Raw genomic sequence first — 67582 nt, 5'->3', positions numbered from 1 at the left:
AACGGGGGATGGTAGGTTGACTCACTCATCATGAAATCTCCGAAACTATAACATCTACAAACTTGAAATTTGGCAGGAAGGTTCCTTATAGGGCGTAAACATCCACTAAGAACGGATTTTACGAAGTTCGACCCTTAAAGGGGTAAAACGGGGGTTGGAAGTTTTTGTGAAAGTCCCATGTTTTTGAAGTAAGAGACTTGAAATTTAAAATGTATATCTTATAGATGATGAGAAAGTGTCCAAATAATGAATCTTTAGAAATCAACTCCCTTTTGGGATTAAAACGGGGTTTGGTAGGTTTACTCACTCATCACGAAATCTCCGAAACTATAACACCTACAAACTTGAAATTTGGCAGATAGGCTCCTTATAGGGCGTAGCCATTCGCTAAGAACGGGTTTTACAAAACTCGACCTCTAAGGGGATAAAACGGGGGTTGGAAGTTTGTATGAAAGTCCTATGTTTTTGAAGTAAGAGATTTGAAATTTGAAATGTATGCTCTATAGATTGTAGAAAAGTGATCAAATAATGTATCTTTAGAAATCAACTCGCTTTTGGAGTTAAAACGGGGGATGGTAGGTTGACTCACTCATCACGAAATCTCCGAAACTCTAACAGCTACAAACTTGAAATTTGGCGGGTAGATTCCTTATAGGGCTTAGACATCCGCTAAGAACTGATTTTACGAAAATCGACCCGTAACGGGATAAAGCGGGGTCGGAAGTTTGTATGAAAGTCTTATGTTTTTGAAGTAAGGGACTTGAAATTTAAAATATATGCTCTATAGGTGGTGAGGAGGTGTCCAAATAATGCATCGTAATCTATATATATAAAAGAGAAAGGTCACTAACTCACTCATCACGAGAACTCAAAAACCGCTGGATGGTCTATCTATCCAGGTTGGACAAAGATAAAATTTGGCAGGGAGGTAGATTATAGTTAGCAGACGTCCGCTAAGAACGGATTTTACGATATTCCACCTCTAAGGAGGTTTAATTGGGGTTGATAGTTTGTATGAAACATATACAGCCTGAAAATAAAACTAAAAATGTGGTGTATAGAGAGGTTTTATAAAAATAACTATTAAATTATACCAAATTGTGCCTTTTAAAAAGTTACTCAGTTTGATAAGCATTTCAAGTGACTGAAATAAAAAAATAATTTGCGTTAAGCAGCTTCATAGTAATGCATATCTTTATAACCACGCGGACGTAGTCACGGGCAACAGTTAGTGTATTATAAAACAAAATCCCCAAAAGCGTATGTGATCGATTCCCTCAAAATCTACTGAACGGATTTTCATGCGGTTTCACCAATGGAGAGAGCTTCAAGAGGAAGGTTTTTGGAACGGCTAAACCGATTTTGATGAGAGTTTCACTGAAAGTTTACCGGGAAAACTTTGTGACAAACTGATTTTAACGCGGGCGAAGCCGCGGGCACAGCTAGTTGGTATATATATATAGTCTAATAAACAAGTTCAAAAACGTGTTAAATAGAAATAACTCCGAAACTATTAATATTTAAAAAATTTGAAAAAACTTCTTAAAGAGGAAGGAATTTCCATTAAAAAATTCGTAACTTTCGGAGTTCTGTCTCTATCTATCATTTTAATTTAACACTGTAAATAGGTCTCCGCGCGGCCGCTGAGGCTTGCGCACGCCGCGGCCATCAAAGCGAGTACGTCCTACATTTTTTTTTTTTTTGAGTATTACATATTAAACTGTTTCAAAGTATACTCCATCTACATTGTAAATAATAAAAAATTTTAAATCTTTGCTCTATAATTTTTTCGCTTCTTGGAGCTTTACTTAAATATACACGCAATAGGATCACCCTGCTAAAGTTTTTAAAAATTACTTATTTGTTCATAATATTTTTTTTATTGAAATTCAATTAATGTTTTGTTAACTTGAAAAAAAAATATTATATTCAAAAACTTTTGACTAGACAAATACTAATATATAATATAATATAATATATATATATATATATATATATATATACGGCGATTTTTATCAATATAAAATCACTAAGTGATTTTCGTGTGCTTTCCGTAAGATAAACACAATACTGCCTCAAAGTAAACCGAGCCCTACCTACCTTGTATATTGAACTTTTTTCCTCTTGAATTGTTAAGCACAGTTTGTTTATAAACAGTTAATGTACTCTAAAGCAAACTCTTACTATTTATTTTTGTACATTATAAATTTATTACGTAAATTATTCGAAAACGGGATATTTACGAGACTCTCGAAGTCAATGTCGAAATATAGAGCTCCGCAAAGCGAAAATAATAAACATGGTAAATATCCCGTTTTCGAATAATTTTCGTAATAGAAGCAAACCATGTTTATCTAAAATCTTATAAATTTATGTACTGAACATTAATATATAATATTATATATCATATTATTAATATATAATAAGACGATGCGTTGGCGCAACGGTCACAGCACTGGCTGTCGCGCTAGCAGTCACCGGTTCGATCCCCGCTCACAAGAGACATTTGTATTGGCTATACTTATAGATATTTCTCTTGGTCTGGGCCTTTATGCTTGGGTATTGTTTGTATTTTAGGACCCCCCGACACAGGAGAAAATCCTACTGGAGGCCGTTGAGTGCAAAGCGTTTATTGATGTTTAGATTTTCGAATAATTATACTAATAAATACATCGACAAGTAATACAACGTAGATAGACGAAAAAATAGTCAAGTAAATACGCGTTATCAAATCAGATCTCGATGAAATTTAAATATGACTACATAATAAACAGCTTTTGATTAAATTAAAAATCATCAAAATCGGTACACCCAGTAAAAAGCTATGCGGTATAATACAACGTAGGTCGACGAAAAAATAGTCAAGTAAAAACGCATTATTAGATATAACTCGAAAAGTAGTTGTTAGATCTCAAATAAATTTAAGTGGAACTAAATGACACACACCACCTTTCGTTTAAAAAAAATTGTCGAAATCGGTCCACCCAGTCAAAAGTTCTGAAGTAACATACATAAAAAAAAAAATACAATCGAATTGAGAACATTCTCCTTTTTTGGAAGTCGTTTAAAAATGCAAAATAATTACATATATTAACATCTTAAATATTTCGTTTTGTGTATTATTTTTGTAGATATACTGTATCTAGGTAATTAAATATATACCAAATATATAATTACGTAAAAATTAAATAAAAAAATAAACACCTACGTAAAACTGTTTTAGATGATTAGTTATTTAATATGGATATAAGAATTAATCTTTCTAAATCCATCAATGTTTAAATCTACAAAATTAAGAAAATCAAACAAACTAAAAGTTTTATATAGCGACGTTGATAATGTAAAGAAAATATTAAGTATTTTCGCTTTCAGTCAATTTCATAAAAGGTGTTTACCTCAAAGATATAAAAGAAACTGTGCGTCACGTTCATTCGACTAGACAATGTTTGCTTAAGATCGATGGCGAATCTTCAGGTTACCGTCTACCAAACATTCACTCAATGGAAAGGATCAAAGGGTTTATTCGTCCCACGTCAAGTGTGCTTTACAATTATTTAGCTGTAAATTTATTTCTGTACATGCAAAGAACAATAAGTTTTTTAAAGTTTTAAGGTACGTCTAGACTATAATAATTATGGATAGGAACTAACCTAAAAAAAACAAATGCTTCAGCTTGTAATTTTACTATGATAATATCTAGCAAATGAGTAGGCGGATCATTAAATGTGAAATGATCTTTGCTGTCTATAAAAATGCAGCAAAAAGGAAATCGTTAATGCGTTGCATGTTAAAAGAGTAAGTCCGAGTACGAGGAAACTAGGGATGAGAAAAGTAGTAGACAAGAAATACAACGTAGGTAGATGAAAAATTTGTCAAGTAAATACGCATTATCAAAGATTACTCCAAGAGTTGTAATCAGATCTCAATGAAATTTAAATGTGACAATATGATAAACATCGGCTTTTGAAAAATTATCAAAATCGGTACACCTAGTTAAAAAGTAATGCGGATTTTTGAGTTTCCCTCGATTTCTCTGAGATCCCATCAACAAATCATGATTTCCTTATCATGGTACCACATCAGGGATATCTCCTTTCCAACAAAAATAATTATTAAAATCGGTTTATAAACGACGAAGTTATCCCCGAACATACATATATATACGGTCGAATTGAGTAACCTCCTCCTTTTTTGAAGTCGGTTAAAAAATGTTCCGAACAACTTAATTATCCTATTTTAGAATTTGTAAGATTTTGCATACGTAAGCTGTAACTAAAGTAGCATTCGCTCAACATTAGTACTTACTAGTCTATTCAAGAGTGATAAATACAATAACTATAAAAACGAAATTCTGGATTCAAGCCAAACTTTCTAAAAATAAAAGCAGTATGCAAGTGTAAATACGTTTTTCAATCCAAACGTTTTATGGTCTAAGGTGTACATAAAGAAAATAAATATATTCATATAATTTTGATTTAACGAGATTGGTCATTTTTATTTTATTTTCATATCGGTCTCCGTAATATTATTTAATAACTTTGAGCAGATGCACACTAAAATTTGTTTCGAGAGTGGACATTTAAAGAGGTCAATAAATAAATATAGTTTATGACTGAAGGATTTACTTAAGTTTTATAACATGTATGAAGGTGAAGAGGGTCGCTAACTCTATTCGAGAACGATCTATTTCTATTTGCTTATAAATTTGTATTTTGCTCAAGCTCACATAAAGTGGATAATCTTTCATAACACACGATTGATATATCAGTAACTGAACACAAATTTTACGAGTTTATCAAATCACTGCGTGTGGAGAAAGCTCTTTAAATTCACGATATAGAAACGCTGAGTGGTAAGTTTTTCAGCAACAGCTATAAAAGTTATACGGTCATATCATAATGATAAATCTTAAGTAAGCAAAATATGCTGTCCGTCACTAAAAGTATAAAACGCAAAAAAGTGCAGTACTATAAAAAACTCACAGACTCATGGATAACGGAATTTATTTTGAACTATTTTTTCTTATGAACGAGAACATGTCATTCATGGATTTCAGTTATTTTAAATTCATAATCGTAATTATCTGTTTTTCGTTGTTTTCATTAATTATAAGTTCCTATTTGTATACTTTTTAATTTCATCATAAATTACCAAATAATTTATTGATAAGTATTCTGGAATAGTGGTGCCACTAAACACCTTAATGTCAGCAGTGGTTTGTTCAGTTTCCACTCCATCGGGTAATTGTATATTTATTTAAAACTAGCTGCTGCCCACGACGTCGTCTGCGTGAATGCTATACAGCACCAAAAATACCTACGATTATACCTTTTAAAATAACATTCATTTACCCGTTTCTTCTTTACATTTCCTAGCTACAGAAAAATCTCATAAATGGCGCTGCTTTAAAATTGTCTTGTCTACTTAATTCATTTAATTATGTTTAAGGTGCGATATATATATATATATATATATATATTGAGTTTCCTTCAGCCGAATTGAGTAACCTCCTCCTTTTTTGAAGTCGGTTAAAAATGACTTCATCCGAACCGGCAGCGAATCATTTTAACTCTCTCTTCTACTAATCCTTCACGATTTAATTTTTTCTAAAAATACCGAGCTGAGCTCGGTCACCCAGGTACTTATGTTTATCGGCTTAGTTACTTATATTGCGTGATTTTTATAGTGTGAAGCTAGCTTATATAGCATGGTTATTAACATAATAACAACAACATTCAAATATGCGTCGTTAGATTACACGTTGTTACAGAATGCGTTGAGGAAATAAAGGTTCACTGCTTGTTCCCGATAGGTGATAGCACGATAATATGTAGCCTATATGTTGACCCGACTTTCTAATAATATTCGTGCCAAATTTGAAGTAAATCCATGCGGCACTTTTTGAGTTTATCCCGAACATACATCCAGACAAACAGACAAACAGACAAAAATTCTAAAAACTATATTTTTGGCTTCGGTATCGATGGTATATCATATCCCAAGTATCCTTTTAAAAAAATATTCAATGTACAGTTTTGACTTTCCTACCATTTCATTATATGTATAGATTATATTTCTTTATGAACTGTTATATAACGTACCGTACGTAATTTCTCATCTCTTACCGCGTACGTTTTCGTATAGAGAGGAAACCTTTCAACACTGCGATGTTTACAAGCTGGTTCATTACAGTTTAATTCAGTAGATATATTTATTCCTATACATCAAATATAAGAAAACGATCAAGAATAATACGCTTCGATTATAGCTTGACTAAAAGCACAACACAGACTTTTAAAATGTTTGCCTGTCTGTCTAAAATATTATAAACGAAAAAGATTAGAAACGCGCTTTTCTCAAAATGTTAAGCTGTATTAAATTTTAGTGAAATTTATATGATACATAATTGTGAAGTTACAGAATTATCAATCCACGAATCATTTGAGAGGGATCGTAAAAACTTTAACCCGACTCTTAGTTGCGATTGATGTAGTCAGTTCTCTGATTTGTCTAACCTTGGACCGAATTACTTAATTATTTCTGAGAGAATTTATTTATAAGATATTTTTTAATTTCCTACATTTATTTAAATACAATATTTCTACTTCTACTGTGTACGCTCAAAGATTTCTTGAAAGTTAAATAAAATCAGCTTATTAACGATGTTGCGTGGGCGAATTTACTTTTCATAAAAGTGTTATAGAAGAAAATATTGAAAAAAACGTAATACTTTAAAATGTACAATAATTAAAATTATTGTATATAAAGATATAATGTAAAGCAAAAACGCTTTATTCAAAAATATTTTAATATTATTATAATCATACAAGTAGATACTACTAATCTCGTAAGTAAGCACTGAATTAAAAAAATATAAAATTGCATAGCGCATGTATTTAAAAATTTTGAAATGGTAAATAGCATAATAAAAGCTGTCATGGCTTACCTTAGATAGAATAGAAGTAAATTGAGTAAGTTGCAATCATTTTATTTCATAAACACCTAGAATTGGAAAATATTTTGATACTGGACCAACACTAAAAGTAATTGATCTTAAAAAAAGCGGCTCGAGCTATACGATTTCCTCGCATTGCTTTTGGCTTTTTACTTCATTACTTAACTATTCATATCTTGAAGGCAAATATTTTTCTAAAAACAATTGTTCGACATTTTTTTTTTCAATTAATAGTAGACCCTCAGTTTGGGATGCTCAAACAAATTACTACAAAATTAAACTAAAGAGTACCTATGTATTTTTATATAGACTCATTAATTTCCATTCAAATATAATTATAGAACTTTCCACCTACACACAATCTAGATACGAGAAATCACTCTTATAGTGAATCAGTTTCCGTTTTATTAACCTTAATTACTATCAATTTGCAACCCTGCCCACGCTTTTTATAACTAATCACCTGCTCTAAGTTTCCCGGGGAGAGTTTTCTATTTGAACGATAAAGTGGTATCGTTGCCGTCCTTATTACATTTAAACAACTTAGTATTTTTATATTCTCGTTCTTTTTTGTTTTACTCATTAACATTCGTACATCCATCGCTAGCTATAGTACATACATCGCACTTGTGTAGTGATGCGCGCATCGTGCCAACACACGCCGGCAATTGTGGATTCGAGTTGATTCCCGCTAGAGATCGATACTAGTATTTGTGCAAATATTTCTTACGGGTCTGGTCATCTGTCCTAGTGGGTTTCCCCACCGTGCCTCGGAGAGCATGTTAAGCCGTCGGTCCCGGTTATTATCGTGTATATCTGATAGCGATCGTTACTCATAGTAGGTAATATATCTGGCAACCCGCATTGGAGCAGCGTGGTGGATTAAGCTCTGATCCTTCTCCCACATGGGGAAGGGGGCCTATGCCCAGTAGTGAGATATTACAGGCGATATTGTATTAAATACTGATATGTTCATGAGTTTCAAAGCTTTAAACTAGATAAAATATAAAAATATTCTTTATATAAAATGGCAATAATAGTAACGTCCCGGTACTAACGACGCTTTTACACTCGGAAGGTGTTCGTGTAAAATAAAATTGAACGTTCCCGACGGCAAGTGGCTTGACCTTAATAGGAGTACATTAATGTCATACTGAAGTATCATTCAATCGCCTTGAAGAAACAAAGAGCTTAATGCTAATTATGTACATTTTCTTAAACGATTAAGGTATCAAAATGAGCATTTCCTAATTGTCAATTGGGGTCAAATTTGACGACGCGTTAGCGCAGCGGTCACAGCACTGACTGTTGCGCTCGCGGTCTCGGGTTTGATCCCCACTCACAACATTTGTATTGGATATATAGTTGTTTGTGCGTGATCTGCGCGTTGGTGTGTCTGTCTGTGTTTCCGGACCTCCGATAGAATCCGATAGGAGGATCCTACTGGGGGCATTAAAAAAAAGTTAAATATATCTATACAGTTTCGATTTTCTTTATCAAAAACAAAAATTCTTGAAAGTGAACATTTAAACTTGTACATCACGAAATAATAAAATTCTTAGTATTTAACTCGTTGAAAATATTTAGACACACGTATCAAGAGAAGCCGTTTACAAGTATTTAAATAAACACGTAAAAGTGAACAAACGTACGATCGACATTTATACGAAGCTATAATGTTAGAGATGGGATTAACTGTGACGAACTTTCACAGCTAGTTTCCTCGTTTATTTTTAGCATTCTATATTCTATTTTTTCGCTCGGGATGGATATTTGTATTTTTACAACTTTTTTTCTCGTTTGGATGTCTTTCCTTGTCTCGGAGCTCCCCGTCGTGCTTCGGAAGCACGTTAAGCTGTCGGTCTCGGCTGTTATCATAAATATCTGATAGCAATCTGTTATTATACACCACTGAACTCTTTATTGCAAACACTTTTTATTTCCTGCTAAGTCAGTATTTTCAGTTAGTTCGGTTCTTACATCCGTCGCTGAAACATTTCTTGGTTTGTCCAAAATTAATTAATATTATATTTAATTAAAATTGAAGTATTAATTAAAGTGTTAAAACATATTTCCATTTATTTGAAATCTAAGCATATAATCTACACTAACAGATCGTTAATCATAGAAGTATATTCGCCAACCCGCAGTGGAGCAGGGTGGAAGCTCCAACGCTTCTCCTACATAGAGAAAAAGGAATCGAATCGAACCTATATTATTACTAGCGACCCGCCCCGGCTTCGCACGGGTGCAACGCTGATACTAAGTATACTACAGAATGTCTTTATTTATAGTGTGAAGCTAGCTTTTAGCATAGTTATTAATATAATAACAACAACATTCAAATATGCGTCGTTAGATTACACGTTGTTACAGAATGCGTTGAAGAAATAAAGGTTCACCGCTCGTTACCCGTAGGTGATAACTTCATAATATGTAGCCTATATGTTGACCCGACTTCTTAATAATAATCGTGCCAAATTTGAAGTAAATCCATGCAGTACTTTTTGAGTTTATCCCGGACATACATACAGACAAACAGACAAAAATTCTAAAAACTATATTTTTGGCTTCGGTATCGATTGTGAATCACACCCCAAGTATTCTTTTAAAAAAATATTCATCGTACAGTTTTGACTTTCCTACCATTTTATTATATGTATAGATTTTTGCGTGTTTTACAAAGAAAAGTTGAGCTAATTACTATAATAAGCAAATTAGGTTAAGTGATCGAGTACAAATTCCTACTAAATGCAGTAATATTCACATTTCAATATCGATATTGTTTAGAAGACTATATAAAAAAAAAATATGTAATTATATTATTATTTTTGCGTATTCTACGAAGAAGGATTGAGCTAATAATTACTATAATAAGCAAATAAGGTTAAGTGATCGAATACAAATTCCTACTAAATGCTGTAATATTCACATTTAAATATCGATATTGTTTAGAACACTATATAAAAAAAAAAAAAACATATAAATACCAAATCCGAAGAAGACAATTTGTAAATCAAATAAATAGGTTTTTAAGTAGTTCTTTTTTTGTATTTAGAATAGTATATTAAAGATCACGAATTTAAAACTACCATTTTGTATTCGTGTCGTTGCTTTAATTTACGACCAGTATTTTCTTATTTCTAGGAGTCTGCCAAGTATGTAGAAACCTAATTTCTGAATATGTTATTAATCCCCGGTAAGTATGCCAGCGCTAGTAGCCATTCAACTGTACCAGTTAACTTTCGAAACCCTGCTCGTAAAGATTTTATAGTTCTATCAATTCGACTATAGTAAGATTCCATTCGCAGTCTATTTAGGGCGGATATAAACGTGCTCTCCAATTCACGTAACTGACTCTATAAACTTGAGATAAGTAGTTTTTTTTTGTTTGTCCGTATCCATGAATAACTAGAAAATCATGTATTGTTAAAGAATAATAATTTTACTCACATATTATCATATTTTTATACGTACATTCCACTCCAACTTATTTGAATTATGAGCTGCAACTCTGAAATAATTATTTGTGGCTGCGAAATTAATTATAATAGAAGACTAAAACAACCATTCTCACATGGTCTCTACAGACTCAAAAATTATGTAAAACCTTCGGTACATGTGACCTGGTAGGCTGATACCTAATACCTGATACACCTGATAGTGGTCATCCTCATGGTAGGTTGTTGGCTCATGGTAGGTAAATTATATGTCAACCGGCTGTGCAATTAGCAATTTGAAATGACAGTGGCATTGTCACTTGTATCGCAGAACTGCAACTGATGGCCGCTGGATCAGACGTATCCTGGAGTGGAGACAGCGAGTTGTAAATCCAGTTTGAGACGTTCTCCGGCCCGCTGAATTAAAGATCTACGTAAAATTGCCAGTGAATGCTGGATGGGGATTGCGGATAACCGGAATGTCTGGCGCAAGCTTGGGGAGGTCTATGTTCAGCAGCGGACTGCGATAGGCTGAACTGACGACAGTGGAGCAACATGGTTTATTAAGCTCAAACCCATCTCCTAAATGCAGAAAAGGCCTTTGATCAGCAGTCGGACATGTTATTTTAATAGAGCAAGGACTTTTTGGATAGTTTTTTCTGCTATAATCATAAAAATTGATTGTAACTTAAAGTTCAACAGACAAGTTTATGAATTATATATTTTAAACATTGGTTTTGTGTTCGATTGTAACATCAAAAATATGTAAATAAGTATTTGTAAAAATTGTAGTCCTTAAAACCAATGAAGTCACAAATTGAAATATTGGTATTAAATTTGTAAAGAAGCTGAAATTTAAAATTTATAGAGAAAAATCTCTTCGAAAACCAAATATATTATGTATGATTTTTTAAAGAACTGCTAGAAGACTACTCTTGAATATTTTTTTAATAATTTTAAGGGTTCCGTACCTCAAAAGGATAAAACAGAACCCTTATAGGATTACTTTGTTGTCTGTCAAGACCCTTTTTCTCTCGTGAAGGTATCAAGCTGAAATTCATATCATATACTTAGGTGCACTGTCCCTTAGAGCTGAACTTCTAAGCTAACGCAATCAAAAGATACAGCCGATTATGCTGCAAAGTATCGAAACTTGTAAGGGAATCGAAACCTACAGGCTACTTTGCATGAATTCAGAATCTTTGAAATTTGGTAAGAATCAAAGTCTTATACCATAGATAAAGGAAGAATTGCGAAAAGCATAAATTTACAAATATTTTTAATAATTATGTTTGTACGGAACACTCGGTGTCCGAGTCTGTCTCGCACTTGACTGTTTTTTTTACAGTTGCGTAAAATTTGTGCCACCGATACCAACGTGTGTCGACATATATCGTATTATATGAAGCACGTACAATGATTCAATACTCGCTGACTCTCGAGCATATTAATTAATCACAATACTGTGTCGGTGAAGTACCGATGCATGTTAAAAAAAAAATAATAATAACAATATATGGAATAACAAAAGCACGGGCATAATAAGCCTGTGGATATATCACATAACTAAAAAAAAAAAAAAAAATCACAATACTGTTACTCATACTATAAAAAAATAAAGATTTCTATTAATAAGATATTACTGTATAAAAAATAACAGATTATAACTTTTATTAGCATTTAGATTTCTTTCGTTACAATTTTGTTAAAAAAATTATATAAAATTTACATAATATATACAAAATTCTTTAAAATAAGATCAATTAGGATCAATTACGGTTAAATTTATATCACGTTAAATATCATTAAAACTGAAGCAGACGGCATTTGAGCGAAGTATGTCGTTTGCGGGAAAACAAATCCTAAATATAGTGGCGGGATTATTTCTGAAGCGGCGTGTCGCGCTATCCCGAAATCTAAACAGATTACCGACCGTCTTTATACGATTAGAACGTTTATTACGCCTTTTTAATCCTTAGCGAGTTAATTATTATGATCCTAATAAAATACCTCCAGACTTAAATTTTCGTGCGTTAAGTAAATATTTATATATTTAGAGGTTTATGTGCAGTATGTAAGTCCTCGGTAATATATTTATTGGTGTGAAAATGGAAATCAAAATGGCTGTTAAAGTTTTATTCACAGTGCTGATGATAGCACATTATGCTTTATCAGATCAAGTTGCTGTTGGTATGTATACAGAAATCTATTTGTTTTACTTAGGAACTAGTTATTTATAGATGAGTGCTGTATAAATTATGTGATTTAGAAATAATGATTGTTTGTGGTGTCATTGTCAAAAAAGTTTTAGTTAATTAGTAATTTTTTTAATGAGAATTGATTCGACTTTTAAATCAATGTAATTATTAAACAATAACTTGTGATGTTTATGTCTTTTTTATATATAAAAAACACATTTGTTAAATTTTCAGGTGGTATTTTCTATAGTGACGACGAAGACCTAAAAGTTGCGATGACTGTAAGTGCAAAATTATTTAACTATACCGCTCTCGTAAAAGAGGTCAGTAAAAGAGGCGACATTCTTGAAATAACTGGTCACGTCTGTGATCTAGCTGGAGTAAGAAACGTTTTGCTTTTTATTACATATATTTTAATAATATTGTTTATATACATTTATGCATATGGGTATTGGCACTGATATTGAGTGCTGAAGACCAGTTTGGGGATTGCTTTGCGGATCACGCAGGGGTCGCAAACACAAAATAGGTTCATTTATTAAAAAATTAAACAAACTAAAAAAATGCAAAACTATTTATAGTACTCATCAAGTATATATCAATATCCAGAACAGGTTTATGGAAAGTTGAAGATCAACGCTCATTACCTGTTTCGCTGACTATAATACTAATAATATGTTCAAAATGGTATTAAAGAAAGTCGACTTATTAAAGAAAATTAAAAGTTTATACCATGGTATCTTAAAAAATAGACACAATTTAATACGTATGGAAACGTAAAAAAATGTCCTCACTTACACTTCAACCTATTGCAGTCCACTGCTAGACATAGGCCTCCACAAGTTCGCACCAAAAATGGCGTGAACTCATGTCTGTTGCCCATAGTCAACACGCTGGGTAGGCGGGTTGGTGACCGCAAGGCTGGCTTTGTTACACCGAAGACGCTGCTGCCCATCTTCGGTCTGTGTATTTCAAAGCCAGCAGTTGGATGGTTATCCCGCCATCGGTCGGCTTTATAAGTTCTAAGTTGGTAGTGGAACTGTGTTATCCCTTAGTCGCCTCTTACGACACCAATGGGAAGAGAGGGGGTGGCTATATTCTTTAACGCCGTAGCCATACAGCTTGTAAACACAGCACATAGCTTGTAAAAAAATACAGTAATATATTTATCTTATTTAAATGATCTTTATATCAAAGCTTTTTAAGGTTCCAAATCCACAGAGTGCTAACAGAATACCATTACTAAGATTCTGGTATCCATTTGCTTATGCGTCTGTCACAAAGTTGTGTTTTTTTAACCCTAATAGACCTAAGGAGAAACTTTTACGTAATTTTTAAACCGGAGCCGTTATAATGACAAATAAAAGAATAAGGTCTAATATTACAGACATCCAAAAAAACAATAAAACTATTTTTTCTATAATTGTAGCTCGATCTTCAGAAAATGTATTTCCAATATCATGATGTGTTATTAATTGAGAAAACTACTAAATAATAATCAACAATATTTTAAAGGCAATTAAAATAAACTTAGATTTAATTATGTTAGGAGCTGCGGTTGATTTTCTTTTTTTATAAAACTGTTTATACAATGACTGTTATTACTTGTTAATGATTTATTTTCTTGACTTTATTTAATAGAAAAATTGTTACTTCTTGCTCATTGCAATAGCTTTAAATTGTATTCACAGAAGGGCGTAATTGGAATTATAGACGGATTGGGCGGTAAGGCAACTGAACACTTACAGGGTCTGTGCGATATTTTAGAACTTCCACTAATAGAAATTCAACACAATGATTTATATATGGGTAACTGGTCGCTCATCAACTTATATCCAAGCCCGGTAGCATTTAATATGGTAAGTTCTTGTTCATAATAATCTCTATGATAAATGATGTTGATTGATGTAATATGTACTATATAAATACATAATATACTTTTCGTTTTCGAGTACAACTGCAGGCGAGTTGCGCCAACGCCTCGTACGTTTTTATTTATTAGTATCATTAAAATAAATTGTTTTTGTTAGTAATGTTTTGGTACTGATGCTGTTATGTGTGATTAACTACCAAAGAAATATGTGTATAAATGTAAATACGTGTTGAAACATTTATCTAAATGCGTATTGTTTGGACAGATCTCAACACTTATTTTGACCAACCTCATTTGCGCAATATACAGTGCTATACCTATACTCCGGATTCGATGGGGATGGGTTCGATTCCCATCCCGAGTCTGGGTTTAATACATTACTAATTAATTTATTATATATAAACAAAAAGAAATTATATAAGTCCTCTGTTACCTATAACACAATCTTAAGTTGCTTACCCGGGGAACAGAAGAGCGTATCCGTATTTGAAAGATATTTATTTACTTATTATTTGCTCTACTTATAAGTGAATTATTTTTCTCATTTTGTACGTATGTTAAAAATGTTTGTTTTCTTATTTCAGGTTTTAGAACAATTAATTCTAAAAAAAGAATGGTATAATTTTACATTACTCTATGTTAAAGGACACAGCACGACAAAAGTTCAGAGTTTGATGCAAATGGGTCAACCGTCAGACAGGGTCACGGTGACGGTACGTGAATTAAGTGGCAAAGACTATCGGTAAAGTTTCATCATCTTATTATAATATGAACTGTATATCGCTTAAAACAAACTGGTTAAATTATAATTTTATTACGATTTCCTAACACCTTGAAGTAAAATATATAAAGATACGAAGATACTTAACTTAGAATGATCATACAAATACTATTCTTTCATACTTATAAGAAAAATTATAAATAAAGACGTACGTCATTCTTAACATTTTGTTCAATTGCTATTGAAAAAAATGTTAAGAAGTTGTAATGACCTAGTTTAACGCCTGCATTCAATCTGTAATATCCCATTGTTAGGCATAGGCCTCTTTGTAGGAGAAGAATTAATTAAGGCCAGAAGTTGGATGGTTATCTCGCTATCGGTCGGCTTTTTAAGTTCCAAGGTGATTGTGGAACTGTGTTATCGCTAAGTCGCCTCTTACGACACCCATGGGAAGAGAAGGGGTGGCCATATTATTTACTGCCTTAACCACACAGCGTTGGTGGATTGGAATATATCTTCCATAATATGAGTAACGATCGTTATCAGTAATTATGATAACAACCGGAACCGACAGCTTAACGTGCTCTCCGAGGCACGGTTGGGACACCAACAAGGACAGATATCGAATCTGGAAAGAAATATTTGTATATATAAAATATCCATACCCAGCGGGAATCGAACCCTCAAACCGTCGGTGTTTTAGGCGACTACTCACAGCACTAAACCAGAGCGGTTGTTCTACGCCTACCGAGAACAAATACGGGAAAAACAACATTACATATGAAAATGTACAAATACACATATACATATAATAAAATGCACGTAGTTATTTAAGAAGCTAAAAGCATGCTGACGTTTAAAAATTTACTAAAAATATATAAATAAAAATCTCAAAATATAATAAAAACATCTAAGACTGTTAATTAAATTGCAATCTTATTTATGAATACATTTAAAAATTCTCATCTCAAATAAAAAATCGAATTAATAACTTGAAAAATAATTAGGAAATAGGTTACAAAAACCCAGTCAGAAAAAAATAATTATTTTATTGATTAAAGTTTCGTTTGGCCGCATGTAGTTAAATATTTGTGGTGATTGGTCTTACCGTCATTATAGTACTTTTATACCCTCACTCTGTTTTGCTTTTTGTGACGACAACGTATTTGTGTTTAACTATTGTGTATCACCGACACGCTCGGCTTGAAATAATGTAAAACTTATACCTATTGTAATACTTTATACCTATTTAAAAATTTATTCTTTCTAATGTATTTCTCATATAAGTTAATTGTTTTCTATATTTAATTTTTTTGCGGACTTTAAAAAAGAACTTATTTTGAAATATCGATGATTTTTTTAAGCAGTAATTAAACAAAAGACAATACTGAACGGTATTTTAAACCAGATAAAGATTTCAATTTTTTTATTTAAAAGGGACATGACTGCTTAAAAACTTAAAAACGAAAAAACAAGGCCGTAGTTAGGAATATTGTTAAAAGTAACGCTACTGAACAACTACATCATTGTAGTTACTTAATCGATACAGACATGAAAAAAATCATAAATTCTTCGGAAAATAAAAAGATTGACAGCTGAGAACTACATATAGCATGGTGCACCTGAATGACCAATACAAATGTTTGTCATGTGCGACCTGTGACCGCTGCGCCAACGCGGCGTCACAGCATCACATATTTATAGCAGCATCACAATAAATAGCGTCACATATTTTGGAGACCAAGTCACTATTCCAGGCATTTTTTACGTTGACTTAATGAACAAGGTTATTATTGGAGAAAAAGCGTTTGTGCTGATTGAATAGCCACATTCCGTAATTCATTGACTACTGTTTTATCTCGCCTCAAGGAGATAATGTTGAAAAAAATATTTTGTCCGGGATGTAGAGTTAAGAGGCAGGGCATTGCAGGAAACGAATGAAGTACCTTGACCTTACTGAAGATCATGTTGTGTTAATGTGGTGAGTAAGGTGACCAGAGCTCCTGGGAGGAGGGATTGATGGTAGGGTCGGCAAAGCGCTTGCGATGCTTTTGGTGTTGCAGGCGTCTATAAGCTACTTTTATAACTTACCATCAGTTTAGCTGACCTAGTTATATAAAAATGAGGTTAATATTTTACCATTAAAAACCATGCACCATTATATTGTTTATCAAATGTTTTATTATAAGAACTCTATACGATGTTTCGTACCCTTATAACAACGTAACATAACCAACGTTTTAGGGATGTATTAATAAAAACAAAAGAAAGTGGTCATACAAATTTCGTAGTGGACTGTCCTTCTGAAAACTTAGAACAAATACTGAAACACGCTCAGCATGTTGGTCTGATGGCGGACGAGCATTCTTACGTCTTTGCTTCACCCGACTTATTTACTTTGGACCTTCATCGATATAGATACGGCGGTGTTAATATGACTGGTAAGGTTATTTTGTATTTTGTTTAAATAGAATATTTATAATTATGACGCTACTACTACTACTCAGCGTCTTAGGTGCGACAAAGCCAGCCCTGCGGTCACCAACCCGTCTGCCCGGCTTGGTGACTATGGGCAACACACATGAGTTTGCACCAAAAATGGCATCCTATGTACCGCAGTGGACTGCGATAGGCTGAAATGATGATGATGATGATGAATGATGATGCTACTAAACTTTTTGAGTTGTTTGTAATCTGGAAAGTTTTAAGTATTAAAGTATCCTATTTGTATTGATACCTACACATAACCTATAGTTTCTTCCCTTGTGTTGCGACTGGTTCACTCATACGAGACTTCACGTAGTAGTAAATAGTATTTGCGTAGTCTTTCTTACAACGTAATGTGACTTGTGTCTGCGACGCCGCGTTGGCGCAACGGTCACAACACTAGTTCGTGCCTGTTGCGCTGGCGATTGCATGCTCGATTCTCATACATGACAAACATTTGTTTTGGCGATACAGATGTTTGCCGTGGTCTGGGTGTTTCTTTAGTCCTTGTGGATCTCCCCACCATGCCTCGGAGAGCATGTTAGGCCGTCGGTCCTGGTTGTTAACATGTACACCTAATAGCAATCGTTATTCATAGTGAAGAATATAGCCGCCAACCCACATTGGATCAGCGTGGTCGGTTAAGCTCTAGTCTTTCTCATACACAGAGAAAGAGGCCTATGCCCAGCAGTGGGATATTACAGGCTGAAGCGTAAGCATCTTTGATAATTTTTCCATCATGATTATTTTATATTATATTAATTCCATAACTGCTCTTAGGAGGCTCTTAAGCCTTAAACATACAAGCAAACTCGGATTTATATAAAATACCAATTTAAAATTTAAATTCAAAATTCGACTTACTTGTAAGCATACGTTTGATGTCTTGTAGATTTTCACATTAGTGAGACATTAGAGACAAATAAAATTATAAACATGAAACATATCAAGAAAGATTAAAGACATTACTCCTAGAGAAGTTTTCTTATAACAAATATTATATGAGTGCTATTTTTATTATATTAAATGTAACATCGTTATCTGACACAGATTTATAATGTACAAGCTATAAAAATGTTTACCTTTTTTTACGTGGTGGTCCATCATGGATACCCTCCGGCGCCAGAGGGTTATATCAAACTCCTACTGACTAAAAAAACCACCACGTGTGAGCAGTCGTCCGCCTGGGTGGGGCGAGATGGGGTCGCGCTAGCATTCGCCACCTCATAAAAGTGTTTACCATATTCTAGACCTAACGTTTTCGGAGTTAAATTATAGTTTTATTTATTTATTTCATTTGGACAAACAGTAGTTGCTACATTACAACTTTCACAGATAAACTATAGGTACTACAATCAAGCTTAAATGCGCAACATTTTAAGTTGTCACAACATGCACAAAAAGAGACATAACACTAGTATTATTAAAATATTATATCTACAAATTGAAATACAGATGGGTATAATTTAAAATAGATGTAGTGAGTTAAAAAATAAACATAAACAGCAAACACAAAAATCATTTATAAGTAATTAATCCCTCAGTTTAGTTAACGAAAGGCAGCAATTATTCGTATCTTTCTTCCATAGTAGAGTACAGAATACATACCGATTTTTTTTTCGCCAATGTTTTATTCGAAAAAACTACTCAATTTTAAAATTTAACTGATCTTTCCAATCTTTATGATTATGTGTGGTAAATTCTGTGAAAATTCTATTTTTAACACTACATAATATTTTTAGGCTTCCAGCTAATAAATCTGAATAGTCCCAATCTGTTGGATGAATTCCTGTCTTCTTATAATGAAGAATCAGGAAACATGTTGTCACCAGAAAGTTTAAGAAGTAAAGTCGTACTCATTTATGACGCTATTTTCATGCTTTACCAAGCTGTATCCAAAATTAACATAAAATCTGTTATCGTAAAACCTATGAGTCTTGATTGTGAAAAATATGAATCTTGGATATATGGTTCTACATTGCTCAATGTTATGAAAACGGTATGGTTTTTTAATATTATAATTTTAAATAGCTAATAATTTAGCCATATAAATATTAAGTAGGTCAGTGAAACGTTTGTTTGGCCTCAATACTTCTTCACTTAATAATATTTTATAATATATTAAGTTTGTAATTTTAATTGCGAATCAGTTCTATGAATATAATAGTCCGAGATACGAACTAGACGTGATCTTCACCCATCTGCTTAATGGATCAAAATTAAGTAATTGTCTTCTTTAGTATGTTCAAGATAAATCGCAAAAAAGTTGGCTGAAAAATTCCTGACCAGGCTATATTATATTCAGCAACCGCTATTCAAACCATACTTTTATCAGGCAACCCTAAGTTATGGTGTTTGCAAAAAAACAGCGTTCATTTTAATGTAAGATTTATTTATTAAACATTTGGGTGTAACTAGAAAAATATATATTAATATACCTGTTTATTCCTGCCACCCAGTAGTTATGCCAGGAAAATAATAGACAACCCAACGTTTGTATTTTCTACAGGTATCATACTGACGGTGATCTTAAATTTACCCTTTAAACTCGTAGGTACATTTCTGAATAAAGATAAAAATTTCAATTTTGAATGAAATATAGCCTAGTCAGGATTTTTCAGGCAACCTTTTCGCGATTATTTTTTTAATATACTAAAATAAATATAAAATAATTTTAATCCATTAAGCAGATGGGTGAAGTTCGTCTCTAGTTCATATCTCCTACCATAATGTTTTGAACATTAGTGTTTCAAATTATTTGAACTTAATTATTGAAAATAAATGAAATTAAAATAAATTTAACAATTTTTCAGAACAAAATTGAAGGTATAACTAGAAATATAATTTTTGATGGTTTTGGTCAGAGGAATAACGTTACAATGGACATTTTAGAGTTAACATCGGCCGGAAATCAAACTGTAAGAAGCTTTGGACATTTTATTTTAATAATATATAGAGATTGTACTTTTATATCAAAAACTTTTATTTATTTTAACAGATAGCAACGTGGCATAACGACGAACTAACAATAACCCGGTCATATACATCTGCCGCTGACATAACAGAAGAAACAATTATGAAGAACAAAACATTTAAAGTGCTTATTTCTAAGGTACGTTAAATTTGATATAAAATACTACCTAATAAATATAAGTATTAACTGTTAATAATTATATCATAAGTCATTTTAGTTGTATTGGAGACGCTTACACAGCTTTTTCCAATTACAAGTTAGGAGCTAGACCGAGATGTTAAAGACAAGAAATATATCGACCTAATATGTACAATTTTATTTTTTGTGTTACCCACATTATTGGGAATTCTAAACATTTTTGAATATCATATCAAAAATTGACCGCTCCAGCGGGATTCGAACCCGCGTCTCCGACTGACCGTGTCGGCGCTCTAGCCAATTAAGCTATGGAACGATGTACCCGCCAGAGCGAAATTTCTGATATGATGATTTTTATTTTCGGTTTAAGCGAACCGTGGCGCCGTCTATAGTGAGTTCTTTACAGAGACCCGTAACTATTCAAAGTTTCATATTACAATGAAAATCTTTGACAGGAGACGACACCATGCTATTCTTAATATGTACAATTTTATTTTTTGTGTTACCCACACATTAGGGTTCCAAACATTTTTGAATATCATGTCAAAAATTGACCGCTCCAGCGGGATTCGAACCCGCGTCTCCGACTGACCGTGTCGGCGCTCTAGCCAATTAAGCTATGGAACGATGTACCCGCCAGAGCGAAATTTCTGATATGATGATTTTTATTTTCGGTTTAAGCGAAATTTCGCTCTGGCGGGTACATCGTTCCATAGCTTAATTGGCTAGAGCGCCGACACGGTCAGTCGGAGACGCGGGTTCGAATCCCGCTGGAGCGGTCAATTTTTGATATGATATTCAAAAATATATCGACCTACTATTAAATTTATATATTTGCTTAATATAAGTGCAATAGGTAACAGCTGACCAATATAACTACTTTTTTTTTTCAAAAAATATACATATAAACAATACATATATTACACTCAGACTCGGGGCGGGAATCAAAACCAAAACTCCCGGAGCAAAAAGTAGGGTCAATGCACACTACGCCAACGGCTTGAAGCTTCAAACTTTATTAAGAGTGTTTTATGATATCCGTAACACCTAGGTACAATACATATATGTTATCGTAGACGGAAAAAACTCGTAATTAATAAAGTTACACATACTTTATATACAGGGTGTCCCAAAAAGTAGTGATAAGCGGAATCCCAGAGATAGGGCACCCCTTGGGGTATCCGAATCACCCCTATGTATGTTCAGCGATTTTGCATAGTTTTCGAGTTATGAATTTTTTTATATGTTTTTGAGAATTTTCCACCTTAACAACTTTAAAAATTTCTAAAAAAAAAAATTGAACATTTTTTAGAATTTTTGTTTTTGTATCTAAATAGTCATGAGTTGTAGCTTCCCGCTTAAAAGATTCAGCTTCTTAACTTTGATGGAAATTGTGAAAATCTAAGTGTAAAGTGAAAATTTTACGTTTTGAGAACTATGACTTCAATTTTCAACTTAGAATTAAAAATCTAAACAGGCAATTTTATGGTTTCTAATTAGGCTTAAAAACTTTTCCAGAGTCTCAGCTTTCATAATCATAAATAAAAAATTGTACTTAATGGGGCTACTTTTGCTAAAATTTGCCTTCAAAGACATCAAGGTGGAAAATTCTTAAAATTACCAATTTGAATAAAAAAATTTTTTTTGCTCAATTTATTATTCCTTTAAGGTTAAATAGTTTTGTCGGCGCTCTAGCTGGGTCACACGTATAGGATTCGTGCGGAGGAAAATGATAAATCCGTAGACTGAGTGATATGGTTCCAAAACGATGGTGCTCCATGCCACTTTGCAAGAATAGTCAGACAACATTTAACAGAAAGATTTAGAGACAGATGGATCGGCCGTGGAGGGCCCATTGCATGGCCGCCGCGGTCCCCAGACTTGAATCCAATCGATTTCTTTCTCTGAGGATATTATAAAGAAATGGTTTACGCTAAAAACATAGCGGATAGCAACGTAGCGGAGTTAAGACGAAAATTGAGGCAGGCAGAAGAAACAATTAAAAACAACAGAATAGCATTCGTAAGACACAAAGAAAACTTTTTAAGACGATGTTAGAACATGTATCGAGCACGAAGGTCGACATATTGAAAACTTTTTATAATAAATAATTTTAAGACGATTACTTTTCGTTTTATTAATTAAACCTAAATAACCTCCAAATGTTTATTAAATCTTCGATCTTAGTTTTCTTACAATCTTTTGGTTGGTTAACAGACTAATTAACTCTTACGAATGCTATTCTGTTGTTTTTAATTGTTTCTTCTGCCTGCCTCAATTTTCGTCTTAACTCCGCTACGTTGCTATCCGCTATGTTTTTAGCGTAAACTATTTCTTTATAAGATCCCCAGAGAAAGAAATCGATTGGATTCAAGTCTGGGGACCGCGGCGGCCATGCAATGGGCCCTCCACGGCCGATCCATCTGTCTCTAAATCTTTCTGTTAAATTTTGTCTGACTATTCTTGCAAAGTGGCATGGAGCACCATCGTTTTGGAAGCATATCACTCAGTCTACGGATTTATCATTTTCCTCCGCACGAATCCTATACGTGTGACCCAGCTAAAGCGCCGACAAAACTATTTAACCTTAAAGGAATAATAAATTGAGCAAAAAAAAATTTTTTATTCAAATTGGTAATTTTAAGAATTTTCCACCTTGATTTCTTTGAAGGCAAATTTTAGCAAAAGTAGCCCCATTAAGTACAATTTTTTATTTATGATTATGAAAGCTGAGACTCTGGAAAAGTTTTTAAGCCTAATTAGAAACCATAAAATTGCCTGTTTAGATTTTTAATTCTAAGTTGAAAATTGAAGTCATAGTTCTCAAAACGTAAAATTTTCACTTTACACTTAGATTTTCACAATTTCCATCAAAGTTAAGAAGCTGAATCTTTTAAGCGGGAAGCTACAACTCATGACTATTTAGATACAAAAACAAAAATTCTAAAAAATGTTAAATTTTTTTTTTTAGAAATTTTTAAAGTTGTTAAGGTGGAAAATTCTCAAAAACATATAAAAAAATTCATAACTCGAAAACTATGCAAAATCGCTGAACATACATAGGGGTGATTCGGATACCCCAAGGGGTGCCCTATCTCTGGAATTCCGCTTATCACTACTTTTTGGGACACTCTGTATATACAATGACTATACAATACTTATAATAGACAATGAGAGATGGTAAACATATTTTACATAGAAACATGAAACAGTTGTTTTGTAATAAATACACATACATGCAAAGTTTATACATTACCTGACAGTATCATCGAAGTCCTGCAGAATACGTGAAATGTTCTGTTGTTTTGACTACAATGTAATAACAAATTGTTACCTCACACTGTACCGGATTTATTTCCACTCTGACTTAATAGTTATACACTACAATACCTATTAAATACCACACATGGACATTTGTTTCAAAGGTAGATAGCGTAATGCGTCATTTTTTATATTTTACGTTGTTGCAGATAATACCTCTTTATTTAAAATATTTTTTTTGTCAAATTAGCAAAATTCAATCCAAGTAACTAAAAGCCTACGTCTATAACCATCTTTACGAAAAATTAAACAAATTTTGACCAACTTGCTCGTTCTATTATTTACTTGTAATTTGTTTTGATTCTCAAGCACCTTTTTGCGAAATTTCAAAAACATTTAATAGTAGTTCGTGTAATACATTATGTTTTAAGATATTTGCTATACTATCAAAGATACCTAATTCCCTTGACCTCTGCGTCATATCTCAGGGTTCGGAAACAACAGTTTCTATTAGCGGAACAAAGTCTTCCATTCTATTCTCTTGAGCTTTCAATAATACTAAATTGTGGGTACATGTTTACTTTAAGCAAATATGGGAGATTTACTTAATTGTCAATGGTATTGTTATATGTTGCTAATGAATGTCATCAATAAATAATACACTATATTGTTATTATACAGTGTACACCCAGTTATACACAATGTTGATAATTGAACTAAGAAAGTTATAAAACATATGTTAACTATAGCATAGTGTACTAGTGATATAGATGAAAATGAATTTTGTGCGTTTAAGTATGTGCTAAATATGTAAAAATTATATTTTTAGCATAAACAAATATTTAATGCAATTGATGTATAAAAATGTACAAAATCGAATTTTATTAAGTCTATTGCGTTTGACTTGAGAGTTAAGACTGATTTATACTTTATGGACGATACAATTTATGAAAAAACCTCACAGCGTAGTTTACATTAAAACATATAATAGTTTCAATAAATGTATTTAAGTGTTTTCCAATATTATTATACAAGTGTGTTAAATAATTCCCAATTTGTTATATTATAAATAAAATTCATAGTATTTAAGGTGTTCGTTTTTGTACCAATTATAATTCCTTTGGACACTTAAAATTCCACTTATTTCAATGTACTAATAACAATAACTTACAGACCGCCCCATACGGATATGAAAAGAAATCTCCCGACCACTTAGAAGGAAACAATCGTTACGAGGGCTTCACGATAGATCTAATTGAAAAAATCGCTGAAATGTTAGGTTTCAATTATGAGTTTGAACTTGAAGCGGACTACGGTGGCATAGATACAGTCACTCACAAATGGACTGGCATGGTATTAAAACTAATGGAAGAGGTATTAAAAAAAAATTCTGTATACTAATAACGTCAATGTTTATTAACTCTAGTAAGATCTTCAAATCATTCAACTTTATCATTTTTTTAAAATCCGAATCTCTCTCTGTGTGAAGTTCATAATACAAAAACGATCCACCATTAGTGGAATTTGGATCACGTTTTATTTAAAAGTTAATGAGTAGAAAAGGTAAATAAAATGGAACCACAAAATCGTTAAATTATACAGCTCTGATGTTATATACGAGTATTATGTTCGGAATTATATCAGAAATCATGTCGTCAATTTTCATTAACTTATGTGATCAGTCATTTAGTTTTCACTTTGTACTTAACCAATTATATCTTACAGTATACGTTTTCAAATGTTCATCGATTCATATACAAATATTGAAGTATATTTAGAAAAATATGATATTATTATTACTAACATATGTACTATAATTTCGCTTATGTTATAAATTACAGAAGGCGGATTTCGCTATATGCGATTTTACGATAACAGCTGAGAGGCAAAGTGGAATTGATTTCTCCACACCATTTATGACTTTAGGTATCGGTATCCTGTACAAAGAACCTAGTAAGCAGCCTCCTGAAATGTTTTCTTTTATGGCCGTGTTTTCTAAGGAGGTAAATATATCAGAAACTTTTATTATTAGGCAAAGGTTCAGATTATAGTCGTTAATTCTAATTTCAAATTTCTACTTATAGGAATATGATCATGGATTATTATAGAAGCTTTTTAAGAACGATTTTTAAATTATACAATTTAATATAATAAATATTACACTTTGATTTACTAGATTTTTGACCTTCAATGATATATTCAAAATTATATACAATTATATTACATTTTTTATTTATATTACGGAATTTATCTTTACATAATTCCAGGTATGGTATTACATGATGTTTGTGCAAATGGGATTAGGAGTGCTTATGATATTCGTCGGGCGTATCTCACATAAAGAATGGCAGAATCCAGTCCCTTGTATAGAACAACCAGAAGAGTTAACCAATCAGTTCAGCTTTGCGAACTCGGTGTGGCTCATTATTGGATCTGTAATGCAACAGGGCTCTGAAATTGCGCCAATGTAAGTTTTTATATAGTGACATAAGCTGTCACCAATCACTATTATCAGTAACATATTTTAAGATTCAGCGATTCTATTCTGTTGGTGCCCATTTAATGTGGAATTCAAATTGCTATGGCTAATCGTATTCTTATATTCACAGTGCTTTAGGTCCTCGTATCATAACTAGTGTGTGGTGGTTTTTTACGATGGTGATGGTCGCTTCATACGTGGGTACACTTGTTGCCTTTCTAATTGTGGAAAAAGATGTTCTGCCCTTTAAAAACGTTAAGGAATTGGCCGAACATAAATCTATATCTTATGGAGCCAAGAGCAGAGGATCTACTATTGAATTTTTCAAGGTTCTGTAATTTTTATTAACATATTTATAATTAAAGAATTGAAAAAATATATACTTCCGAATGACGCTTAAAAATTATATTAACATTTTTAGAAGTCTACCGTGCCTGAATACCAGAAAATGTACGAGAAAATGAAAAAAAATGGTTGGCTGGTAAACGACAATGATATAGGAGTAAAATTGTAAGTTTTTGTTCGTTATATCTGTTATCTCTATGTAACTGTTATCTTACACGTATAACTTTAGCAGCGATGCATTCAATCATCATCATCATCATCATCATCATTACAGCCTATACAGTCCACTGCTGGACATAGGCCTCCACAAGTTTACGCCAAAAATAACGTGAACTCATGTATTTTGCCCATAGTCACCACGCTAGGCAGGCGGGTTGGTGACCACAGTACTGGCTTTGTCGCACCGAAGACGCTGCTGCCCGTCTTCTGCCTGTGTATTTAAAAGCCAGCAGTTGGATGGTTATCCCGTCACCGGTCGGCTTTTTAAGTTCCAAGGTGGTAGCGGAACTGTGTTATCTCTTAGTCGCCTCTTACGACACCCACGGGAAGAGAGGGGGTGGCTATATTCTTTAGTATCGTAGCCACACAGTACGTATGCATTCAATACGTGTAAGTAATACATGTGTTTTAATCACACGCGATATCGACCGTACAAAATTTAATTTTTCTGTTCCTTTTCAAACTCATCGTAAATGTAAAGCCTATATTTAAAAACTTCAGCCTTCTATAAATGGTAGCGACCGGGACCGACGGCTTAACGTGCTTTTCGAGGCATGGTGGGGAGACCCACAATAACTGCACAGACACACAAACCATTCTTTTTTTTTTTATTTCGTAAACACTACAAAGCTTAGAAAAACTTAAAAATAAATAGCCAAATTGGTCAAGCTGTTTTCAAGTTTTGCGCTAAGCAACGCATTAAGTAATTCGTATTTTTTGTATATATGACAAATTAGAACAGACAATATACGACATATATTGATTTCAGGGCTGAAACGAAGCCATACGCGTTTTTCATGGAATCTACTTCTATTGAATACACCACACAACGACACTGCGATTTAATTCAAATTGGTGGTTTGCTTGACTCGAAGGGTTATGGTATTGGTATGAAAAAAGGTAATATCTTGTTTAATAATAAACATAAAAATATTTATGATTGAAAATGTACAAGATACATCTTGAAGTGATTTCAATATGTTTTAGGTTCTCCATACAAAGTTTATATAGATGAAGCTTTACTCAAACTTAAAGAAAATGGTGACATACAGAAATTAAAAGATTTATGGTGGAAGGAAAAAATGGGCGGTGGAAAATGTGGCGTGAGTAGATTTCATAAATAACTCTTGAGAAAAAGGACATGAGATTCTTGTTTTTTTTTTTAATCTATCACAGTGTTCCGTGAAACGGTAAAGATGAGATATATATGATCCAAGAAATAGCCTTTGCTTGAATTACTTAAATCAAGTCTGGCCCATTAGGAACAACTATTAAATAAATTTATAGATCTGCGACTATCTTGTGTATAATTTAAAAGAAAATCCGTATTCCATTAAGTATTTATTTATTTTAGGACAAGAGAAATGAAGAGCCAAAGCAACTGGGAATGAGAAATATGTTAGGAGCATTCGTAGTACTCGGTGTAGGATGCTTGCTCGGTATACTCATCTCTACACTTGATATGTTGTGGGGAATTTTCAAGAAATCTGTTAAGTACAATGTAAGTTAATTAAAGTTTATAATAACAATAGCAAAAAACATCATAACTAAAATTTAAAAAAAAGTAAAGTTAATTTGCTAAGATCTTATAATGTTATTTTCGATCAAATATCCGGTTTTTTATAGTTAAAATGTCTGCTCGAAAGATTTGCGAAGAGATCTATTAAAGCTAGGAAAAAATTTAAGAAACTACTATTTAAAAAAAATCAAAAATAGGATTGGAATCGATTATTTATAGAAAATTTTTTTTAGCAAATGTCTTACCAAACATTTTACATCCATTGTTTTTCACAGACAACATTCAAGTACGAGTTGATTGAAGAGCTAAAGTTTGCGCTCAAATTTAGTGGTGATATCAAACCAGTCAAGAGACCTCCTAAATCCGGTGGCAGCACTGAACCATTTACTGATATGGAAGGAAAAGACGAAATCACTTCACTACGATCAATTCGTTCTGGAAGATCAACTGACACCCATAGAACCAACCATTCACATAAATCAAGGCATTCCTCTAGAGAACTCAGTGTCGCTTTTGCTAGACGCCGGGAATATTCCTAAAATTTCAATCGATCAATCATCAATCAACGCTTTTTTTAACAGTATCTTTTACATTTATAACCATTGCTCTTTTTATGTGCCATAATGTGATATGTTGTACCATATAAATACACATAAGCTCCTTATCAAGTTCCTCGAGCGACCTATTACAAAATAAATTATTTCAGTAAATTCCAGAATATTTTCAGGATTTATTTTATGTATTTTATAATATTTTTGTTACTTGCACTATTATTTTTTAAGCTGTTTTATCATTAGTTGCTCTATATCTATATTCCAGTACACTCGCACATGATATAAACTAGAATTAATAATATATACATGCATTTGTCTTAGACGCAATAAATGTATTACCAATAAATATTAATAAATAATTTATTAACGTCTTTTGTATATCAAATATACCACCTTAATTGTAAAAGTGTGATTGGTACCTCTATTCGTTACTAATAAAATACTTTTTTTTTTTGTATAGCGAAGAAATAAATTTAGTGACGATAGTATATATTCTGGTATCTCCTAATGGAACTACAATCGCCAACGTTTATAGCTAATGGATAATTGTTATGAAAGCGAAGGAAGAAAAGTATTTGCACGTAGAAAATATAAACGAAGGGAAGTGTTTTTTTTTTATCCTCGATAAAATTCATTATTTAATAAGTAGTGATTCTTAACATAATGTACAGTTGTGAATTTTAACAAAAAAAAAAATGTATAGAAAACCATAAAAGTATATAAAAATATAAGCATTTTTAAGTGTTTTAATGTTATAATTTAAGAGTAAGATTAAAAAAAAATATTCTAAACTGTTTAAAATTTACTTGTTTGGTAGTACAAACTACAACTTATCAAAAAAGGGCTTTATTTAATAATTATTATTGACGGCAAGTGTTGATTAGTTTATTTCAAAAAGTTATTACAGAAATACAAGTTGTTTGCAAGTATGTATTTAACAGGCTTCCAAAAAAGGAGGAGGCTCTCAATTCAATTTTATTTTTAAGTATGTTTTATATCTCAGAACTTTTGACTAGCTAAACCGATTTTTATATTTTTTCTTATAATGGAAAAGTAGCGTAGTGTTATGTGGTCCTATTTAAATCCATCCATCCATCCTCAATTCATCATTCATCCCATTTTGAATTATATCTTATAATGCGTTTTTTTTTTTTTAATAAATAAATATCTTATACCTAACATAGACACACGGTCGCCTGTTCCTACGGTAAGCAACTTAATGCTTTTGTTATTATAACACAGCTAGGTAACAGCCAGGTAACAGGTTTTTTTGATAATTATATAAAGAAATATTACATATATATAAATACTAGCTGTGCCTGCGGCTTCGCCCGCGTTGAAATCAGTGTGTCACAGCGTTTTCCCGGTAGACTTCCAGTGAAACTCTCATCAAAATCGGCTTAGCCGTTCCGTAAACCTTTCTCTTGAAGCCCCCTCTCCATCGGTGAAACCGCATGAAAATCCGTTCAGTAGATTTTGAGGGAATCGATCACATACACTTTTGGGGACTTTGTTTTATAATACACTATAACGGCCGAACCCAATATTCAATGTAAAGATAGAGATAGGTAGTTATCATCGACTGCTAATAACTAACTATCTATCCTTTGTAGTTGTCCCAATAATTCGCATAGGGGACTACTATCTCCAGTTAGCTGTAGATAGACCGGCTACCTGAGCTCTCCCTTACATTCCAGTATACGCAGCGTCACAGACGGCCTCAGTTATGTTACACAGATGTTTTGTAGTATTTAAATTTGTCATACAAATTTTATTCATATTAAAGTAATCTTGTTTTATAAAAATATGGACAAATTAATTTTTACACAGACTTTTTAATTTATAATAAATGATATTATTTTAATATGGAATGCATGGTAAATCTAGTAACGGAACGTTTTAACACGACACGAAAAGACGCTACGAGGCCATTACGCTTTATTGAATCGTCGTTTCGTTTGAATTTGTATAATTTTTTTACAAATCAAAATTCAAATTATACAAATCATTGCAAATTATACAATCATTCACCAAATTGTTTGTTTTATTCACAAGATGAGTAAAGTAAGTATTATTTCACAAAAAACTTATTATTTTTATTCAAATAATTGTTGCAAAAGAGCAATATCACTTGAACTGCTACTTGAACTTGAGTCTGCCATTCTTTTTCACTCGAAATTAATTTTATTTTAAACAAAGAAAATACTTTTGCAATTAATAAATCTTAGTTATCCCCCGAAAACTATAGATCGGATATTGTTGTTACTAAAGATAGCCAACGTTACTGACAGATAGAACTCTATTATTATTGGGACGCTCACACTGTCATTTTCATACGAACTGTTATCTCTGGTAAGCTATCCTCCCTCTCGTCGATAGATAGCTTTGAAGGATAAGATTGCCTATCATCGACAAGTTTATTGGGTCAGTAAAATGAATGATAGATAGATATTTCTGTCTCTAGTAGGACATAACCAGAGATAGACTGAATATTGGGTTCGGCCGTAACTGTTGCCCGCGACTACGTCCGCGTGAAGGGTGCGTCGCGTCGAACAAAATGATTCGTTGAATTCGTCAGAATTGTGGTATGAAATAATGTAGTAATACTATAGTATAGCAGCGTAAATATGTTTAAAATATACTGCATGCAATTTAGTTTTTAATATAGTTCTACGTAAAAATATGACACGGAGTAGCGTAACGTACGCTCCTCCGTGACTCCGTGACGACAGGGGTAAATAAAAAAGTATTATAGTAACGTAAAGGTTGGATATTGTAACAATTTTTTTTTTATTTTGTATTACTTAAAGGTGATCAATATAAATGTTTCTTGAACACATAAGAGTTGCAAACGCGGTTATTTTCCTTTAAGCCGACCCTGCTGTATATGTTTCATAGAAACTATATCAACCCCAATTGAACCCCCTTAGCGGTGGGATATCGCAAAATTCGTTCTTAGCGGATGTCTACTAACTATAATCTATCCCTGCCAAATTTCAGCTATGTCTATCCTGGATGGATGGACCATCCAGCGGTTTTTGAGTCCTCGAGGAGAGTGAGTCAGTGACCTTTCTCTTTTATATATATTACGATGCATTTGGACACCTTTTCACCACCTATAGAGCATATACATTTTAAATTTCAAATCTCTTACTTCAAAAAAATAGGACTTTCATACAAACTTCCAATCCCCATTTTACCCCTTTAGGGGTCGAATTTCGTAAAATAAGTTCTTAGCAGATGTCTACGCCCTATAAGGAACCTACTTGCCAAGTTTCAATTTTGTAACTGTTATAATTTCGGAGATTTCGTGATGAGTAAGTCAACCTACCATCCCCCGTTTTAACCCCAAAAAGAAATGGATTTCTAAAGATACATTATTTGGATACCTTCTTACCATCTATAGAGCATACATTTTACATTTCAAGTCTCTTACTTCAAAAACAAAGGACTTTCATACAAACTTCCAACCCCCGTTTGACCCCCTTAGGGCTCGAATTTCGTAAAATCCGTTCTTAGCGGTAGTTTACGCCCTATAAGAAGCTTACCTGCCAAATTTCAAGTTTGTAGGTGTTACAGTTACGGAGATTTCGTGATGAGTGAGTGACCTTTCGCTTTTATATATATTATTATAGATTATAGATTACACCTAGACTCAGATAGGAATCGAACCCGCAACCCGCGGAGCAGAAAGCAAGGCCACTACAAACTGCGCCACCGAGCTAGTCAATATTAAAAAAATGTATTTACTTCACTATTTTTTCGTCGCCCTACGTTGTATTATACCGCATAACTTTTTACAAAGTATACCAATTTTGATGATTGTGTTAATCGAAAGCTGGCTTGTCTTGTATTCCTATTTAAACGAGATTATAATATCGAGATTTGGTGACTAATTTTTTAGTAATCTTTGATAACGCGTTTTTACTTGACTTTTTTCTCGTCAACTTACGTACTTATTACTTGTCTATGTAATTTAAGTCATGTTTTTTTTTTGCTTGCGCCAAACACAATTATTTAGTTATATAGTGTGAAAGACGAACTAGTTTAAATTACTATAATTTCACAGTACAATTCTCTTTTTGACAGTAGGTACTCATTAATCTTAAAAATTAAAGGAAAAAGCGCTTTATACAAAAAAGTTAAAACAAAGATAAGAGACTTCTGTTATCGGAACTAAAGCAAATAAAAGTCTTGATGTACGATAAAAGAGATTAAAATAAAATTAAAATAAAACACCATGGATTTTTATACTACAAATCATTATTATATTTTCTTTAATTAAATCTACAAAGTTGACCGTCTCATATACATCTATAAATCTGCATAGCATTGAATGATATATACGATCATTATTTCAGTGTCCGTCGCGAAATGGACACCGACCTCAGTGACCACAACCACCATCTTTCACCGAGCTTCCATTAGCAGAACAAATTGCTCCGCAAACTTATTACATTATATCTCGTGTCTTTTTATAAGTCTTATTAATTTTATTGCAGCTACCAAGTTTCATTTTCTAGGTTGTATACGTTTAGTTTTATTAATATCACTTCATTCAATCATTACTTCTCTTTTTTCACAGGATGGCATTCTTTTTTAATTTTTTGATTAGAAATTATTTGTTTTGTCTGGGTCGGTAATATCATATGTATTTTCTACTAAAAAAGTTTCAACTCACAGTAATAGTACTAAAACTAACGAATAACAATTAAACTGAACTAAAATTGGTTTTAAAATAAATCGTTGCTTGGGATATAATAGGGAAATTATATATAAGGATCTGCGCATTCTACGATAAATTTCCAAAATTTGTGAGGCTGTTAAAAATCGTAATAATTTAAAATATTTTTACTGTCGGTCGTATTAAGTAACCTCCTCCTTTTTTGAAGTCAGTTAAAAATTATAGGCTATTTTGTCGTGTTTGATAATTGTCTGCTGTATTTACGCATTTTCGCCATCTGAACCGCATTACTCTGTCGCCTACTATGAAGGGTATGATGAGAGTGGCTGGACCTCTCTGAATGTGGCGTTGGTGCGTCAAACCTCTCGTCTTCTCTAGTTGATTCTACATCATCTTCTTCCTGGTCTTCCTCTTTTTTAGAACCCTTGGATCCACTACCAGACGGTTCTCTATGACGTACCGGTTTCACGTCACCGCTAAAGCTAAATATGAACTTTAATTCGGCGATTAGTTCATCTTTGAATGGTACCTGAGAATTAAATTTATTTAAATTACAATTAATTACTGAAATCGATGATTATTTTTTGTTAGTGACCCCAAATGACAAAGGTTTCATTCGTCTGTATAACTTCATATAAATATGATAATTTCTAATCTATTATTATTATTATTTCTGATACTAGTCAATTCGAGATATAATATTTATTCTAGGTTCATATTTTTTTTACCCACTAAAAATATATAGTAACTAATGCAATTATCATAAAGATTATAAGAAAATATTAACGGAATTTAACTTTTAAAACTTACATTATAATGAAATAAACAAAAAAAAAGTATACATCTACAAATAAAAACGACAATAGGCTTTTATAAAAGTAATTTAACAATTACAGTTGAACCACAACTCCTTCTTTTATTAAATACCTACTTTTAAATACCTTGAGATTTGTGTAGATTAGGAAATTAAAGAGACCCCGATAATGCGACTTAAGTCACGTGTTTATTAGTCCACTCTACGACCCTGAATGTAGTATCTAAAAACCAATGTATGTATTTACCTTTACTCTATGCGAGATCATCCACACATCAACGATCATTTCTATGAAGGCGCAAACGACGGCTAAGCCTGAACCAGCTGCGAGCACGATGAACACACCACCCACATTCGCTAATACTAATGGTTGAGCATCACCGCTACTTGCATCGTCATCCTACAAAGGAAATTTGCAGTATATTCAGAAAATAAAATTTCAAATTATTGATTTTAACCATTCCACCACCACAGCTTAACCAATTTGACCAATTCAGTTCAAAATTAATCTTACATCAAAATGGCTTAACAACATAAGTTGATAAATGTAAGGACAATGATTATATTAAAAAATGACTATAACCGTAAAAATTTGGTATATTCTAGGTTTTTACTAAAGACGGTTGGTAAATTTGCCATAGTAAGGAACTTTCGAGGGTACGAAACTTATTATATTATTTATTGTATTTAACAACATATTTACAGTTTTTGATTACAAAAAAAAGTTATCAAGGGCGAATTTATCTCTAAAACAGATATCTTCTAGTCAACTCATGATAGTGAGAAATTATGTGACCGCGGGGCAACGAAGTGCAAAATAGTAAAAGAAAATAATACAATCATTATATCGTTTAATACACAGGTTCCTACACAACATACATACATTTATAAATAAATATAGGTATGCTTTAAATGTACGTGAACATCGCTTGCAACTTTTGAGAAAAAATTATTCCTTAACTTATATTTGAAAATATATATGAAAGTGCTTTCTTGAATCGCTTTCGGAAGTTCATTAAAGTGATATCTTTTACTCTGAGCTGGAGGAGGGCCAGCGAAAGAATGGTGGACAACTCCTCAGATACAAAGATGTTCTGAAGCGTCACATGAAAAGGTGCAATATCGAGCCCTCTCACTGGGAGAGTCTGGCAGCACAGCGACCGGAATGGCGCGAGATTGTGAAAAAGCGAATTCGCAAATTTGAGGAACAGCGTTTAGCTGACTTCGACGCTAAGCGCGATGAGCTCAAACACCGTCCACTCGCCACCATTCACTATAATTATGAGAGTGGTAAGCTCACTTGCCCACTTTGTGCAAAGGAGTTTGCTGCAAAAATCGGCTAAATAAGCTATCTCCGGGCGCACCAGCGCCAAGCCCTGTAAGGGGTCGAAGTGGTCACCATGGCCGAAAATCGATCGGAATACACAATACAATACAATATAATACAATAAAGTGATTAGTGACAACGAAGTGAAATAGAACGAAAACAATTATCTATCTTTTTTTAAACTCAAAAAAGAGCTTTTGATTTGCAGAGGGTATTATATTTACTTTATATTAAAAAAAAAATAGTAAACAAGTAATTTTAGTATATTAATTACCGCACATGCACCGCCTCCTCTCTTCTCCTTCCACCACTTATCTTTCATTCTTGTTATTTTTCCTTGTTCTTGTAACTGCAATATAGACTCACTCATTGGTTGCCTATATGGCGAATCTAAAATCAGAGTAGTAATAATTATTTATATACTAGAAAGTGTGAACTCGGGAGGCTTTATTTAATAGTATTTTGTGCATACTTTTTTTCATTGCTATGCCATATCCTTTGCTGTCTAAAAGCCCTCCAACTTGAGCAACATCACAATTTCTCTCTACCATATATTCGATAGATGTTGACTCCATGAGAAATGCGTAATTTTCAGTCGTAGATTTTACTCTGTAATGTAATGTACATTATTGAAATGTAACGTAATAAAAAATAAAATTGGTCATAATTTTTTTAGTGTTAAGCCAAAAAAAATTGTTCACATAATATCAAAATACCCGCCCCGGCTTCGCACGGTTGCAATGCTGATACTAAATATGCTACAGAATGTGTTTATTTATAGTGTGAAGCTAGCTTATGGTTATTAACATAATAACAACAACATTCAAATATGCGTCGTTAGATTACACGTTGTTACAGAATGTGTTGAAGAAATAAAGGTTCACTGCTCGTTTCCCGTAGGTGATAGCGTGATAACATGTAGCCTATAAGTTGAACCGACTTCTTAATAATATTCGTGCCAAATTTCAATGTACAGTTTTGACTTTCCTACCATTTTATTATATGTATATAGATATAGATATGTCAAATGGCTAATGTCGTTTTTACATGTATGCGCTAGCTCACTCTACACTTTGTGATACATTTGCAAAGAGAGCTAGAAATATTTAAGGTTAAAGACATCATCAGATAGTTCTCTGTATTTGTCATAAAAAGGAACGATTAAGACAACTTACCTTTCAAGGCCTATTTCATTTGTTTGCGTCATTAATTCTGGGTGGTCTTCCATATAATGATACATTTTTTGATATAGTATATTGTCTGATTCCTAAAATTGATATGATATATGTAACGGATATATATAACCATATAAAACAGAAGAAAGAAATAAAAAGACCACCTTGAAGAAACCAAATGTTGCACCTCCTTTCTTTGCACCATAAGTTATGTCATATGGATTGTTCGCTAAATCAGATACACTTTTTATTGCATAAAATTTTGACTCAACAGTCAAAAATGCAGCAAGGTTGGCTGTGTATGATGATACCATAATAAGGGTAAAAAACCACCACATGCTTCCTGCCAATCTTGTTGAAACTGCGCTAGAATTTAAAAAAAAAGTGTGATAATAATAAATTACGAGAAGGACCTGTGTTTATAGATTTTATCGCAGATCGAGAGATCGAGATATCGCAGTAACTTGTCGCTGATTTATAAGATAAAATGTATTAGACTTCATAAAAGTTATACTTATTGATGATTATCTATTTAAAAATACAATTTATTACATAGGTGCGATTTCAGATCCTTGTGTAAGTACACTTCCTAGTGTGAACCAAAAAGAATTAGCTAATGTAAATTGATTATCCAATGTTTCCGGCTCTTCTATGCAGGGGTATGGATTCTGCCACTCCTCCGGAGCGAATCGACCAAGTAAGAAAAGTAATACTGATACACCCACGTAAGCCCCAGCTAAATAACCCCAAACCTGCAATAAAATATGTATTTTAATATAGACCAATTGTTTAAATAAAAGTAAAACGTCACCTAATTGCCAACTTTATCACTGACCGCATATGAAAACGGAGAAATGAAAGAAAACAAATCGGGGGGTTGTTTCGTTGGTTTTTTGTATAATATTGTTATACCCAAATTCATAAATGGACTGGTAAAATCGACCACTTTTTGTCGTGCTGCTGTTATAGTCAGATCAGTTATAGCGAAATGAGCTTTCTGTAAAAAAAAATTTAGTAGGTATGATGCTAACAATTTAACAAGTCTTAATAAATGTAACTAATTTACTAATAGAATAGTTAAATAGTCATAGATAAGAGTAAAGAGTTTTATGTACACCGTCCATTATTTTCTCCATCATCCCAGTCCATTTACCAATTTTAGCGTCATATGAACCATAAACACCATCGGCTTGGATTTCAAACGTATAATTAAATTCGTTCATCTTGGCTAGTTCTTCAATTATTTCTATACCGAAACCTTCGTAGCGTTGATTGCCTTCTAGTGTTACGGAGGATTCTTTAAGCATACCATACGGAGCACTCTGTAAAATTATATGAGATTATATTTTAACGGCAGTCATTTCTAATAATTTTATTTTTTGTTACATACCAACGCAGTTAAAACAATAAAATGTTTTCCTTTCATAGAATCACTTCCTTCTTTTTCAATTGCTGGTATTACTTTTCTGGATTCAGTAAAACCATCTTCTGTCGTCCATGTTCCAACCTTGTTTAACAACATTAGATATAAGTTTTTATTTAAGTGATAATATTTTTGTCGTATTAATTACAACCAACTAACCTTTTCCAAACCATGGGCCATGACTTCCAATACATCAACCTCTATTTCAGAACGAACACCTTCATTATCGAATTTAATAGTTCCAGTCAAACCATCAACTTCCGTCTAAAATGATAAATGTATTATAAATTACTATAAAATGAAGTAGACTGCCATTTAAATTAAATATTAATAGCTTACAGTTCTAACGTAATTTATAACAGTGGAGCCGAACGTCCAAGTCTCACCACTGTCACAAGTAAAATTGGCGCTTTCCTCCAAACCCATTTCCGCTATGGCTGAAGTGTATAACATTACTGAATCATAAACTAACGCCAACTTAAAATTAAGACCGTTTTCACTAATTTCATTTTCAATTTTTCCTTCTGAAAGCGTTTTTAACTTCTCATTTAAAGTAGATATAAAATTCTGAATATATTTCAATTCCGGATCGAAAAACCTAATTCCTGTAAATAAAAAAAGTATTTATGCCACATACACTCTGTGTATATATACTCTATGTTATAAATTGCGGCAATAATATTTTCAAACATTTTCCAATCTCGTTCCCTTTTTATTGCTTGTTTTTATATTATGACATTATAACCCTTTTTAATCGACTTAAAAAAGGAAGAGATTACTCAATTCAACCGTATATATATATATAATTTTTTTAATGTGTGTTCGGGGATAACTTTGTCGTTTGTGAGCCGATTTTGATATTTTTTTTTGTTGGAAAAGAGATATCTCAAGGGTGGGACCATAATAAAGAAACCAGGATCTGATGATGGGATATCAGAGAAATCGAGGGAAACCCTCGAAAATCGTAGTGACGACTAGTGCGTTTATAATTTTTTTCGTCTACTTACATTGTATTACTTGTCGATGTAATTGAAGTCAGTTTTTTTCATTCGCGAGAAAACACAATTATTTAATATAATAACACAACAATAATTAACACATGTAGGAGAAGAATCAGAGCTTAATCCACCACGCTGCTCCAATGCGGGTTGGCGGATATATTTGCTACTATGAGTAACGATCGCTATCAGGTGTATATGATAACAACCGGGACCGACGGCTTAACGTGCTCTCCGAGGCACGGTGGGGAGACCCACAAGGACTGCACAAACACCCAGACCACGGCAAACACCTGCATGGCCAATACAAATGTTTGTCGTGTGCGGGGATCGAACCCGCAACCGCCAGCACAACAGGTACAATCCATGGCTGTAACCGTTGCGCTAACACGGCGTCAGTTAAGTAATAATTACCTGTAATATTAGAACCACCATGTTTATAAGGATTAATATCAATGGTTTGAAAGTCAGGATCCATTATAATATAGCTATGATCATCAGACATAATTCCAACTTGTTGAGCTTGTTCCAAGAATTGAGTCAATTTATCTGTTCCACAATTTACCAAATAATTGAGTGATCCTGAAGATTTTATTGTTTTGAGCTGCGATCTGAAAGAAACAGATTTAATTAATGATCATTTGTTCATTTTATGTGAATGGTTCGATGTTATGAGTATACCTGAAGTCATCACTGTCAGGTAGTTGTACAACAGTCATTGAAACATCTTCTCCAGAAATTAAATCTTGAATAGCGAATACGCTATCCAAGTTAGGCAAATGCTCGGAACCTTCATAAATGATTGTGAAATCTGTCCAACCTTTCATTACTATAATATCTGCAAAAATCTAAAAATGGATATCTATTTTATTATTTAAAATTTACAAACAGACTATCAAAACATTGTATGTTATAATTATGTAAACACTACCTTTGAATAAGCGACATGATGAGGGTATAAATTAACTGCGGACCAATTTCGATTTTGTGTTTCGATAGGCTCGGTAATTATTTGTGGAATTTCCATAAAATCTGCAATATTCTGTATATGTTGCACAGTTGTCTTAACTGTAGGTCCAAATATTGCAAATGTAGAACTCTAAAATAGGGAACTTATTATTAGTAAAACTATTGTTTTTTTTTTAAATTAAATATATAATATTTAATTTCTTATAACCTCAAGAATATTACACATAGCATTTTCTGCTTCAAGAATATCTCCTGGAGAAGTTTTTATAACATTTGCTACAAATTTATTATCTTCATTTTCTGATACTGTGTCAATGGCTACATTAAACGCTGCTTCGTATAAAAAACTTCCATCATCAAAAATTGCTCCTAAAATATTTTAATTCGTTACTTCAATTAAAAATGCAAATTTTGTAACTGATGATTTGACCAATCATTACTGTTTATATAAAAGCTAAAAAGCAATTGTAGGCACTTATTATATTAATTACGAAACCGCATAACACAAAATTAAAAAAAGCCATTGTCGTTTTGTACAACCAGTTACAACAAATATAATTTATAAAACTCACCTATAGTTCTCTCTCCTCGGATGCAAAGCACACAATTTATTATAATGAAGCATGGAAGCCATTTTAATTTCACATTCATTGCTACACACGTTTATTTATGCAAAAATAAAAATGTAAAGCGTTTTAGTTTCATCGAGCAATAGCTTTTTATTTAGGTGTTAAGCCACATTGACCATGTTAATTTGAATTAGTAGGCCATTATATGCAGTCGGATTATTTTTAGAGCTATTCTAAAGTTTGTAGCGTGCTCGTAATTGTGTCACAATTCTAGTTTGTTGGCATTGCATTAGCTTTGGCTCGAAATAACCAAACTGCCCATTACATTTGTGCATTCGAGGTATCATAGGATCACTGCAATAATAATACTTTTAAATTTTATTAGTGATATATATATATATATATATACAGTAAATAATTTAGTTTAATACCTAGTCAATAATCGAAAATTAAATAAAATTGTAGAAGAAATAGAATACAATGCTACATTTTGTGTACTGCATAAGTAATAATTGTGTTTGCTCGCAAACGAAAAAAAAACGACTTCAATTACATCGACGAGTAATACAACGTAGATCGACGAAAAAATAGTCAAGTAACTACGCGTTATCAAAGATTACTCAAAAAGTATTTATCAGATCTCAATAAAATTTATATGTGACCACATGAAAAACATCAGATTTCGATTAAATTAAATATTATTAAAATCGGTACACCCAGTAAAAAGTTATAGCAGATTTTCAAGAGTTTCCCTCGATTTCTCTGAGATCCCATCATCAGATCCTGGTTTCCTTATCACGGTACTAAACTAGGGATATCTCCTTTCCAACAAAAAAAGAATTATCAAAATCGGTACATCCAGTAGAAAGTTATGCGGTATAATACAACGTAGGTCGACGAAAAAAGCGTCAAGTAAAAACGAATTATTAGATATAACTCGAAAAGTAGTTGTTAGATCTCAAATAAATTTAAATGGGACCAAATGACACACACCACCTTTCGATTAAAAAAAAAATTGTCGAAATCGGTCGGTTTGTCCACACGGTCAAAAGTTCTGATGTAACATACATAAAAAAAATACAGTCGAATTGAGAACCTCCTCCTTTTTTGGAAGTCGGTTAAAAAAGTAATAGGACTTAAGCTCAGCTCATATTCAGAGTTTTCGTGCTATGCTCCCCTTAATACATAGATAGTTTAAAAACTTTACAAGCTTGCGTGTTTGCAACTGATAAAGAAGTAGATTTAAAAATAATGTAAGAAATAGGTACGCTTGCATAAAATATTATAGGTACATAAAGAAAAATCAATGGTAATATCGTTTTAATAACTTAATATTGACTATATGTCGATGTTTTAAAACCTAATGATGTAACGAATATTTTAATTTCTAACACAACTATTGTACAACTATCAAAAGTTAGCAAACTTAATCATTAGCGACCGTTAAAAAACGTTATCATTGGTAAATTTACTATTGAATCTTTTTAAAAATCCATTTGAAACATTTTTGGAATAATAAATAAAGCATTTATTGAACGAAATATAATATTATGATTAATAGTATAACACGTATTAATAGGTTAAATGTTAAGATGTAATATATATAAATTCTTAAATTCAATTCCTTTTTAATAAAGAAAAATTATTTTCAATTCAAAGAATTAATATTTTAAAAACTACTCCACTTCTTACTTCAACTTCATTAACTTCAATCGTTCGTCCTATCTACGAAAAGCTTAAAAAAAGTGAGTCTGTGTGTGTGCGTAAGAACTTATATTATATATTAGTACATAGAAGTATTATTATGTGACTGGATGTCACTCCACCCACTTAATATATAATAGATACATATATTATAATCTAATGTATAAAATTCTCGTGTCGCGGTGTTTGTAGTTAAACGCCTCCGAAACGGCTTGACCGATTCTCATTAAATTTTGTGTGCATATTGGATAGGTCTGAGAATCGAACAACATCTATTTTTCATCCCCCTAAGTTATAACGGGGGGGGGGGGGATTGAGGAAGTTAATAACATATATGGCAAAACAACGTTTGCGGGGTCAGCTAGTAAATCTATATAAATAATCAACCATCACAATAGAGATCACACGGCCAGGGGTTAGGGCTGTAGGCTGAGAAACCGGCAGATAACCCTAACCGAGTCAAGTAAAAGTGCCTTCAACATTAACTTAACTTCTTGACTTTATTATTATTATTATTTTTGGCTATATTTTAGCTTGAGTGGTTGGATAAAACGTATTTTAGTTCGAATTTTTACCAAAATATAAATAAATAGGTATGTATAAGATATCTAAGAGGAGACTTTGAACTAATAGTAGGGTTTGTAAAACCACGTTGTAGAAGAACGTCTGATTTTCCAAAATTAAATATTTTTATATTAATAAAAGTGGCATCTTTGAATGTAGTTTAGCAACAGAATAATCAGTGCTACCTCTGTACTGCTTCTTGGATTTCGTACTCATCGTACTACTTCGTAATATTAGTGACGTGCACTAGATGGCGCTCTAAGCTGTTCTTACGACAAATTAAGTATTATTACTATATTTTCTATACCGTTGTGATGTCTTCAGCATAATACCGTATTTATTCTTAGGTATAATTAGTGTATCAATCGTTTAAATTTAAGTTTTGAAAAAGATTAATATTTAGTGGCCATCCATAAATTACGTCATACGAATTTCAAGATTTTTTGACCCCGTCCTTGTTACATACAGATGGTCACATTCATCATTAATTTTACATCAGCTCGGACATTATTTTTAAATCCGTTTAAATTAATGTAAATTCACGTACAAAACAATTTAAACGATAATTTTTTAAACACATGTAGTTGAAATGTTATGTTTACAATTACATACTTAATTAAATTTAAATTAATTAATTTTAAATTAAGAATCTTTATGGACAGCTGTACTCGTCGGTCGCACGCAAGCCTGCGACTTGGGACACCGAAGATCCACGGGCACCATTGTTGCGCCATTATTCGGAGAGTATTCCGGACTTCGAAGAGGGCGAGATTAGTGCAGCGCTCGGGCAGCATAAAATGGGAGGGCCCCAGGGGTTGACAGAGTTATCACTGACCTCCTTAAAGCCGCAGGGTGACCTGTCCTAAAAGCCTTGGCAAGACTCTTTAACGCCGTCATCCACCGAGGTACCACGCCGGAGGCGTGGTTCAGGAGTGTGGTGGTGCTGTTCTTTAAGAGAGGCGATAAGTCTCTGTTGAATTAGAGACCGATCTCACTTATGAGCCACGTCTATAAGCTGTTTTCGAGGGTTGTTACGAATCGTCTCGCCAAAAAACTCGACGAATCCCAACCACCAGAGCAGGCTGGGTTTCGAAATGGCTACAGCACCGTGGACCACATCCATACTGTTCGGCAGATTATTCAAAATACAGAAGAATACAATCAACCGGTGTGTATGGCATTTGTGGACTACGAAAAAGCCTTCGACTCTGTTGAGACCTGGGCTGTCCTGGTAATATCACCGAAACTGTTTACCACTGCGCTGGAGGATGTCGTTAAGACCTTAGACGGGACATTAACGTTAACGATAAATTCATCTCTCACCTTCGTTTCGCCGACGATATTGTCATCTTTGCGGAGACGATGAGTTAGGCCAGATGCTGGCAGGCCTAAACGGGTCCTCCCAGCGTGTCGGTCTCTGAATTAACTTGGGCAAAACGAAAGTTATGTTTAACAAACAAGTCATACCGAGACCGGTATCGGTATATACCTAGGCCATACTATCCAACTAGGCCGCAACAACTTCGAGAAGGAGACCGACAGGAGGATTCGATTGGGGTGGGCGGCGTTTGGCAGACTTCGTCGAGTCTTCACTTCAAAGATTCCGCAATGCTTGAAGGCAAAAGTCTTCGAGCAGCGCGTCTTGCCTGTGTTAACATACGGAGCCAAGACGTGGACACTGACGAAGGGACTGGTCCACAAGTTTAGGGTCGCTCAACGTGCAATGGAACGGGCTATGCTTGGGGTCTCTCTCAAAGATAGGATTAGAAATGAGACTATCCGCGAGAGAACGAAATTAACCGACATAGCCCACGAAATCCCAACTAGAAAAAAGGTCAAGCTCAACCAGATCATGTATCTCGACCAGATCAGGATAGAATGAGGCATGTCAGATCCGGCAAGCTCTATCAGGACCAGGTCTGGTCCAGACAAGGATAGCCTGATGTAAAATATAATCAAGTATGGTAAGGCATACTGGTTCAAGACCCGGTCCGGTCCAGGTAAGGACAGCCTGATGTAAAATATAATCAAGTATGGTACTGGATCATACTGGATGGCATACTGGATCTGGACCTGGTCCGGTCCAGATCAGGATAGCTTGATGTAAAAAATAACCAAGTATGGTAAGGCATACTGGATCAGGACCCGGTCCGGTCTAGATCAGGATAGCCTGAAAGAAATTACGTGAACTGAGCCTGAATCACGCTATTAATGTTTTAAGCGTACTTAGTATATATACCTATACAGTTATTAGGACAGTCTAGCAGGGAGTCCGTTTCTCAGTCACAGTGGAGCAGTTGTAAGTAATAGGAAATAGTTAATTAGTAGTTAATTATTAGAAGTTAATAAATAAATTTTAATTAATAATAATAATTAATTAATAACATAAAAATAAATAAAAATAATTAATATGTAAAATAAAAACATAAATAAATAATACATTGGAAAAAATAATATTTCCGTTTGGAAATAAATATCATAATAATTATGTTAAGTAACATATTTTAAAAAATCAAAAATATACATTCGTGTTTTTTGTGTGTGATCTTTTGTGTGATCTGGACCCGATCTAGAAATCTTATCTCATCCTGATCAGGTCCAGACCAATCATCTGCGTTACATGCCTTATCTAGTCCTAATCAGGCATGCCTGGTCCGGTCCTTCTAAGGAAGTCGAAAAAATTTCTCCTCGGGATTAGCAAGTTGAAGTAGCTGTGGGCTGGTCATTTGTGTAGCAGGACCGATGGCCGTTGGAGTATACGGGTCCTAGAGTGGAGACCGCATCTTGGCAAACGCAGTATGGGACGTCCCCTGGCCCGTTAGACCGACGATCTACGTAAGATTGCCGGTGTAGGCTGGATGAGGATTGCGGAAAACCGGGATGTCTGGCGCGAACTTGGGGAGGCCTATGTCCAGCAATGGACTACAGTAGGCTGAGCTGACTGACTGACTGACTGACTTAATTAAATAAACGCTTCATACTCAACGGCTCCCAGTAGGATTTTCTCCTGTGTCGGGGGTCCGAAAACACACAAAATACACAAGCACAAACGCCCAGACCACGACAAACATCTAAAAACTTATGTGGTCAATACAAATGTCAGCCGTGAGCGGGGATCGAACCCGCGACCGCCTGCTCATCAGCCAGACTGCTGCGCCAACGAGTCGGCAATTAGATTTATTAGTATATTTTTAAATGTAATGTTACAAAATTAAGACTCCTCCCCACCCTTTGTCATTTAATGTCACGCTTTGTCAACCCCCTAACCTCCTCCCCCCTAAAGTGTGACGTAATTTATGGATGGCCCCTTATTAGATTTCAGCGTCAGTAATGTGCTGTTATAAAACCAAGGCAATAAATAGTCTGTAATGCTAGCGAACTAGAAACTGACAACAATAAGAAATTTTTCAATTGAAATATATATATATATATATATATATTACATCTCTCATGTTCGGTAAGAAGGTTCTTATTACCTCCAAATAGGGCTTGTAGGTGACTAATTAGCGCTCTAGGGTAATAATGTAGCTAGAAAAGCCCTAGGGCGGTAAGTAATTAAAAAAAACACTTCTTTCTTTCAAAAAGTTCGCGTACATCTAACCATCATACTGGCAATAGACATCATGCATTCAGCCCAATAACCAAAGAGGTCGCTTTGCTATTTAGCCTTGTCTTCGTGTGAGTATAATAGTCATCAGTTTTAAATATCGAACGGCGAAGCTCAATTTCGATCTTGAAAAAAAAATTAAAAAGTTCTTCATTGATTCTTTTTAATGAAAAATGGCGGGTATAGAAAACTTTTACTTTAAATATTGTATGTTTTTGAGATTTTTTTATAATTACGTGCTAATTAGGAAAAAACATGAGTTCTTCCAGTAATGAAGATATCAGCTGCACTCCCGATTCAATGAAAATGGAAGCTGAAGCAGCAATTAACAATATTTTGCCTCAAACTTCTAAAGAGCAACTGAGGTAGGGCACAGCAGGAACTTCCTGCTCAAAATATGGAGCAGGCCCGACTGGGGTAGTACCTCGACCTTACAGAAGATCACAGCAAAATAATACTGTTTTCAAGCAGTATTATGTTCCTGTTGGTGAGTAAGGTGACCAGAGCTCCTGGGGGGATTGGGGAGTGGGTCGGTAACGCGCTTGCGATGCTTCTGGTGTTGCAGGCGTCTATAAGCTACGGTAATCGCTAAGCATCAGGTGAGCCGTACGCTTGTTTGCCGACCTAGTGACATAAAAAAAAAAGAGAGAGATATTTGAAAACTTACGACGAGTTCATAAAGTGTACCCAAAAAACACCTGTCCTTAAAATTTGAAAATTGTTCTCATTTCACTATAAATTTGAACAAATAAAATGTTTTATTCTTGTAATGCCGGTTTTTTCTACTTACCTCACGATCGAGATGTAAAGCAGAATAGTTAGCTCGGGTTGCACCCTCGAACTATAGGCGTCCTCGCTGCGCTCGTGCGCCTAAATATCTCGGGCTGCAATTGATGCCTTACAGCCCTTGGCTACTAATGTGCTATTTTTTTATCTTCAGCGACTTTGTCAATTAGATGAAAATAAAGGTATAAGTTCAATATAATTATATTGTTCCTGTTATGGGTTCTTTAAAAAAAAATCATTAAATTTTTCGTTTTATAATCCTTAGTTTTGCTGAATGGAGAAGACGACTACGGAGATTAGTCAGGGAGGGTATACATTAACAACTACCTTAAAAATAAATTAATAAAGGAAACAACGTGAATCAAAGAACGATATTAGTTTTACTCCTGCACTAAATTGCGTCTGCAGAAATGACCACTTAATAAATTTCATCACTATTATTTACAGCGAACTAAGTTAAAAAAAGTTAAATAATCGCTCGTTTAGCAGGTACTAGGTATTCCGTAATATTATTTATATCGCTTAAAACTTGCGTCTCGGTTTCACTCTCCTTAAATATTAGTTATCGGTCAATATTTATTTATGGCTCATTTCTTAAGGTGCCTTTTCAATCACCCTTACCTTAAAAAATACCTATCTAATAAGAGATTTTTTGAGACTTTTAACTTTTAAATTTAGCGCAATATAATAAAAAGTTTATATCTGTAATATTTGATAAAAAATACACAAAACAATTGTCAAAAACTTCACATAATATATCTAATGTTTTACAATCTGTAAGCAGTTTGACTTTTATAAACTCTTGCGAGGAAATATAATATATATAAGAATATGTTTTGGGATACAAAATAATAAAAATTAACAAAAAAATAAAATAAAGTACACATTGAGTTATCTCATATTATGAAAACGTATATAAACGACAACAGACAGTAAAAAAAATGGCTTCAATATCGATCATAGAATTTCCAATATTTATTTCTTTTGTTTTTCAAGTCTTAATGTACAGAGTTATATGATGATATTTTGAAAATGTTTTGACGCTAGACCTATTTTGTGCCTATAAATTGGTACTTCTCAAAGTAGCTATTATGATTCACATATATAAATATATTATAAGACAATCACGTATGTTACTATATGATAATAGTAATAATTAACACACTATTATTAGTCTCTAGTGTCCTACCTCTTAATACCACTTCGGGACAAAGGCCTTAATATAAGACATAGATAATTTATGAAATGGCTAACTATTGCTGTATGTAAGCAAAATATATTTAGAGCTATTTCTCTGCGAAATTCAAATGTTAATACGCGTTCGTCGGAACTTGACCCCTAAAGCAGAATTCATTGCAAACTGCGTAGAATAATGTATAAAACAAAAGACATTTGAAGTCGAATTTACTCTACTTTTTTGCCTTATTTTTTTGTAATTTCTAACTCAATTTTTATTTTTTATTTGCATTTTTGTGAACGTTTGAGTGAAATGAATAATTTTTCACTGAACAATACGATATAAAAAAAATTATACGATATCCGTAAAATTAATTAGTGAAAAATCGAGATAATAACAATATTTACTTATTTACGTCATAAGTATTTTAACCTGTACATAATTAGTTAAATAGACTTCATTAATGAAGTTTATATTTTCTTGTCTAAAAGCATTTTTATGTTTTGCCAGTTAGGATTTATAACAATCATCCAACTCGAGATAATTATTATAGCGAGCAGAAAATATGAGATTAGCTGTGAGAAGGAAGCAACATTTCCTATTTTATGCAACGAGTCAAAATAACAACCGTTGAAAATCTTGCTTGTTAAATATTAAGCTTTTAAGATTAAACTTAATATTTTGATTCTAAAATTTACCGCGATTTTCGTAGAAAATATAAATTCTTTAACGAAATGTAGGTATTTTAACTGACTTCAAAAAAGGATGAGGTTACTCAATTCGACCATATATATAATTATACACACACACACACACATATCTATATATATATATGTGTGTGTGTGTGTGTGTGTGTGTGTGTGTGTGTGTATGGGTGTGTGTGTGTATTTTTTTTAATATATGTTCGGGGATAACTTTGTCGTTTATGATGATGCATCCCAGCATCTGATGATGGGATCCCAGAGAAATCGAGGGAAACCCTCGAAAATCCGCATAACTTTTTACTGGGTGTACCGATTTTGATGATATTTAATTTAATCAAATGCCGATTTTTATCATGTGATTACATTTAAATTTCATCGAGATCTGATTTGGAGTAATTTTTGATAGTGCGTATTTAATAGACTATTCTTTTGTATACCTACGTTGTCAATGTAATTGAAGTCGGTTTTTTTCGTTTACCAGTAAACACAATTATTATTTTAATGCTCGTTAATTTACGTCGCTTATATCTTTATTAGTTTTATCAATAAGATATATCAATATTTACATATAAATAAAATAGCAAAAAAGAAGTAAATATAAACTTCTTCTTTTCTTCTTCTTCTTTACGTTTTTAAATTTATTGTTTGAAATAATAACAACCCATGTCAAATTCATTTTTAATAGTTCTACTTATGCTTCCGTAATAAGATAAGATCGATGGGATAAATCATGTATCGTAATGGAAATAACATACATATGTTATTTCCACAGGATCCATCCATCCATTAGGATATATATCCTATTTTTTAAGTTTTTGCACCAGTCAAAGCTGAATTCAACTTCAATTAAAATAATCGCTACAACTTAAAGTTATAAGTTAATACGACCCAGTGAATACAACATGTTGATCCACTATGAAATATACTGGAGGTTAAACCCGGATTCGCACCGTTTCCTTTTTTTATACAACTGGGATGGCCAACAAATGTACGGCTCATCTGATGATAAACGATCACCGTAGCTTATAGACGCCTATAACACGAGAAGCATCGCAAGCTCGTTGCTGCTCTACCTCAATCCTCCCCAAAACTCTGGTCACCTTAATCACCACAGGAACACAACACTGCTTGAAAGCAGTATTATGTAGCTGTGATTTTCGGCAAGGTCGAAGTACTTTACCACTCGAGCTGCTCAAGATTTTGAGCAGGTTATTTCCTGCTGTTCCTTAGCTCGGTTAAATTGTTAAAAATGAATACGGTTTTACAAGTAAACCAGTTTTACAAGTAATCCAGTTCTAGACGGATAGCGCTATTGCTCCAGTTTTTAGTTTCTTCTCCAGTCTTAGCATTATTGCTACACGTAAAGAACTGGATCAAAGTTTTAAATTCTTGTTAACAAAACAAATTCACTTCGAGCTCGCCGTTGCACGAAAACATCGTGATAAAAGCGACACGTTCAAAAAACATCTATTAGAACTTAATATACCGCAGCGAATATCCATTTGTCCGCATATTCCTAGTCCATCTTGAATTTAAAACTTTATTATACGCGATCCATCACAAACATTAAAAAATACACAAATCTTTCCACTTTATACCATTAGTATAAACGTAATTTGATTATTTTAGAAATAAACATTGTATGAAAACTCCTATACGTGCAATAATTGTTAGTTAGGTTAGTTTGGAATAAATGAAAATAATCAAACGACTAAAGTAATTTTTTCATACTTAAACGTACAATTTTAATTTAACCTTTTACCGTTGTACATAATTAATATCATTTCATGAACAAGAAAACTTCAAAATGAAACAATACTTCAAACACTAGCCAATTCTATATTTAGTCTGTGATTTATATTACACTTTCGGATGAAAAATACACTGATTACGAAACTAAACTTTCTCAACTTCATTACAAGATTAGTTTTTGTTTGTTTTGTAAGTTGCCACTTTCAATCACGCAAAGTTGTGTAAAGTTCTAGATGAAATCTTCATAACTTGATTTATCAAAACATGATTAAATTATATAAAACTAGCTGTGCCCGCGGCTTCGCCCGCGTTGAAATCAGAGAGTCACAAAGTTTTCCTGGCAAACTTCCATTGAAACTCTCATCAAAATCGGCTTAGCCGTTCCGTAAACCTTCCTCTTGAACCGCATGAAAATCCGTTCAGTAGATTTTGAGGATTGATCACACACTTTTGGAGACTTTGTTTTATAATACACTAACTGTTGCCCGCGACTACGTCCGCGTGGTTATAAAGATATGCATTACTATTAAGATGTTTAACGCAAATTATTTTTTTATTTAAGTCACTTAAAATGCTTATCACACTGAGTAACTTTTTAAAGGGCACAATTTAGTATAATTTAATAGTTGTATTTACAAAACCTCTATATACCATATTCTTAGTTTTATTTTCAGGCTGCAGTATAAATAACCTATCAGGCGAACTTATAGCTGCTGTATATGTTTCATACAAACTATCAACCCCAATTAAGCCCCCTTAGCCATGGAATATCGCAAAATCCGTTCTTAACGGACGTCTACTATCTACCTCCCTGCCAAATTTCATCTTTGTCCATCCTGAATGGATGGACCCTCCAGCGGTTTTTGAGTTCTCTTGATGAGTGAGTCAGTGACCTTTCTCTTTTATATATATAGATTACGATGCATTATTTGGACACCTCCTCACCATCTATAAAGCATACATTTTAGATTTCAAGTCTCTTACTTCAAAAACATAGGACTTTCATACAAACTTCCAACCCCCGTTTTATAGATCTTACTTACGACCTTAGGGGTCGAGTTTCGGAAAATCCATTCTTGGTGGATGTCTACGCCTTATAAAAAAACTTCCAACCCCCGTTTTACCCCCTTAGGGGTCGAGTTTCGTAAAATCCGTTTTTTTTATTTTTTTCTGGGTCAGACATCCTGCATATCTTAGTTAACTAGTTCAGTCATCTTATTACTTTATTATAAACACAACTAGCAATACCCGTGCGAATAATTCGCACTAAATAAGAAAAAAAATACCAATCAATCATGTTGACATTGTTTCAAAATTAAAGCCCTCATGTAGGTATATAATTAAAATAACAAATTAATTTAAAAAAACAAAAGCAATAATATATATTTTTTAGTTGTTGATAGGATAGGATTAGGTAGAGCAAGCAATTATCTATAAAATGATATATAATTTTTGTGGAGAGAATTTTAACCTTAGCGTATTAATATATATGATAATATTAAACTTTCCTTACATCAAGACAACGTATAAAAGTACCTCAAAGTAATTCTCCCTTAAGTAAGTTAAGATAAACAATAATACAACAAAGTTAATATGAATTATATAAGACTTCAAAGCATACAATGTACATTTACCACTCTAATTTACTTATAAAATTAATGTTATACGTAAGATGCGTATAAATACTTGCTGGATATTAACTAAATAAAATTTATTAGCATCTACTTCACTTTCTTGAGCCATGCATAAAGTCTTATTTCCCTGCTGTAAAGTATATATTATTCAGAGCTCATGTCTTTTGCAACCATTCCCTAGGAAGCCATTACTTGTAAATTATTTCAAGAAACTCACGAATGTTATATTTTACTGCAAATTATACAAATTCGTGTGCCACGATTTTTTAGAATACGACAAAAAATCTTATTATAATATGACGATATGAAAATGAATGTGGCGTAACAATTAACTATAAAATAAAATTGATCAATAGTTACTGCGTATAACTGTATAATGGGATACCTATGTATAGATATATACATTATTAAAAAATTCCCAAAGATCTTTTATCAGTATTAATTAAATTAATACAGATGTTGCAAAAGAAACAAAATGGGTTAATTTAATATTACGCTTAGAAAATTAAATGCAAATTTGGTAGAATAGCGCTAGAACAGTTTCAACTTCCCACACAAATAGGTAATTATTTCTTCTATTCCAGTATTTTCGTGCTAGTTATATGAATTTCATTTTAACGATATAGATATATCCCTAAACCCCACCCTATTTTTCTGATTTTTGAAAAAAAAATCCCTCTTTCTGATTTCTGAATGAATAATTATGTTTCCTCGCAAACGAAAAAAAAAACTATCTTCAATTACATTGACAAGTACCATAACATGTAAGGATATGAAAAGATAATCAAGTAAATGCGCGTTATCAAAGATTACTCAGAAATCAGTCATCAGATTCGGATCAATTTTATTATAATTTAAAGGGACACGACAAGCTACAGTGTTCCATTAAAATAAGTATCATCAAAATCCGTTAAAACAATAAAAAGTTGTGAGGTAAAATACAACGCAGGTTAACGAAAAAATAGTCCAGTAAATATACATTATTAGATACTAGTGGTCGCCCAAAACATATACGTATTAGTTATTAGCTATTATGTTTGACATTCAGTAAATACAATATTAATCTATAGTCTATAATCTATTCTCAGTGTGATTGACGCGTGTTTGTCAAATACATGGTCGTGTGTGTTATATATTTTTTAAATAGATTTAATTTTTTTTTATGCATAATTTTAAAAAAATATTTGCATTCTGCACTTCTTCTCTATATAAACTATGATTGTGCTAAATTTCATACTCCTACGTCCACGTAATTTTGGAAAAAGGGGTACAAAGTTGTTGCTTTACGTATTAATATATAGATAGCTCGAAAGTTATTGTTAGATCTCAATTAAATTTAAATGGGACCACATGACACGAACAAACTTTCGATTAAACAAGTCATCAAATTGGTCCACCCAGTCAAAAGTTTTGAGGTATACATAAAAAAATACAACTGAATTGAGAACCTCCTCCTTTTTGGAAGTCGGTTAAACATGACAATAAATCCATACCTACTTCAATAAATTAATAATACTAGCTGACCCAGCCACGCGTTGCTGTGGCTCAGTAAATATAGTAGATTGAATCATTTTTTTACTAATTGTTTTGACACAATCAAATCAATTTTTTCTAAATTCGTGATATGATTGGTCAAAAATATTATAAGCATGAAAATATATGTAAATTCTATATTCAAACGTGGCATCTATACTCTAAAATATACGTACGACGCCATCTACCGGATATCAATTTAGACGCCAAACCGTTACCTATTAGGATTTTATATATAACCGATAAATACACACTAAAGTCACATAATAAACATTTAATTTGCAAGAACAAATATTGAGATCAATAATTGAGATGAAAACTACCCTATCTCCCAAGTTGACCAAATTACAGATGCTTACAAAATTTCACAAAAAATTGGATCACTAGTTTCGGAACTTATCACTAACATACATCGTGGCACGAAATTATTATATATATAATTATATAGACAAGCACTTACAGTCTACTATATACGACATCAAAAAAAATACTCCTTACTTCTTGCACTCGTGGGTCCCAAGAGTTGAAACACATCAACCACCATATCCTGTTTTTCTCACGATACGTTATTTCGTATAGTGAGTGTATTATTGAAGCAATTAATTTACTTACTACCTACGAATACGATACGATCCAGCCTGTAACATCCCAGTGCTGGGCATAGTCCTCTTTCTCCAAGTAGGACAAGGATTGGAGCGTAACCCACCACGCTGCTCCACTGCAGGTTAGTGGATATGTTCCTTGCTGTTAGTAACGAACGCTATGATGTATTTGGGATAATAAACGGGACCGACGTCTTAACGTGCTCTTCTAAGTAGGGTGGGAAGATCCACGAGGACAGACATCCAAACTGGAAAGAAATATTTGTGCAAATATCCATCCCGAGCGGGCATTGAATCCGCAAACCTAATATTATAAAATTTCGTTGGATACATTTTGCATGAAAATTTTAGGCCATTTTCACATGGCCATTTTACATTCGCACTATGTATTTCCTTCCTTTTTTTTATGCTAGAGACAACAACAAGAGGATTTGAATAGTACAGTGAAAACAACCTCGGAATTTGAACAGTACATTGAGTGGAAGAAGGTTAAATAAAAACAAATGAATAAAATTATGAGACAGAAAGCCACCACTGAAACACTCACTCAAAATTGTAAATAGTGCCAAAATTGCATAAATTTGTTATAATTCGTAGCCTAAGTTGTAAAATTTCCGAATGCATTGATAAATTTGTGATTATGCTTCAGTTAAATAAAAAAATCATTGTTTCTCATATAATGTTGTTTCCATTTCACCCGATTATTTATTCACATTCAATTTGAGAACTCAACTGGATAACTGAGACGGGTTGGCAGTCTGAAAACAATGCAGGTGTTTTCATCTAAAAAGTGTTTTTTTTTTTTTAAATCAACTCAATTTATGTTGTGAAAGTTCTACGTACTCATACTCGTATATTCTGTGTCAATTATATTATTAGGTATAGAATGAATCTAGGACAACAAACAAACAAATAAAACTCTTCGCTCTATAAAATATTTATGATAAAGCTGCAACCGTTGATGCAGAAGTTATGAGTTATAACTTTTAATAGACAACTATTTCATGACTTCTTCTTTTTAATTTTTTTATATTAAAATACTAACAATCTTTAAAATATTAACTGTTAATGATAATAATTCTCGTGTGAGTGCTATAAAGTTCCATTTACGCCGTCTGTTGTAAATTCCCGTTCCAAATCGAAAAAGCGGTTAATGTAAATGCTCATTCCTGATCGAATGGGTTTGTCTTTTTGAATCTCCCCGTTGTAGGTGCATAAAAAATGCCGGTTCTATTTGTTAACTAAGGACGTTTAGAGGAAGATACTTTCTAGTAATTAAACAGATAACGGCATTTCTACACTTTGAAATAATATAACTTATACTAAATAGCTATAGAAATATCGTCTGATTAATAGCACTAATTAATGAGGTCCACGTGAGTATTTTTTTGTCAATATTTAGGATTTGTTTAATAGTAATTTAGTAATAAATAACAGTAATAAGTTTCTACACTAAAGTAGGTACAATGATGTAGCGGCATACAAAAGTTCGATATTCAAGGGTGTGATAACATAAAAATAATGGATTGAATAAAAAATGAATGAAATTACAATCATTAATATAAAACTAAATAATGTTACCGCGTTCAAGACGGTTTCATTTACAAGAATTCATTAAATGCATTTATACTTAACGCAATGGCTTTGTTCTTAGCACAGTCATTTCTTGTTAAATTATTTAATTCGCTTTTTCTACAAAACATGTGAGGATACAATGCAAACAATAATGAACAAACAATTCTGAGTTCCACAAGTTCGTTTGAATATAATGGTTATTACATTTTATTTAACTGCTCTTGCATTGTGCTACTATTTTAAAACAATATGACCTAAGTAATTTCAGTTTGTTTTTAAATTAACGTTCTGTGTTGTTTTATAGCCTATAAACATCCCAAATTGGTGACTTTATAACGACAAAATGAAAAAATTGTTAAAAATGAAAAAAAGTTTTGTTTTGGCTTCTTTATATAAGTATAAATAGAGGTAATTGGAAATATACAATTATATACTTACCTACTAAAAAAATACAAGAGATACTTGACTTTGTTCCTCTGAATGGCGAGCATCGTAGTGATACAGGGCCGCCTGGAAAGTGAGGGAGTAGGAAATGTTTGGTAATGAGAACGGACGCATGCAGTTGAATTTGGATTATAGAGTACCCTGTAAAGAAATGACAGGATATGCATGTCACGGCGAAGGCGGATTGCGAGCCATTTAAGTTCAGCACGAAAGTTTGATATGTGGTCATACTTGTAACTCAAAAAGTCGTGTATATTTTATATCGCGAAGCGAATAGCGAGATTTTGTAGACGCTCTCATCACAGTAATCATGTATGACGAAAAAGAGCGATTGCGCCAACATGATTTTGGTTGATTAAGGAAGAGAAAATTTATTTATTTTTTTCAATTTTTTTCAGCTTTTAGGATAAAGGATTATAACAATGTGTCAATATTGTATCTCTGTCTGCTGCTACCAAAAATTGTGCATTATGATTTGTAAAAATTGATAATAAGGCCGAAAGCATTACAGCCCATGACTTAATTTCAAGTAGGTCCTAATTTAATGCACCAATAATCTCATGCAACTCGGTCAGCTCCAAGTGTCGATATAACTGTAAATCATCAGCATACGTATGGAAGGTAGGAGAAATGAAATTTAGTATAAATTGTTAATGAAGACTACGAAAAACAAAAAGGAAAATATACCACCTTAAGGTACATCAGCACGCACTGCTGACGTCCGAAGAAAGTCTGCTCAGGGAGCTCTAATTAAAATGACAAGGTTTTAGCTCTTAAAAACGAAATCTCTTGTATCACAAAATTAAGTTTATCTAACCTTGTCGCGAGAGAGAGCTAATCTCATATCCGCCGTATACTACGGGCATCGTGCGGATATGTTTGTTTAATTAATATATATATATATGTAATACTCGTAACATATAAGTACATATATTATTGTCATTAATACGTATGTATTTATATGTATTACATAATTTAATGAATAATAAAAATACATATAAACATATGTACTATTTATATGTTTAAGAAATAACTAGCTATATCAGTCAGCTGTTACCTATATTGCAAGCATTAAAATGCTTATCTTAGGAACAGACGACATTACATTACATTTATTTATTATTCACGCACATTCGTAAATAAAATAAAAAAAAAACAGGACATTTTTAAAAGGAAAAATTGAACATTTTAAATGATTGTTAACGGAAATAAAACTCTTTGAGAATCCATTATTTTTAATTAAAAATTCTAAATGAAAAGGTTTCTTTTCAAAGTTGCACGATTACTCTCAGCTAATAGGATGCTGCATTTACTTTGATGATTTGATTCTAACATTTATTCTCAAACAAATTTTGATAACTTTAAAATTATAAGTCACAAAAGGGATATATATGTAATACGTACAAATTATTTAAATTGTCCAATAGGTAAATATAGCGGCGGTCATCTTGCTACAATACCTGTTGTTGAGGAATACTTTCTTCTTCGTGTTGTAAATAATGTGTCAAATTGTCAACAGAAACTTTGTTATAATAACAACAGTAAGCTTCTACAAAACCTTCTATATATTGTAAATGTGTTCGGTCCATCCGGTTGTTAATAGTCTCGTGACACAAAATTTTATCCGAAAGGCATTCAGTGTGAAATAGTTATTTGTACAAAAATGGTTCTTTTTTCAAATGTATTATTACGTGCTAGCAATACTTATTAGAATATCTATTACTGAAATAACCCGTAGTGGAGCAGTGTGGTGAATTACGCTCCAATCCTTCTCCCACATGAAGAAAGATGCTTATGCCCAATAGTGGGATGTTACAGGCTGAATGCGATTACTGAAATTAAATTATATAGCCTAAAAAAATATATAATTTTGTTAAGTATCTTTTCTATTCTTGTATTGTTCTTGTGTTATTAAGGAGAAACAAATTCCATAAAAGTTTATGAATACTTATTTAGTTAGAATCAAAGTAAGTAATATTACACCAGTCCCTCGAAAACAAAGAAGCTAGTGGCGGGTCAAGTCCTCATTAATTACAGAAGGGTGTCTTAATGCGCCATCTTGAAACCACTGAAACCAAACTTCACTTTACCGGTCAAGTTACTACAGTCAGATTCTATCGATCGTACGTGTGGATTATTTTAAAAGACACGCATACCTCTTTGGTTTCCTTTGTTTTTTTTTTATACGTATATTATAACGCGTTTGTTAATCCACGTTCCATACAAACAAACATCTAATCTTCATATAAACAATAACTACGACACTTTCACTAGGTTGTAGAATTATACTGGCAAATATGTTTTTTTTTTTTACATCGTAGTGCGAAATAGATTTTCTGTGTAAATCTTTTCAAATAATATTGCTGAAATTGTCAAAAACTTAATACGTAGGTGCTGCTAAACTATAGTGTTTGCAAGAATTAATACAAAATTTTCAAAAATATATCCTCTATGTATTATATTTAAAAATGAGTGGATATGATTTTATAATCGTATCCACCCATTTTTATATAATTATATACGTATTTACTTAAATGGGTCTATAATACAGCGATTTAAGATAAGAAAGGATTACAATCCAAATAAAAGCTTAACTTTAATTAAAATAATTAAAAACGATAAAAGGAAGCAAGTCGAAACGAAGTGCTCGCAGATTAAATATTGAAATATCAGCTAATGGCTCTCTGTCTTGATAGAATTATTTAACATAGCTAAAAGCCGTCACAAATCCTTTGCAAAGCATACCGATGTTACTAATCCCTAGTTCAGATACTCGAATGAATAATTTGACAGATAGCTCACCGAATAATTCGGCCACAAACAAGACCATGTTTTACCTTATTTTAAAAGATTATAGTCGAGGACACTGATTTTTTTTATGTTTTGACTAGCTAAAACCGCTTACGCTAACGACCGCTCGGACGTATAATTGTGTTTGCTCACAAACGAAAAAAAAAACTGACTTCAATTTCATCGACGAGTTCGACGTTCAGAACTACGCGTTATCAAAGATAACTCAAAAAGTAGTTATTAGATCTTGATAAAATTTATATGTGACCACATGATAAACATTAGCTTTCGATTAAATTAAAAATTATCAAAATCGGTACACCCAGTAAAAAGTTATTGCAGATTTTCGAGAGATTCCCTCCATTTCTCTGAGATCCCATCATCAGATCCTGGTTTCCTTATTACGGTACCAAACTAGAGATATCCCCTTTCCAACAAAAAAAGAATTATCAAAATCGGTACATCCAGTAGAAAGTTATGCGGTATAATACAACGTAGGTCGACGAAAAAAGCGTCAAGTAAAAACGCATTATTAGATATAACTCGAAAAGTAATTGTTAGATCTCAAATAAATTTAAATGGGACCAATTGACACACACCACCTTTCGATTAAAAAAAATTGTCGAAATCGGTTCACCCGGTCAAAAGTTCTGATGTAACACACATAAAAAAAAATACAATCGAATTGAGAACCTCCTCCTTTTTTGGAAGTCGGTTAAAAAAAGGATGTGCCATTGCTTCATAATGTTTAACCATTATTATATATTCATCTGTATTCGACGGATATTTCAGCAAACTATTAAAAAAAACAATAAAAAACTATTATACGTTCCATGAATTAATTAATCTACAAATATCAGCTGTAGTGAAACTTAAAAAATATCTAAAACTTTAAAAGGACATAGTTAAAAATTAAAGGTATATTAAGTCATTATTTTCAAAACTACTAAATATGATAATTGTAGTCAGTAATATTTTTATTAAGATTATAACTCAAAGAATAATAAGCATATAAATGTTTGTTTAGTTTTCTTTGTGTCATAAAATAATAAGCGTACAGCATTCACAGATAAAAAGATAAATAAAACGAAGTAGGATCCTTTATACAAAAGAGGCAAGCTCATTACAACTCTTCGTTTGTTTGGTTTTATATATTTTAATATGATATATGCTTCTATACAATAATATTTTATTTCAAAGAACTCTTATTAATACATATTTTATACCTTTGAGGTATAGACAGGCGCGGATGTAGCTCTCACAAAAGATTGTGGTCACAGTCACCCGAAACTCGGTCCGGGAAGACCATCCCGTTAGAGTCCAGGAATCGAATCCAGGGAAATATAATTCGGCTGACCTTTGTTTTAGGCCGCCCATTCCCATGTCATAATTCTATAAAATAAATGGGTAAGGAAAAATATTTTTTTAACTTATCCATTGTTGTGAAAAGGTTGTGAGCATCTGCGCCTTGTCCATAACGGAGGGTCCGCCTTTGGTAACCAAGGGGGGGACGAAGATGTATATTATAAAATTAACTATTATCTTAATTATTTTTATACGCAATGTATTAACGCACATGTAACTTCTAAAAATACTTTTAATCTCCAAACATATTTCAAACAAATATTTTAAGACCACTAAATAAGCTGTATTTTGTAATTTAACGATTTAAAAACTAAAAAAATTTAGTAGATATCATATAATATGTAGAAAAATGATAAGAATAAGCCAAATAGCACCCAAAATTCTTTTGAAATTTCAACTTTATCCTTAATTTATCAAGCTAGTTGCATATGGAAACTGATCGCGTCAGAGTGCCCGAAAAATTGATAGCCTAGTATTTCAAGTACGTGTGTCGCGGCGAACTTGAGTTTTATCCGTTGGAGAGAGGCCAGCTCAGGATTGAGTTCGGCTTATACAACTTTACTGCTCATCTTGCCATTGAAAAATTTTAAAGGAATACTTTTTACTACATCCTATGTCTTAAGGCTTTAAATTTTGGACTAAACTCGAAGAAATTAATCTTTATATATTACTACAGCCTTAGTATCAAAAAGTTACAAAATACTGTTAGATGAAATTAAAATTTGAAATATGATTTGTAAAAATACGTTTCTGGGAAAAATGTTTAGTATAAAATTCAACCGGATCACAAATCACCGCAGTTAAAGAATTTTAGGCTTATTAATATTTTATAGATAAAAATGACAAATTTTTTCCTTTTTTTATATAAAATGTATATTGTTTTGTCTGTTTCGTTAAACATGAGAAACAAATTTAACAAAGCTGTATAAGTACTGCCTTGCTTAAAGCAAATAAATTGAAACCATTAATAGTCTGTCGTCGCTATGTCTAGAGCTAGCAGGAGATACATCTCCTAAAGATACATCTTTCAATCTCTAGTGGAAAGTAAATTTCGGTAATCTTGCTCCAAATACCAAATAGCTACATTTACGTTCTTGGTTTCATCGCAGTTTCATCATAATTCCTTACAAATAAATTTCGTATATAATTTTCATAAAAGTTAAATTTATCTAAATAAAATATTTGTCATTATTTTTTGATCTTTCATAACATAGCCTAACAATTTGAAACACAGAAACAGATATAGTTAAGCTAATTGATGTTTTACGATGACTTTTTACCCGATTACATCGTCTAAAATATTTTGTGTTCTATACTCATTAAATTTACTGTGTGATATTTAATTTCATGCTTTAAAATATATAGAAGTGGTCGCATTTGTATACAAATACATATCACACGTAAAAAAAAAGATTAATTATAGACATACATAACAATCACTTTAAATTTAATATATATATACACAATGAATATGTAAGAAACAGGCGTTATTCAAACCGCATTACTAACATTTATTTGTAGGACTGATTTACTGATATAACACTTCTCAGACGGCTTCAGAACTATGAAACTAATCCTTTCCTAATCCTAGTTAACTTTAAAGAGTTTCCAAAACAAATCAGAACAAGTCTTCATTTCCATTTTGGATCTTCGCCAATACAGTTTGTTGACTTGTTAAAGAATTTTAAAAATTTTAAAATCTGAACTTTTTATTTCTATCTTATAATAAGTTTACCTACGTACAAAACATAGTTATAATTTATATTTATACACATGTATGCGTCTTCGATGCGGCAAAGTCAGCCCTACGGTCAACAACCCGCCTGCCCAGCGTTTTGACTATGGGCAACACACATGAGATCAAGCCATTTTTGACGCGAACTTGTGGAGGCCTATGACCAGCAGTGGACTGTATAGGCTGTGATGATTGATTGATTGAATTATTTTCTTTAGTATATTAAAGATAGATAAAAGAAGAAAATAATTATTTAATATTTATTCACTAAGCATATGGGTGAAGATCACCTCTAGTTTGGATCTTAGACTATAAAGCAAGTATGAATAATGAAACAACGATTTGATTGGACTCACCTTTGTGACGTTCAGAAACCGATACCGTTTTACGCATATATTTTATATATACCTGTATACTTTTACCTTCTATAAATAAAAGCCACAAACATTGAAAAAATAACTTAATGAAACAAAAAAGTTATATTTCTCCTTTTAAAATTAGAACACTTTTTATATCAATCTCATACAAAAAAAAGTCTCTCAAGTCGTACATCAAAAATTTTAAATGAAATATAATTAAATAATCTTGAATTTTGGTTTTAGTTGGTGGTGATTGGGTAGGCTTGGCGCATGCTCAGTGAGCCTCCGTGCACTCAGCCCCGACAAAGCACCCTGACGACACTAACCGCGCGGGTGGCCGGTCGCATCACGGCCTACATTGACAACCCAAAATCCCGACTCGATTCGTCTATAAATCGATACCCATTCTAGCAAATTATCAACAAATCAAGCTATTACAACAAGTACAGTGTTCTATTACTATAGCGATAACTAAATCGATACTGCCATGATTATTACAACGAAGATTTCTTTCTGTGATTCGTGTTTGTGAATGATGTTAACGTGTACTTAATATAATTAAAGGATTTTACGAAGATGATAGTTTATACCTACATCTACTAAAAACAAAAACACTAATAATGCTCAGCAGGTACGTATCACCATCAATCATTTTGTTCGGAAAAATAACAATTTATTTACCAGTGACATTCTTTTTTTAAAATCTTTAATTTAAGCCGTGCTTTATGGTAAAGTCAGAAATCTTTCAAAAAATCAGAATATTAGATTAAATAGCAGATTAAGTGTCATTTTCTGGTGAGTAAACTAAGAATCACAAGTCTTTTTTCATATTATACGTATGGTATATCTAGAAAGAACCAAGAAGTAAATAAACCATGTTTTGTACATTCAGTTTTGTGTATGGGTCATCGTGTCTATGTTTTAAAAATAATAGGGATAAATATACGAAAAATATATATTCTATTTGTATATGTCTTTCATAGTGTCATTCTTATAAAATTAGATAGACTAACAATTAAAATAAATATTTAAAAAACCTATTATATACATTTCATTTAGATTTTTTTTTACAAAAGAAATTTTATTGAGGCAACAAATTACTAAGATTATAAATTGATGTCGTGTATAAAGTTATTGTTTTTATTTCTTATCTTTTTAGGGGGAAAAACAAGTAAGATTTCTTTTATTAAATACTAGCTGTACCCTGCACACGTTGCTACACTTTTTTTATTTATTTGTTGTTTTTTTTTTTTGTCGTACCAACTCAGTAACCTTTGTGGGCTCATGCACAACACTTTGCTGAAGGTCATGACATGATTAAATGCACAGTTTACGATTCTATAAAGGATATACAGACAAACATTGTTTTTTATCTATGTAGATGACGTAAGAAAGAAGAAAAGTAACAAAAGTCAACACGGTAAAACTTGGAGGGAATCGATATTAATATAGCACAACATTTATTAGGTAACTTTCGCTGTCTTATTTTTTAGTTCTTCACAATATTTTTGTTTATTTTTTTCCAATATATAATTAAAATAAACAATTTTGATAACAAAATAATAAATGAACAACTTACTTTAAACATTATTTTAGATGAAGGTTGTTGAAGTATAAAAAAGACCTAATTTTTAATGCGTTATTATATTAGGTGTAAGTATTCCGTAAAAATAAGAATGACGTTGCTTCATTGTTAATTTGAATAGAAAACAACGGTGATATAAATGTAAACAATTCGTGAAAACGAAAAATCTACAGGTAAGTATAATCACCTGTACCTATATACTCGCCGCTCTGGTGTAATGGTGCGTGTGCCGTGTCGGCGGCGCCTACACACCGACGATCGCGGATTCGATTCCCGATTCCGGAGTGGATATTTGTGTTTATACAAATATTTATTTCCAATCTGGTTGTTAGTCCTTGTGGATCTCCCCACCGTTGTTATCATGTACATCTGATAGCGATTGTTACTCATAGTAGGGAATATATCCGCAAACCCCATTGGAGCAGCGTGGTGGATTGAGCTAATCCTTTTCCTACATGGGGAAAGAGGCCTATGCCCAGCAGTGAGATTTTACAAGTTGAAGCAAGCAGAACTAATGCCTTACATTAGTGATATTTTGAATTGTATTTTGAAATCGATACCAAAACGAAACAATATAAGTATTTTGACTGCGCATCATGAAAAATCTGCATGCATTTAATGACCTGATTTGAATCCATGCTACAAACTCAGATAATGGGTACTGTTTATTCTGAAATTCCGTACGCTTAAGAGAAGGAAAATCTACATGAAGGTATAGAAAGCACTAACCATAAGAAGTAATTTATGGCATTCAATTTTTAATTCACACTAACAATGTATTTATTTAATTATACAATGAGAGATTAAAAACGCGTATCAAACTCTAAATCCAAGGACAATCATATTGCACAAAAGCCTCAGAACTACAAAGTAGTTCCCCAAATAATAGATCAAAAAGATTCTCACATCGATTCGACATGATTGATTTCTTCCACATCGAGTATTCTGAGCGTTAGAGGTGAACGCTTGCTTAAGCAATATAAATGAAAGACGTCTTCCTCTTGAGAATAACGTAACCTAGATACTTTTTATTTCCCTTTTATAAGGCCTTTTTGTATTCGTAATTACTTCAAACAGTATCAAATATATACCTACTGTAAAAAGATTGCTCTCTGGATATTTGAATAGTGCAACATAGTTGGTGTGCCGTGACGACGCCTAAACAACGGCGGTTTGCGGGTTCGATTTCCGTTGGGGATGGATAATTGCATTTACAAATATTTGTTTCCGGTTTGTATGTCTGTTATTGTGCGTTTCCCCACTGTGCCGTCGGTTCCGTTTCTTATCATAAATACCCAGCTATTAGCGGTCGTTACCCATGCTAGTAATGTATCCGCCCGCCCGCACCCGCAGTGGAGCAGCGTGGTGCATTAAGTGGATCCTACATGGATAAAGAGGCCTATGCCCAGCAGTTGGATTTTATAGGGTGAATCGCAATATTTATAGGGATTGTTACTTACTTCTTCTTCTTCTACCCTTAATTGTTGTCTACATATGATATTGATCATCACCTATAGGGAAAAGTTTTCTTATAAAAGTAAAGATGCTAACTATTTTTGTTCCCCCGAACCATCGCTGCTTTGTTATCAAAGTGTGAACGATGGCAATCCATGTGTTAATACTATGGTAAGCTAATCTTTGAGTAGTTTTTGTAAGCTAATCTTGGAGTGTTTTTTGAAGTAGTTTTTGGGATTTCAACAGTACAAAATCGATATATTGACTTATATGTAATAATTTATGTACCATGATAAATAAAAATAAAAAAATAAAAAAGATACCTAAACTACAGACATGAAGTTGCGTACCTTAGAAACACATGTCCGTCTGGGTCAGACACATAATAATAATAATAAACTATTCACTTCACACATTTTTTTAGTCATTTAATAATAAACTACTATCAAAACTTGTTTCAAAATATAAGAAATTCACATCACAAATCAATCACAACAACATAAAGTCGAACTTTATGTACATTTAACATCAATTTCACTATAACAAAGAACTCTATCGTATACGAGACAGAAAGACACACAGACGAGAAAGACTCTTATTATACGAGTACACGAGTTACTTAAATTCCTTTTTATTTTATTTTATTAAAACCTTTAAAAAAATAAAAGTTCTAGACATAGGTTAGAGAGAAGAGAATAAAGGCAAAAACTATTGAAACAAGGTTACCACAGACAAGTTCAAACGAGGGTCAAGCTTATCTTATTACTTTATAAAAATGTTAATCGAGAAGACAATGTAATATTATATTTTTCAATTAATTATTGTAATGTATAATTTTCTTTCGACATAGATGAGTTTGTTTTGTACAAAAACATTTACCTACTTATACATTTGTTTGTTTCTTTGATTATATTTCATATTTTTATTGTTTTTATTTTCATTTTTACTATTTTCCTTTTCCTTATATAGAATTTAATCTTAAGATCTAGCCATTGTTATGTAAAAAATTTAGCTGTCACCTAAGTTTAGGGAATACACAGTCTTTACTCTGTTATTATATTTCTTATTATGGTTTTTATTGTCCCTGTT

The 67582-nt window shown here is 32.7% G+C and overlaps 2 protein-coding genes and 1 long non-coding RNA gene across 3 annotated transcripts; 1 reads left to right on the top strand and 2 right to left on the bottom strand.

Annotated features, from left to right (window-relative positions):
- Nucleotides 1–12321: 12321 nt before the first annotated feature.
- Nucleotides 12322–29534, top strand: LOC123658325 (glutamate receptor ionotropic, kainate 3-like). The gene is made up of 17 exons (XM_045593763.1): nucleotides 12322–12585; nucleotides 12828–12973; nucleotides 14285–14452; nucleotides 15051–15208; nucleotides 17432–17628; nucleotides 19417–19673; nucleotides 20488–20592; nucleotides 20673–20786; nucleotides 25221–25421; nucleotides 25889–26050; nucleotides 26315–26514; nucleotides 26657–26855; nucleotides 26948–27036; nucleotides 27860–27990; nucleotides 28078–28193; nucleotides 28445–28591; nucleotides 28885–29534. The coding sequence occupies exons 1-17, from the start codon at nucleotides 12504–12506 to the stop codon at nucleotides 29146–29148; spliced, it is 2736 nt and encodes a 911-aa protein (XP_045449719.1). The 5' UTR covers nucleotides 12322–12503; the 3' UTR covers nucleotides 29149–29534.
- On the bottom strand, nucleotides 20637–21649 carry LOC123658326. The gene is made up of 2 exons (XR_006743854.1): nucleotides 21601–21649; nucleotides 20637–20948 (listed from the first exon to the last, which is right to left on the bottom strand). It is a non-coding gene; the product is annotated as an uncharacterized LOC123658326 (long non-coding RNA).
- Nucleotides 29535–33417: 3883 nt separating the features above from the next.
- LOC123658324 (glutamate receptor ionotropic, kainate 2-like) lies at nucleotides 33418–41434 on the bottom strand. The gene is made up of 17 exons (XM_045593762.1): nucleotides 41126–41434; nucleotides 40762–40922; nucleotides 40516–40683; nucleotides 40266–40432; nucleotides 39999–40195; nucleotides 38926–39191; nucleotides 38746–38850; nucleotides 38554–38670; nucleotides 38279–38485; nucleotides 37999–38160; nucleotides 37716–37915; nucleotides 37328–37529; nucleotides 37164–37255; nucleotides 36461–36597; nucleotides 36263–36378; nucleotides 34909–35061; nucleotides 33418–34376 (listed from the first exon to the last, which is right to left on the bottom strand). Exons 1-17 carry the CDS (start codon nucleotides 41202–41204, stop codon nucleotides 34074–34076), a joined length of 2832 nt encoding a protein of 943 aa, XP_045449718.1. The 5' UTR covers nucleotides 41205–41434; the 3' UTR covers nucleotides 33418–34073.
- Nucleotides 41435–67582: the final 26148 nt, after the last annotated feature.

Source organism: Melitaea cinxia, chromosome 12 (assembly GCF_905220565.1).
Source record: "Melitaea cinxia chromosome 12, ilMelCinx1.1, whole genome shotgun sequence".
Lineage (NCBI taxonomy): Eukaryota > Metazoa > Arthropoda > Insecta > Lepidoptera > Nymphalidae > Melitaea > Melitaea cinxia.
Note: the sequence above shows the minus strand (reverse complement) of the source record. Positions and strands in the feature narration are given on the sequence as shown.

Coding starts and splice junctions, on each gene's coding strand:
- LOC123658325 (XM_045593763.1), top strand. CDS start 12,504: ATGGAAATCAAAATGGCTGTTAAAGTTTTATTCACAGTGCTGATGATA. Junction 12,586..12,827: donor ATCAGATCAAGTTGCTGTTG/GTATGTATACAG, acceptor TTAAATTTTCAG/GTGGTATTTTCTATAGTGAC. Junction 14,453..15,050: donor GCCCGGTAGCATTTAATATG/GTAAGTTCTTGT, acceptor TTCTTATTTCAG/GTTTTAGAACAATTAATTCT.
- LOC123658324 (XM_045593762.1), bottom strand. CDS start 41,204: ATGAATGTGAAATTAAAATGGCTTCCATGCTTCATTATAATAAATTGT. Junction 36,598..37,163: donor AATGAAATAGGCCTTGAAAG/GTAAGTTGTCTT, acceptor ATTACATTACAG/AGTAAAATCTACGACTGAAA. Junction 34,377..34,908: donor TGATCTCGCATAGAGTAAAG/GTAAATACATAC, acceptor TTTAATTCTCAG/GTACCATTCAAAGATGAACT.